Source organism: Rhinatrema bivittatum, chromosome 1 (assembly GCF_901001135.1).
Source record: "Rhinatrema bivittatum chromosome 1, aRhiBiv1.1, whole genome shotgun sequence".
Lineage (NCBI taxonomy): Eukaryota > Metazoa > Chordata > Amphibia > Gymnophiona > Rhinatrematidae > Rhinatrema > Rhinatrema bivittatum.
The window spans coordinates 786,110,456-786,182,544 of record NC_042615.1 but is presented as its reverse complement, the minus strand read 5'-3'; positions in this window follow the sequence as shown (position 1 = coordinate 786,182,544).

Here is a 72,089-nt window from a genome sequence, read left to right as displayed (position 1 = left end):
CTAAAATTTTATATTGGACTTTGAGGGAGGGGACCAGGAGTGGGACCTCATTTTTATTGATGGATTCGGAGGGTTGGGCATCAGCATGTGGGCTCATTTTTTCCATTTTTAAAATGTGGAAGGAGTTGGGGCCACCTCAAGAGGCAGCCTTAGGTTGAGCCGGGAGTCAGCACTGACCCCCGGCTCAACCTCCTCTCTTTTCCATGATTTAAAATTTTTTTTGGGGGCCAGTGGCCCTTTAAGGTTATGGTGGTCCTTGAGGTTGGTGCCGCCATTGCGTTAAGGGCCGCTAGGCATGTTCTTTTGTCCCACGAGGTTTGGCAGTGAGATCCCCATTATCACGGCTACACCTCCCCCCTCCCCCGCAATTTTGGGAACCCTCCTGTGAAAATATCGTGGCTTAATGCATCAAGGGGTTAGACTGTGAGCCCTCTGAGGACAGGGAAATACCTACAGCGCCTGAATATAATCCACAATGAAGTGGCTGAAAGGCAGAATATAAATCAACTAAATGAAAAATAAATATTTTTCATTCCATTTGTTTATGTTTCCCATTTATTTCATTGGCCTATTGAAGTTTATGGCTGTGTACTGTTGTGAAAAAGAAAAAAAAACTGGCAGCTATAGCAACTATCTCTTGCCTGTGTACCTCATCGCCTTGCTCGAGCTGGGCAGGACAAGTTGTCAAGGAGACTATCCAGCTGCCCCACTCACTGCAGCTGCTGCCTGATGCTGCTAGAGGTCTCCTGTTGTGGCAGAACACTGCCATCACTGCATGCTGCCATCCTGGCCAGGGTGCCATCTCCTCTTATTATGGGCATGTGCGCATGTGCACACATTATATAAGCCCCATGGTGGGATACTCAGAGCGGCGCCTCCTGATGACATCAGCCCTATCAGGCTATTTAAGCGAAAGCCCTGCAGCATTGCCTGGCCTCAGTAACAGGTCTCCTGCCTAGAACAGTGCGTGTTGCTCCTGAATTCCCGATTCTTTAAGAAGAACATAAGAACATAAGAACATGCCATACTGGGTCAGACCAAGGGTCCATCAAGCCCAGCATCTGTTTCCAACAGTGGCCAATCCAGGCCAAAAGAACCTGGCAAGTAGCCAAAAACTAAGTCTATTGTTCCTGTGCTCCTGTCTTCCAGCCTCGTTCAGCCTTGCCTTGCCCAACCTGTCTCGTCCAGCCTTGTCCTGCTCCTTCTGTCTCTCCCAGTGTATCTTGTGTGTCTTCATCCATCCTTGGCTTGACTTCCTGATACTGACCTCTTGCTTGACCTGATCATGATTGCCTGCTGCCTGGTCCTGATCTCCTCCTTTAGACCTGACCACGTTTGCCTGCCACCTGGACCTGACCTCTTGCCTTGCACTTGACTTCACTTGCTTGCCATCTGCCCTGACCCTAGGCCTGTCCCAGTATCTCCAGCCTGCTGCCTGTCCTGACCCTGCGTGCCTTGGACTCTTGCTCTCTCTACCACCCTTGGGATCTACCTAAATCCTGCCGGTCGCCCCAACCCAAAGGTTCAACCTGCAGGGGAGGCAGCTGCTATACCCTGTTTCCCCGAAAATAAGACATCCCCCGAAAATAAGACCTAGCAAAGTTTTTATTTGGGAGCATGCCCGTCGCACAGAACACCAGAGCATGCAGCTGTGATTTTTTTACCCTGCAGGATTCACAGTTAGTTGTCATCACAAACCAGCATAACCAGACAACTATTCAGAATATAATAAATGTTCATTTTTTTGTTCAACAATATATGTGAATTCTTCTTCATGGAAAAATAAGACATCCCCTGAAAATAAGGCCTAGTGCATCCTTGGTAGCAAAAATTAATATAAGACACTGTCTTATTTTCGGGGAAACACGGTAGGTGAAGCTCCAGCCTGTCCCACATCAGGGCGCATTTGCCACTTGTCTACGTAGGCCTTGTAGGTTCACCTATGAGGTTGCATCAACTATGGCACAGCATGAAGAGCTCACACCCACGCCAGTCATCACACATACAAGAAAATGGAACTGGTCAGCCCTGAAACTGGCAACATTTTGACGTCAATCTGAAACTGGATCAGGACCAACCAGCGCCATTATTAAAGAGACGTAGCAGGGGAGGAATAAGTGGGGATTGCTTCTGCCCCTATCTTGGCTCCTTTCTGGGTTGAGGGGTTCAGAAGGGCCAGGTAGGCCCAGGTGCTACCTTACTGGCAGGAGCTGGGTGGGGGAGGGCAGAGGTGCCAAAGGAGGCACCGGAAGACCCAAGGAGACCCTGCAAAGCAAGGGGACACTTTTTCTTAAACAAACTGAAAATACTCAAAATGTTTTGAGTATTTTCAGGCAAGGCTATTTTCCATTTGGTCGGTATGTGCCATTCATTTTAAACAATCTCTACTGACTATAGACTTGCACTAACTAAATGACACACAGAATTGCAGTACATGTTCTGACTTTTCCTCACACAAAAAATCTGAGCAAGCAAAGTCTGCTGCCCCTGCCTATCACTGTATGCCACCGCTGACAGTGAAACATAGATCTTTGTACTTGTGCAGCAAAGACTGCAGACAAAAACACTGTGGGCTGGATTTTAATACCTACGCACGGGCGTAGATTTGTGCGCACAAATCTAAGCCCGATTTTATAACGCGTGCACATGTTATAAAATCCGGGGTCAGCACGTGCAAGCAAGGGGTGCACACTTGTGCATCTTGCGTGCCGAGCCCTAGGGAGCCCTGATAGCTTTTCCTGTTCCCTCCGAGGCCGCTCCGAAATTGGAGTGGCCTTGGAGGGAACTTTCCTTCCGCTCCCCCCCCCACCTTCCCCTCCCTTCCCCTACCTAACCCGCCCCCAGCCCTACCTAAACCCCCCCCCCCCCCACCTTTGTTCCATAAGTTGCGCCTGCCTCTGGGCAGGTGTAGGTTGCGCGCGCCGGCATGCGATCCCCCGGCTCGGCCACTGTGCCAGAGGCTTCGATCCCACCCCTGCCCCTTTCACAAAGCCCCAGGACATACGCGCGTAGGGCTTTTAAAATCTGCCCCTGTGTCTGCACTGCTGATCTCTTACCCCGGTGAATCTGATACTGTAGCCCTCTAAGAGGGATATTAGAGTATTTCCTGTGACAAAGTAGCGCAAATGTAAGTTTTTCTTTCACTTCCAGGTTGAAAAAAAGATGAGGAAGTCATGCTGGATAGACTGGTTAAAGAATACTTCACCTTGATTGGTCCTGCTTTTTTTCTTGCCCCTTTTCATTCTAGCTCCACTCTGTGTCTGGCATAAAGAGGAAAAAGAAATGTAATTTTCCTTGTCCAGTAGACAATAATGTATCCAAAAATGAATGAAACAAAAATTTGGGTATTTTCTCAGGCTTCCATTTGTTTCAGAAATAAACTGAACCGAAAATCGACTCATTTGTTACATATTACCCATTCATTTTAAACAAATACATATCCCTAATTTTAATAACTGCTCTTATTTTGCTAAAATATAACATAAGAATTGACATAATGGGTCAGAATGAGGGTCCACAAAGCCCAGTATCCTTTTTCTAACAGTGGCCAATCCAGGTCACAAGACCCTGGCAATATCCAAACAGTAAGTAGATCCCATGCTACTATCACGCAGTGATAAGAACTAGCTAGTGGCTATTCCTTAAGAGGATAACTTTCAAAACTACTCGTGTGCCCATATATGCATGCATATGTGTGCACGCAAAGTTGCTACAATATTTTATAACCTACATGCAAATGATATGCGCAGGTTATAAAATAAGAGTACATATGTGCACAAACATGCTCACATATGTTTAAACTTCAAGCTGTGCAAGTTCAGACTTATCCAGATAAGTAGCAGTACTTATCTGGATAACTTCTGATTTATCCAGCTAAGGCCTGGATTCACCATTCTATCGCAGAATGATGAATCCAGCAAAAACAGGGGGGCAAAGGGGGGGACGGGCCTGCGAAAGCAGTCACCCTTTGTACAACTGTGGTGTTTTCGCTGCTGGCTTTCGCACCCAATAGCGCCCCCGTGAAAGGGGGTGCTATTGGGTGCGCTACTGGCGATGATAACTTAACAAACCTTATCGCCGCCAGCGAAGACACCGCTAAGTCTACCTCCTCCCCGCTCCGACTCCTCCCCTCGCCTCCCTGACTCCGCCCCCAGCATGCTATCGCACGTGAAAAGAGACTTTTTGTGTACGATAGAAGCTTATCGCATATTATAAGCGTTTGAAAATGACCCCCTAAGTTTGAAATATGCTACTTGTCTAAGTAGCGCTTTTTGGACTTATCTGGTATGAAAGACAGCCGGATAAGACTGGAAAGTATTGCTACTGAGCCAGATAAGTCTTAAAAAGCAACCTATCCAGCTAAGTCAGATAAGCAGATAATTCTAGAAAGTGCTACATATCTCTCTGAATCAGACAGCCAGATAAGTAGTGCTTTTACACTTGTCTTGCTATCTGACATAGCTGAATAGTAGTGTTTTAAGACTTATCCGGCTAAGTAGCACTTTTTCCTAGAGAAACCTGATGGAAACAAAAGTGAGTGAGTTAGGAGGAAATACAGAGATGAACATTAGTTTATCATAAGCAGTGACTGCAGTGTACAGTAGGTAAAAATGGACTTAAACTTTGAATGACAAAATACTAGAGAAAAGGATTTTTCATTGTGAGATAAAAAATATCATCAGACAGAGAGTCAACAATTCATCATAGTTCACAAAAGATTCATTGAGAATTCCTCTCTGAGGCATCTTTCATATAAGTATTATCATTGGTGTCACATATAAGAATTTTTATTTGCATATAAGAAAAGGTTTCAATATGTTGTGTTTGTGGCATTGTGGACCCTTGGTCTCTGTGGAGATGACTCTGCCCACGGGGAGGAGCCCCGTGGGGAACCACAGTGATAGGCTGAACTCAGCAGACATGGAATGGATGGAGGGCTTTATTATACTGCTGTAGGTAGATGATGTAGGCAGGAAGGTAAGGTACTGAGGTCAGCAAGGTGCCAATATGTTCAATAGGCCCAGATGTAGATTCTCACGCAGATGTTCACGATAGGCGGGAGCCTGCAGTGTGGGTAACGCTGCAACTGGTGGGTGGAGTTGGAGCACTGGATCGAAGAGGTACTCATAGGAGTGTAGGCTTCTTCCTGGTGATGAGATGGTGGTGCAGGATACATAGGTTGATAGGCCCTCGAGGAGCGAGTACCTGAAGTCGGGTATCCTGAAATGGAGACGAGAGAGAAGGACCCGCGAGGATCAGTTATCTTAGTTAGTAGAGCCCTGGAGGGAATTTGGAAGTGAGAGACCCCCAAGGAGCGGGTGTCTAGAGCTTCTGGTGAAGCGAGGCCCTTGGAGTGAAAGCAGCTTCTAAGCGTGCAGCTTAGAATGGTCAGAGTAGCTAAATCGAAGTCCTTGCTAACTCAAAGGTGGTAGCAAAATGGAGGTTTGATATACCAAGAGGTATTGACGTCATGTGGTGGGGACGCCCCCGAGGCTCCCGCCATGACATGTATTTGAATGCAGGGGTGTGCACGCGCACGCCCATGGAGGCCACGGAGTAAGCATGGCGGACTGGAACGCCCATGCTAGGTTGGAGATGTCGAGGCCCTCGGCACTCGGCACCGGAGGCAGCCATCTTGCCCAAGGAAGGAGAGAAGGGAAGTAAAGAGGTAAGGCAGAGTGGTCACAGCCGTCTGCGACCAACGGTCGCAACACAATCATGTTTACTAAGGCTTTGATTATAACATTTTGACTATCTTAATAAGAGCTATATAAATTGATTTACAGTATATAGGCATTGCCCTATATATGAAGTCCTTCTAATCTTCTCAGTGATGCATTCCTGTGCACATTACCCACATTTCAGTGACCCCAATTACAATACCTGTTCTTTCTAGTGGTCCATGATTCTTTGGATTTTTTTTTTTCTAAGTGGATTTGCTTTGGGTTCTGTTTTAATTTGATAAAAAGTTTCAGATTTTTACAGGAATCTTAAGTTTTCTGCAAATATTCTGTGCAGGCTCTTTATGAACCTGACATCTGAAACATTTCAAAGGATTACTGGGGGGGGTGAGATGAGGTAAGGGAGGGGCTCGAAAGTAAATGAAACAATGCTTTGGGTAAATTACATCATGTAATTACAGCCAAAAGTGAATGACATTCATAATAGCAAATGCAGAGTGCCACATGCTTTAGTATTACATAATCCTACATCTGGGAAAAGAAAGTCCTTAACAATGGCCCCCAGGAGTTAAGATCGCTCCAGTAAAATATCACAAGCATGGCTTACAGCAATGCAGTCTTTTCTTCTTAATCCTTATCAAATACAAGGCACAGTATACAAAGCACATCTGTCTGATACGTTTTCTGCCTCAGTGTATTTAAAACAGTAGCCAGTCCTGTTTGTAAATTGGCTGCCTATTTTAAATAAGAGACTCATATTTTTTATATTGCTTGCTCCTAATGTCTATTTTATATGCTTGTTTTTCTCCAGATAAACAGAACTATTTCTTTAACTCCCAGGACCAATTGTGAGACAGTTCCAGCTAAAGGAGAAACAAAAAACAAAACAAAACAAAACAAAAAAACTGGCATTATATCTGAAAGGGACATGAATAAAAGTATGGGAAGGTACAAAGCTTTTGCAAAACATGGACTAACGAGTCAAGTCTCTCAATATTCTGACTTAACTCGTTAGTCCATATTTTGCCAGGAGAAAAATCAGAATTCACACTTTACCTTTACTTGACACCAATCCATTGCTACAAGTGCCATTCCTGGAGCTGATGCACTATTCCACTGCATCTCCAAAGACTGTGTCTGTTACATTAATTTGTTACAATATCATTTCTTGAATATGTGCCCGATCTACATTTAATTACTTAACTGATTGTTATGGATCTGGTGATTGATTGATTATTTGCTTATTTAAAATAGCTAATATCCCATGCCCTCCAAAGTTCGGGGCGGGTTACATAAAAAACATTCACAATACAAATACATAATTGTAACAATTATAGACAGTGGCCATGGATTCAATAATTTATATACTGAAGCGGATGTGTCTTCTGGCAGGAATGACTGGAGCTTTGCCTATGCCAGCTGCTAGGGGTGTGCATTCGTTTTGAACGCATATGTAAAACGCAACTTATATTTTTAAAAAAGAAAAAAAAAGGTTTGAGGAGAAACGCATCGCGAGTTCCAACGTATTCAACATAGCTATGTTGAATACGTTGAACCTAAATAAACACTTAAAACTCCCCACCCTCCTGATCCCCCCAAGACTTACCAAAACTCCTGGTGGTCCAGCGGGGAGTCAGGAAGCCATCCCTGTATTCCTTTGCGAGCAGCATGTGACGTCGGCGTCACGTCGGAGTGACGCGGACGTCACGTGCTCCTCCACGCCTCCGCTCCCGGACCCCCGTTGGATCCAACCGGAACTTTTGGCCAGCTTGGGGGGGTCAGGAGGCCCCCCCAAGCTGGCCAAAAGTTCCGGTTGGGTCCAACGGGGGTCCCGGAGCGACCTCCTGCCACGTGACCTACCTGTCACGTGGTAGGAGTACAAGATGGCGCCGGTGACCATGTGACAGGGGCTGACCAATGGCACGGCAGCCCCTGTTGACACAGCTATCGGCGCCATGAGGAAATTGCAGACGAGTGCAGGGATGGCTTCCTAACTCCCTGCTGACCACCAGGGAGTGTTTGGTAAGTCTTGGGGGGGGGATTAAGGAGGGTGAGGGGTTTAAATTTTTATTTAGGGTACCGGTGAACGTATGGACAGACCCTCAACTTATGGAATTCTCCATATGTCCATATTGAACGAAATCGACCCTCAACTTCAACTTATCAACTTATCAACGAAAACCTTTTGTCTGCACATCCCTACCAGCTGCCTCCCTCGCAGATTGAGCCCTTGGGTTCTGGCGGCCAGAAGGTCTTAGGTGGGTCCCTAAGGTGGTGCAAGAACGAGAGTCCAAGACCAGACAAAGGTCAAGGCAGAAGCAGGCAGCGTGAAACTGTAGACATGCTGGAGGTCAGGGCAGGCAGCAGACAAGGCAAGGCCGGGTATAAGTGGAAGGTCAGGTCCACGCAGCAAATAAGGAACATTCAGATTCCAAGCCATTCCAGAGATCGAGCCCTATCGATTGCAGGCCCCATAAACTGGAACTCAATGCCGCCTGACCTCCGCATGGAACCATGTACTCAGAAATAAAAAAAAAACAATTAAAAACATGGCTCTTCAAACAGGCTTTCACTTAATGCCCCTTATCTACCTTCTCCTCCCCCTTTCCTCCCTCCCACCCCCCCCTCTCCTTATCTCCCTTCCACCCTCTCCACCTCCCCTTTACTCTCCTCCTTATAGCCACTCCCCCCTCACTTTCTCACTTGTAAATATGTTTTGCATTCCCCTGTGAAATTATATACCACTCCCGTTTTAACTAGTATTAATATTTTATTACTTCCTTCCATAGTTTTACACCTATGTTAACCATATGTATCTATCTCATCTATGTTAGACACCGTTCCATGTAAATGTTCTTATCTTACTGTTCCATGTAAACTGATTCAACGTGCAAATGGTTATCGGTATAAAAAAGCCTTAAATAAATAAATAAATAAATAAATAAATAAATCAATCAATCAATCTTTTCTCCGAGCGGCTGGCAAGCGTACCCTGGTAACAGAACAGTTTGTAGTTTCACCTTTTCCAACCGCCTCCTTCGCAGGTTGAGCCCTTGGACTCTGGTAGGCGCATCTCTAGACAGAGGTGTGTCTCTAGGTGGAGGTACATCTCTTAGACATCAGAGACACCCCAGAGACAGAGTAGACAGCAGGCTTAAGTGGTTCAGAGGACAGCCAAAGTCAGGGCAGGCAGTGGGTGAGACTAGTTGGTGCCAGGTAAGGGGTCAGGATCCAAGTGGCAGAGAATCCTTGTCAGGTCCAAGCAAAAGGTCAAGATCCAGAGTGACAAGCCGAAGGTGGAGTTGGACATGCAGAATACACTGGAAGAAACAATAAGAAAGACAAGCTGAACAAGACTGGACTAGAAGGCAAGGGTAAAAATGCAGGAATGCTATAGCAATTCACTTTGCTAGGCAGAAGACTCACTACTGAGGTAAGGAGGAGAAGTCCCGGGAGCCCTTATATAAAGCTGAGGAGTTTATATCATTGCCTTTTCCTGCTGGGGGCCTTTTAACTAGTGCGCTGGAGGAACAGCGGTCATGGCAATGTCTTGCACAATGTGAGGGAAGACTGGAGGCATCCTGCTGCGACACAAGGCCCAACTGTTGGTGGCATTGGGGGTAAGTCCAGAGGCTCATGGGGCCTTCCTGTGAGATTCGGTCTAACATAAGAACATAAGAAAATGCCATACTGGGTCAGACCAAGGGTCCATCAAGCCCAGCATCCTGTTTCCAACAGTGGCCAATCCAGGCCATAAGAACCTGGCAAGTACCCAAAAACTAAGTCTATTCCATGTAACCATTGCTAAATTTTGTAGCCATTATCATAAGAGAGATGCCCCAATTCTCACCTGATTGCCCTTCTCTGTACATCCTTTTTGAGATGGAGTGACTAGAACTGTACATAGTACTCCAGGTGTGGTCGCGCCAGACCTCTATACAGAGACATTCAGCTGTCTGCAATACAAAAGGAGGTGAACCAACTGAAAGAGGAATTGTCTATGATTTAAAAAAAACAAAAAAAACCCTCCTCAACTGCACAGCATCCAGAAAATCTGCATCTACTCCCACAGGGGATTCAGAAACCCAAGAACAAATGGATCACAGTGGGCTCTGGGAGGGAAAGGCCTATGACACAGAGGCACCCACTGTTACAAATGCCTTTTTCCGCATCGAGCAATAATGATGAACCAGAAATGGAAACTGAAGAGGTATCTGAAAGAAAAGACATGCAATGCATACTACAGCCCCAAAATACTTTCAGTCATCATAGAAAGCCCCTTCTGCTGATAGACAGTGTCAGCAGAGTCCCATAGAAACTGCAAAATACAAGCTAACATCCTACCGGCTTCTTCTAGTGGAAGACTTCATCATTAGCGGCACTAACTTGGGGACTCATTTTGAGGGACACATAATAATTAAATGCCCTCCAGGATCCGCAGCTGGCAGAAATGCGAACCAGATTATCAGTGCCATTAAAGAAGAAAGCAAGGACAATAAAATTGTCCACAAGACAAGCTGAGCAGAAATAGAAGCAAACTGAACAAACTGAGAAAGAAAAACTTGAAAGCAATGTGCACAAATACTCTTAGTCTAAACTACAAAGTTTCAGATCTGCACATGGTAATGGTGGAGGCGAACTTGGATATTGTTGCAATTAGGGATGGGTATTCAGGAGAAACAAAATAGGAAATGAGATTAAATTCCCAGAATGAGATTAAATTTCCTCAGAATGAGTTAAATTCTGACAAGATATCATTGGAAACTCGCTTCGTTTTGAAAATCTATTTAAACAAAAAAGTCGCCGGTCAGGCCTAGGCCTAGGTTCGAAGCCAGGGCCTTGCCTAGGGAGTAGGCTGAGACCCAAAGTAGGGGTCCTGAGGAAGACTCCAGCACCTAAGTCTCACCTAGGCATACGCCACAACCCAATACCTACCAAATACGATGCCACATCCTGGCCCGATCTCAATGCCAGGGCCTTGGCATGGGCCCAGGCTCAACACTAGGGCCCAGTCCCAAGGCCATGTCCTGATGCCTGGGCCTCAGTATAGGATAGGGACCATACCCAGTTGAATTAACTGCCATACATCAAAATGGTGCTCTTCACTGGGGAAGATGTGTCAGAGTTAATTAACTCTGGCACAATGACCCAAGCGGACGGTATCATAGAAACATAGAAACTTAGAAACATAGAAATGACGGCAGAAGAAGACCAAATGGCCCATCCAGTCTGCCCAGAAAGCTTTCACACTTTTTTTTCTTTCTCATACTTATCTGTTACTCTTGACCTTTAGTAACCTTTTGGTTCTATTTCCCTTCCACCCCCGCCATTAATGTAACCTTTTGGTTCTATTTCCCTTAAACCCCTGCCATAAATGTAGAGAGAAGTGCTGGAACTGCTTCAAGTGAAGTATCTAGCTTAATTGGTTAGGGGTAGTAACCGCCACAATAAGCAAGCTACTCCCATGCTTATTTGTTTACCCAGCCTGTGTAATTCAGTCCTTGTTGGTTGTTATCTGAATATAAATCCACTTTTCTTCATTCCCCGCTGCTGTTGAAGCAGAGATCTACTCTGGATATGTATTGAAAGTGAAATATCAGGCTTAATTGATTCAGGGTAGAAGCCGCCGTAACACCCATGCTCATTTGTTTACCCCGACTGCGTAATTCAGTCCTTGTTGGTTGTTGTCTGAATATAAAATCATCTTAATTTTCATTCCCTCCTGCCGTTGAAGCAGAGAGCTACACTGGATATGCATTGAAAGTGAAGTATCAGGCTTGTTTGGTTTGGGGTAGTAACCGTCGTAACAAGCAAGCTACTCCCCGCTTTTTTGTGAATGCAAATCCTTTTTTCCACATTTCCTCTTGCCGTTGAAGCATAGAGCACTGTTGGAGTCGCATTAACCGTGTGTATGTCTATTGAATATTATCTCCAGGTAGTAGCCGTCTTTCCCTCAAGCCACCCTCTCTTCATTCGCATCCTCTAGACTTTATGGATCCACAGTGTTTATCCCATGCCCCTTTGAAGTCCTTCCGAGTTTTGGTCTTCACCACTTCCTCCGGAAGGGCATTCCAGGCATCCACCACCCTCTCCGTGAAGAAATACTTCCTGACACTGGTTCTGAGTCTTCCTCCTTGGAGCTTCAAATCATGACCCCTGTTGGAGAAGAACAGCCAAAGAAAGAAGAGAAGCTCCGAGACCTGAGCTCCAGGCTTGGGCCTGACCCTGGGCCTGTCCCTGGGCTGAGACCCCAGTGTTGGGACCCGGCCTTCAGGCCAGGCTGCAGAATCAGGCCTTGGTCTTGGCCTCGTCCCAATCCCAGGCTTCAGGACCTGGCCTCTGGCCTAGGTGCAGTCCGAATCCCTGTAGTTGGGTCCCGGTCTCTTGACCAGGCCATGGTGTCAGGCTTGGGTCTGGGCCCTATCCTAGGCCAAGGCCCAGGCATCAGGACCTGGCCTTTGGGCCAGGCCCTGCTGTTGGACCTAGGTCCTGGCCCTGGTCTGGCCAAAGCCAGGCATTGGGACCTAGCCTCTGGGCTGACTGGCTGGACTGTGGTGTTGGGCTTGGGTCTGGGCCCTAGTCCAGGAGTCGGGACTCATGCTCTGGACCAGGTCCCAGTGGTAGGTCTGGATCTGGGCCCTGTCCTAGGCCAAGGCCCAGGCATAGAGACCCAGTCTCTTAGCCAGGCCTCAGTGTTGGACCTGGATCTGAGATGAGGCCTTAGCATCAGGCCCGGCCTCCAAGCTGGGCCCTGGCATTGGGCCTGGGTCCTGGCCGGAGCCTAGGCTAAGGCCCAGGCATCAACACCAGACCTCCGAGATGAGCTGCAGCATTAGGCCTGGGTCCGAGCTCTGGCCCAGGTATCAGGAACCAGCCTCTGGGCCAGGTCCTGGTGTCAGTTTGGGTCAGGGCCCTGGCCTAGGCCAAGGCCAAGGTGTTGGCACCCAGCCTCTGAGACAGGCTGTGGCATTGGGCCTGGATCCGTGCTGAGGCCCCAGCATAGGGACCCAGCTTCAGGGCCAGGCCATGGCATTGGCCTGGGTCTGGGCCAAGGCCCTGGCGTCTGGACTCAGCTTCTGGCCCAGGCTGCGGCATTGGACCGGTCTGGGTTCTGGCCTAGGCTCAGGCCCAGGTGTCAGGTCCAGACCTCCAAGCCTGGACCTTGTATAGGGCCAAGGCCATTCCAGTGGGAACACTGAGAGGAGAGGATCACCTTGCTGGTGGCTGAAAGGAATCAGTAAGTTTTTGCTTGGAACATTGTCTTTTTTAAAAGTACTGAGGCAAAGTTAACTATTTGGGAATATTATTTAGTGTGTTTGTGCCTTTAATAGTCAGAAAGGCAGTGAATAAACAAGTTAGACAGTTTGTATTTTTAAATACAAACTTACTACATGTTATTTACATGTTACTACATGTTACTACATGTTATTTATTATATATTTACTACATGTTATTTATTATATATTTTCACGTTATTTGATCATTCACTGTTGTCTACTTAATATATATATTCTTATGTTCAGAAACTCCGTTTATTGTAACGCCTCACCGCGATAGTTTTGTTTTATGTAAACCGACCTGATTTGATATTTTATCAAGAATGTCGGTATATAAAAATGCTAAATAAATAAATAAATAAATAAATAAATAAATAGTCAGTCAATAAGGTAGCTAGTAAGCAGTAGGTAGTGTCTTTATTTTTAAAAGCCTGCAGAACAAGTGTTCTGCAGACTTTTAAAGAACTGAGTGTTTGTATATAAAAAAAAAACAACCCATATCCAAAAAGTAGCCAGAAGCTAGAAATAAGCTAGGAGCAGTGTATACCTAAGTAAAAAATTTGAATAGTTTAGCTCAGTTACTCACCTTGGAAAGGTGTTGAGGTAGTGTGATTGGGTTTGAATAGGGACCAACATTTGTTAATCAAGAGAGCAGTGAGTCACTCTGGTTGACTGACTGAAGTTGGACTGTTTGTATTAGGAATTTATAGGCAGGTGCCATTTAAAAAAAAACAAAACACCTTATTGAGAGTTTGATCATTCCCGTGTAGGCCACTACCAGACATATAGTGAATTCACTAATACATTTAAAGGGCATTAATTAGACACATTCCTACTCCCATAGCAACCTAAAACTTAAGTAGGATTCTGAACAAATTTGAGATGAAGGCAGCAGTCCAGCAGCAAGAGGGGGGTTTCCCAGTCTTTTGCATCAAGTGTCCCATGTATGATTTTTTTACCTGCCGGTAAGAAATTGTACATGTGCATGCGATGCAAAGAGCTCCTGGCTCTCAGAGAACGAGTCCGATCTCTGGAAGCTAGAGTGGCAGACCTGGAGGAGCTGAGGCAGACAGAGAGGTATATAGATGAGACCTTCAGGGACATAGTAGCCAACTCCCAACTTCAGACTGGCAGCCCTGGTGCTGCCTTGGAGGAATAAGGTCTCATGATTGGAGAGCATCAACCTGATGCAGCAGGAAAGGATCCTGTAGCAAGGACCTGATCTCCAGGTGATGCATTGTCCTTTCGTACCAAGGATATCTCCCCAAGGCCTACTGCCCAGGAGGGAAGGGTTAGGTCGGCCATCATAGTTAGTGATTCGATTATTAGGAATGTAGACAGCTGGGTGGCTGGTGGGCATGAGGATCGCTGGTAACATGCCTACCTGGTGCGAAGGTGGCGGACCTCACACGTCACCTAGATAGGATTTTAGACAGTGCTGGGGAGGAGCCGGCTATTGTGGTACATGTGGGCACCAACGACATAGGAAAATGTGGGAGGGAGGTTCTGGAAGCCAAATTTAGACTCTTAGGTAGAAAGCTTAAATCCAGAACCTCCAGGGTAGCATTCTCTGAAATGCTCCCTGTTCCAAGCGCAGGTCACCAGAGGTAGGCAGAGCTCCGGAGTCTCAATGTGTGGATGAGACGATGGTACAAGGAAGAGGGATTCAGTTTTGTTAGGAACTGGGGAACCTTTTGGGGAAGGGGGAGTCTCTTCTGAAGGGATGGGCTCCACCTTAACCAGGGTGGAACCAGACTGCTGGCGCTAACCTTTAAAAAGGAGATAGAGCAGCTTTTAAACTAGAACAAAGGGGAAAGCCGACAGTCGCTCAGCAGTGCATGGTTCGGAGAGAGGTATCTTCAAAGGATACTAATGATGCATTAGAATTAGGGCATCCCGACAGTGAGGTTCCAATAATTAGAAAAATAGTCCAAGTGCCTGTAACTAAAAACTCACCTGAGCTAAAAAATTCTAACTTATCCCTATCAATTAAAAAGCAGAATGAAAACACAAACAAAAACCAAACTTTGAATTATTTGTATGCTAATGCCAAAAGTCTAAGAAGTAAGATGAGAGAAATAGAATGTATAGCAGAGAATGAAGACATAGACTTAATTGGCAACTCAGAGACATGGTGGAAAGAGGATAACCAATGGGACAGTTCTATACCGGGGTACAAATTATATCGCAATGACAGAGAGGAGCACCCAGGAGGAGGTGTGGCGCTTTATGTCCGGGACGGCATAGAGTCCAACAGGATAAACATCCTGCATGAGACTAAATACAAAATTGAATCTTTATGGGTAGAAATCCCTTGTGTGTCAGGGAAGACTATAGAGATAGGGGTAGACTACCATCCACCTGGTCAAGATGGTGAGATGGACAGTGAAATGATAGGAGAAATTAGGGAAACTAACCAAATTGGTAGTGCAGTAATAATGGGAGACTTCAATTACCTTTTGCCAACAGATCCATCTCCGGTCTTGATAGAGCTCTAGATGATAAGTTAAATATTGTATCTTCAGCCTGTGTCACTGTTGCCAAGGATCTTGTTGATCATCTAGAGCTCTATCAAGACCGGAGATGGATCTGTTGGCAAAAGGTTTTTCATTTGTACCGACTGTTAAGTATGATGACTTTAATGTCCAAATTCACCTTTATTGTTTTTTTTGAACATTAAAATTGAGGTCTTATTTTTCTGATAGCCCACAAGTACTGGATCAATCTCTGGTATATCCGAAATCGAGATGGGTACCCCATGTGACTCCTGATCCTTTACTAGTAGCCTTTGAAAAGCTAGTACGATCCGACATGAAAGACCTTACTCGTTCAAAGGATTATGTATTTTTTAATTTGTCCAAGGGGGGGGTTCGGGAGGGTGGGGGATTTAATTTAAAGGGTCGGGTTGGGTTTTAGGGGGGTTTAGTGTGCCGGCTCACGATTTTAATGATTTTTCACGATAGTTTACACACCCAAACGGCAACAATACGATTCCCTCCCCCTCCCAGCCGAAATCGATCGTTAAGACGATCGAGGACACGATTCACATCTCTAATTTAGAGTGGAGTTTCTTTACGTAAGTGGTTTAACTTACCTGCCGTGATCTGACTGGCTTTCCCATTCTTGGACTTTGATTGGCTGATAACACTCACGTCAAAATGTGCTCAGCGTTTAAAATGCCGGCACAGTGATATTGCATTTGCACTCCCTGTTAACCTGTTGCTGAAATTCTTTAAGGTATGTTACATATTTAAATTTAGTGAAGTTTGTGCCGTTTTATACCCTTACGGGCGGATTTTAAAAGCCTTGCTCATGTAAATCCGCCCGGATTTACGCGAGCAGGGCCTTGCGTGCCGGCACGCCTATTTTCCATAGGCTTCCGGCGCGCGCAGAGCCCCGGGACGTGCGTAGGTCCCGGGGTTTTTGGACGGGGGCGTGTCGTGGCGTGTCGGGGGGGGGCGGGACCCGATGGCGCTGCGTTTTGGGGGCGGGGTGCGGGGTGCAGGATGCAGGGTGCGGGGTGCGGGACTGGGGGAGTGGCGCCGGCCCGGGGGCGTGGTCCAGGCCTCCGGATCAGCCCCCGGGTTGGAGGACGGCGCGCCAGCAGTCCGCTAGCGCGCGTAGATTTACGTCTGCTTCTCGCAGGCGTAAATCTACGGACAAAGGTAAGGGGGAGGTTTAGATAGGGCCGGGGGGGTGGGTTAGGTAGAGGAAGGGAGGAGAAGGTGAGAGGAGGGCGAAAGAGAGTTCCCTCCAAGGCTGCACTTGTTGTTTGTTTGGATTTCTGCTTGAAAGTGCAGTTCTAGCCCTTGTGGTGTTTAGACTTCAATTACCCCAATATTGACTGGGTAAATGTATCATCGGGACATGCTAGAGAGATAACGTTCTTGGATGGAATAAATGATAGCTTTATGGAGCAATTGGTTCAGGAACCAACGAGAGAGGGAGCAATTTTAGATATAATTCTCAGTGGAGCACAGGACTTGGTGAGAGAGGTAACAGTAGTGGGGCCGCTTGGCAATAGTGACCATAATATGATCTAATTTGATTCAATGACTGGAAGAGGAACTGTGCAAATCCAAGGCTCTCGTGTTAAACTTTCAAAAGGGAAACTTTGATAAAATGAGAAAAATTGTTAGAAAAAAACTGAAAGGAGCATCTACAAAAGTAAAAAATGTGCAAGAAGCGTGGTCATTGTTAAAAAATACCATTATAGAAGCACAGTCTAGATGTATTCCACACATTAAGAAAGGTGGAAAGAAGGCAAAACGATTACCGGCATGGTTAAAATGGGAGGTAAAAGAAGCTATTTTAGCCAAAAGATCTTCATTCAAAAATTGGAAGAAGGATCCAACAGAAGAAAATAGGATAAAGCTTAAACGTTGGCAAGTTAAATGTAAGACATTGATAAGACAGGCTAAGAGAGAATTTGAAAAGAAGTTGGCTGTAGAGGCAAAAACTCACAGTAAAAACTTTTTTAAATATATCCGAAGCAGAAAGCCTGTCAGGGAGTCAGTTGGACCATTAGATGATCGAGGGGTAAAAGGGGCTCTTAGAGAAGATAAGGCCATCACAGAAAGATTAAATAATTTCTTTGCTTTGGTGTTTACTTAAGAGGATGTTGGGGAGGTACCTGTAATGGAGAAGGTTTTCATGGGTAATGATTCAGATGGACTGAATCAAATCACGGTGAACCTAGAAGATGTGGTAGGCCTGACTGACAAACTAAAGAGTAGTAAATCACCTGGACTGGATGGTATACACCCTAGAGTTCTGAAGGAACTAAAAAATGAAATTTCAGACCTATTAGTAAAAATTTGTAACCTATCATTAAAATCATCCATTGTACCTGAAGACTGGAGGATAGCAAATGTAACCCCAATATTTAAAAAGGGCTCCAGGGGCGATCCGGGAAACTACAGACCGGTTAGCCTGACTTCAGTGCCAGGAAAAATAGTGGAAAGTAGGGATGTGAATCGTTTTAGGACGATTAAAATTATCGTCCGATAATTTTAATATCGTCTTAAACCGTTATGGAACACAATACAATAGAGATTCTAACGATTTATCGTTATAAATCGTTAGAATCGTGAGCCGGCACACTAAAACCCCCTAAAACCCACCCCCGACCCTTTAAATTAAATCCCCCACCCTCCCGAACCCCCCCCCAAATGACTTAAATAACCTGCGGGTCCAGCGGCGGTCCGGAACGGCAGCGGTCCGGAACGGGCTCCTGCTCCTGAATCTTGTTGTCTTCAGCCGGCGCCATTTTCCAAAATGGCGCCGAAAAATGGCGGCGGCCATAGACGAACACGATTGGACGGCAGGAGGTCCTTCCGGACCCCCGCTGGACTTTTGGCAAGTCTCGTGGGGGTCAGGAGGCCCCCCACAAGCTGGCCAAAAGTTCCTGGAGGTCCAGCGGGGGTCAGGGAGCGATTTCCCGCCGCGAATCGTTTTCCGTACGGAAAATGGCGCCGGCAGGAGATCGACTGCAGGAGGTTGTTCAGCGAGGCGCCGGAACCCTCGCTGAACGACCTCCTGCAGTCGATCTCCTGCCGGCGCCATTTTCCGTACGAAAACGATTCGTGGCGGGAAATCGCTCCCTGACCCCCGCTGGACCTCCAGGAACTTTTGGCCAGCTTGTGGGGGGCCTCCTGACCCCCACGAGACTTGCCAAAAGTCCAGCGGGGGTCCGGAAGGACCTCCTGCCGTCCAATCGTGTTCGTCTATGGCCGCCGCCATTTTTCGGCGCCATTTTCCAAAATGGCGCCGGCTGAAGACAACAAGATTCAGGAGCAGGAGCCCGTTCCGGACCACTGCCGTTCCGGACCGCCGCTGGACCCGCAGGTTATTTAAGTCATTTGGGGGGGGGTTCGGGAGGGTGGGGGATTTAATTTAAAGGGTCGGGGGTGGGTTTTAGGGGGTTTTAATGTGCCGGTTTTGCGATTTTTCGATTTTTCGATTTTTCACGATTTTTCACGATATTTTACCCCCCCCAAACGGCAACAATACGATTCCCTCCCCCTCCCAGCCGAAATCGATCGTCAAGACGATCGAGGACACGATTCACATCCCTAGTGGAAAGTGTTCTAAACATCAAAATCACAGAACATACAGAAAGACTTGGTTTAATGGAACAAAGTCAGCATGGCTTTACCCAGGGCAAGTCTTGCCTCACAAATCTGCTTCACTTTTTTGAAGGAGTTAATAAACATGTGGATAAAGATGAACCGGTAGATGTAGTATACTTGGATTTTCAGAAGGCGTTTGACAAAGTTCCTCATGAGAGGCTTCTAGGAAAAGTAAAAAGTCATGGGATAGGTGGCGATGTCCTTTCGTGGATTACAAACTGGCTAAAAGACAGGAAACAGTGAATAGGATTAAATGGACAATTTTCTCAGTGGAAGGGAGTGGACAGTGGAGTGCCTCAGGGATCTGTATTGGGACCCTTACTTTTCAATATATTTATAAATGATCTGGAAAGAAATACGATGAGTGAGATAATCAAATTTGCAGATGATACAAAATTGTTCAGAGTAGTTAAATCACAAGCAGATTGTGATAAATTGCAGGAAGACCTTGTGAGACTGGAAAATTGGGCATCCAAATGGCAGATGAAATTTAATGTGGATAAGTGCAAGGTGATGCATATAGGGAAAAATAACACATGCTATAATTATACAATGTTGGGTTCCATATTAGGTGCTACAACCCAAGAAAGAGATCTAGCCGTCATAGTGGATAACACATTGAAATCGTCGGTTCAGTGTGCTGCGGCAGTCAAAAAAGCAAACAGAATGTTGGGAATTATTAGAAAGGGAATGGTGAATAAAACGGAAAATGTCATAATGCCTCTGTATCGCTCCATGGTGAGACCGCACCTTGAATACTGTGTACAATTCTGGTCGCCGCATCTCAAAAAAGATATAATTGCGATGGAGAAGGTACAGAGAATGGCTACCAAAATGATAAGGGGAATGGAACAGCTCCCCTATGAGGAAAGACTAAAGAGGTTAGGACTTTTCAACTTGGAGAAGAGACGGCTGAGGGGGGATATGATAGAGATGTTTAAAATCATGAGAGGTCTAGACGGGTAGATGTGAATCAGTTATTTACTCTTTTGGATAGTAGAAAGACTAGGGGGTACTCCATGAAGTTAGCATGGGGCACATTTAAAACTAATCGGAGAAAGTTCTTTTTTACTCAATGTACAATTAAACTCCGGAATTTGTTGCCAGAGGATTTATTTATTTATTTATTTATTTATTTATTTATCTATTTATTTATTTATTTGTTTGTTTGTTTATTTATTTATTTAACACTTTTATATACCGATATTCAGGTAGCAAAGTTACATATCACTTCGGTTTACAGAATAACAATAACAGGCATGTAAGAATGCTTTACATTAAACAAGGTATAAAAACTTGGAGCAATGGAACTGGGATCAAGTGAACAATAAATTAGGGATGTGAATCGTTTTTTGACGATTTAAAATATCGTCCGATATATTTTAAATCGTCAAAAAATCGTTAGGGCCACGATACAATACCAATTCCCCCGATTTATCATTAAAAAATCGTAAATCGGGGGAAGGGGGAGGGCAGGAAAACCGGCACACTAAAACCCCCTAAAACCCACCCCCGACCCTTTAAATTAAATCCCCCACCCTCCCGAACCCCCCCCCCCAATGCTTTAAATTACCTGGGGATCCGGCGGTGGTCCAGAATGGTGGCGGTCCGGAACGGCCCCCTCAATAGAATCGTGTTGTCTTCAGCCGGCGCCATTTTTCAAAATGGCCGCCGCAAAATGGCGGCGGCCATAGACAAAAACGATTCGACGGAGGAGGTCGTTCCGGACCCCCGCTGGACTTTTGGCAAGTCTTGTGGGGGTCAGGAGGCCCCCCCAAGCTGGCCAAAAGTTTCCTGGGAGTCCAGCGGGGTTCCGGGAGCGATTTCTTGCCGCGAATCGTTTTTGTACGGAAAATGGCGCCGGCAGGAGATCGACTGCAGGAGGTCGTTCAGCGGGGGTTCCGGACCGCCGCTGAATGACCTCCTGCACTCGATCTCCTGCCGGCGCCATTTTCCGTACGAAAACGATTCGCGGCAAGAAATCGCTCCCGGAACCCCGCTGGACTCCCAGGAAACTTTTGGCCAGCTTGGGGGGGCCTCCTGACCCCCACAAGACTTGCCAAAAGTCCAGCGGGGGTCCGGAACGACCTCCTCCGTCGAATCGTTTTTGTCTATGGCCGCCGCTATTTTGCGGCAGCTATTTTGATAAATGACGCCGGCTGAAGACAACACAATTCTATTGAGGGGGCCGTTCCGGACCGCCGCCGTTCTGGACCACCGCCGGATCCCCAGGTAATTTAAAGCATTTGGGGGGGTTCAGGAGGGTGGGGGATTTAATTTAAAGGGTCAGGGTGGGTTTTAGGGGGGTTTAGTGTGCCGGCTCACGATTTTAACGATTTTTCACGATAGGTTACACACCCAAACGGCAACAATACGATTCCCTCCCCCTCCCAGCCGAAATCGATCGTTAAGACGATCGAGGACACGATTCACATCTCTACAATAAATACAATAGGCTCTTTCTTGGAGCCGGAGATTAACTGACTAAGGCTCTATGGGGCGGATTTTAAGAGCCCTGCTCGCGTAAATCCGCCCAAAACCAGGCGGATTTACGCGAGCAGGGCCCTGCGCACCGGGAAGCCTATTTTACATAGGCCTACCGGCGCGCGCAGACCCCCGGGACTCGCGTAAGTCCCGGGGTTTTCGGAGGGGGCGTGTCGGGGGCGGGCCCGAACCGCGCGGCATTTTCGGGGCGTGTCTGGAGCGTTCCGAGGGCGGGTCCGGGGGTGTGGCTACGGCCCGGGGCTGCCCGGGGGCGTGGCCGCGCCCTCCGGACCCGCCCCCAGGTCGCGGCCCGGCGCGCAGGAGGCCCGCTGATGCGCGGGGATTTACGCCTCCCTCCGGGAGGCGTAAATCCCCCGACAAAGGTAAGGGGGAGGGGTTTAGACAGGGCCGGGCGGGTGGGTTAGGTAGGGGAAGGGAGGGGAAGGTGAGGGGAGGGCAAAGGAAAGTTCCCTCTGAGGCCGCTCCGATTTCGGAGCGTCCTTGGAGGTAATGGGGGTAGGCTGCGCGGCTCGGCGCGCGCCGGCTATACAAAATCCATAGCCTTGCGCGCGCCGATCCAGGTTTTTAGCAGATACGCGCGGCTCCGCGCGTATCTGCTAAAATCCAGCGTACTTTTGTTTGCGCCTGGAGCGTGAACAAAAGTAGGCTATTCGCGCTCCTTTTAAAATCCACCCCTAAGTGCATAGTAAGTAAAGTGAAGGTAATGGTATATAGTAAGGTAAAGTACATAGTAAAGGACAAAGTAAAGGATGTGGTTAATGCAGTTAGTATAGCTGTGTTTAAAAAAGGATTGGATAAGTTCTTGAAGGAGAAGTCCATTACCTGCTATTAAGTTCCCTTAAGGGGTAATTTTCAGAAAGATTTACATGCTTAAAACTGGGTTTTACACATATAAATGCACTTTATTCATGTAAGTGGGCTTTCAAAAATTGCTACAATTTAAGGCATTGAATTGTCTATAGGATTTACCTGAATAAGAGTACTTTACATGTATAAATGGCTTTTTGAAACTTGCTACAATAGTATGTTACATTTACGCGCACAATTCCTTTGAAAATTACATCTTTAGAGAATAGCCACTGATATTACTAGAATGGTAACATGGAATAGACTTAGTTTTTGGGTACTTGCCAGGCTCTTATGGCCTGGATTGGCCACTGTTGGAAACAGGATGGACCCTTGGTCTGACCCAGTATGGCATTTACTTATGTTCTTATGAAGGTTGCTGCGACCTTGTCCTAGGCTTTGTCTGCAGATCCCCCCCAGTCCGGGTAAATGGGGACTGGGGAGGATCCTGGTCCTGGCATTTTTCCAGGTGGTAGGTATGAGTGAGGGACATAGGAGGCCCTGTTTTTTTTTAGGTTCATTTTTTTTTCGGGGGCAGGGGAGGGGGGCAGAGTAGCAACCTATAATGAAGTACATACCTGTTATATGTAAAAGCATTCTTTCATGCTAGTTTATGTTATACTGTAAACCGAAGTGATGTGTAATTGTCTACATGAATTTCGGTATATAAAAATGTTAAATAAATAAATAAATACATTAGATGGGCTCCACTTCCTGCATGCTTCAAATATCTTTTTTGATATCGTAAATATCTTTAATAAGAGTTTCGAAATAGACTGAATAGCAGCTGAATATTTCCTTTTTCAACAGTGAATATTTGGGAAATCCCTTTTTCCATCTGCTATTTGACTCCTGGATCAACCTCATGGGCCTTCCTGTTTTAAATGGCTCTGTGAAAGTGTGCATATTGTCTAGTGTTAGATTAGAACGTGCCTACATGAGCCACATTCAAGCAATTTGGAAAACACAGAAAGTGATTTAGATGCAGCAGATGAAATATATTTAGGTTTCTTTGTTTATAGATGTTTATAAATTGTAAATTTAGGCATTTATTTTCTAGAAAATTAAGTGTTCTTTCAGGTTACAAAAATGTGGTGTTTATTGTTTTTCCCACTCTCTCAGCTCCCCCTAGCCTCAACACTCCCCCCGCCCTCTCCACCATTCCCAAATCCCAGTTTATTCTCCTCCCCCCATCACAGCCTCAGCTCCAGCTGCAGCTCTCACAGCCCTTTAGAACATAAGAAAATGCCATACTGGGTCAGACCAAGGGTCCATCAAGCCCAGCATCTTGTTTCCAACAGGGGCCAATCCAGGCCACAAGAACCTGGCAAGTACCCAAAAACTAAGTCTATTCCATGTTACCATTGCTAATGACAGTGGCTATTCCCTAAGTGAACTTAATAGCAGGTAATGGACTTTGCTGAGACTCATCCTCTGTCCACCAGCTCTGCTGCTGCATCTTCTACCTGGCCTCACCCATCTATGAGAATTTAGGCAGCGCGGGTGCTCATGCTCTCACACTGTTCTTGCAAGAAGAGAAGAGTATAGGAGTATAGGCAGTCGCGCAGCTCAGTCTCACAGTAGCACATAGTACCTTTATTGAAATTGGTGCCTTTTTCCTGCATTAGTCCTGCAGGCTACCCTGAATAACCACATCTGTGCAAATATTCAGGACTGGTGAAAGTTTCCATATAATTAACATAGACTCTGCACTTAGATTCCACCTCTTACTCCACTCCAGTCCATTTTTTAAGAAATCCCGGCAACAGTCCGTCTCCAGGTATGCCAATGCAGGGCTACTGCAGCAATGCTCATTGCAGATGCCGTGCCTAACTGGGGGAGCTGGCTTTATCCCAGGCATGCTAAGGCCTCTTGCATTTGTGATTCTCAGGAACTTGTAAACGACAATAACATTCAAGAGACTGAGGGAGATGAAGAAACAGCGTAGACGTCCATCACTCTGAGGCACTTTCATAGTGATTTGGTAAGGCTTTTCAATCATTATTCTATCTGCTTGTCTTCTGGTAACACATATTTTTCAGTTCCATCACAGGCCACATAGACTCCCTTATGCATTCTTACATGTCTGTCCACTCTCCAAGGTCTCATAACATCATCTGCTACTTGTCGGAGAAATGGTGCATGTGAAAATTTGGATTCTCTTCTTACCTTCTGCACTGCTGCTGCACAGTCCCAATAATCTCTGCTCTTCTCTATTGGGCGCATTACCCAAGTAGACAATTTTCTTTCACTGTTGGCCTCACAATGTGTTCTACTCACAGCCATGCTCTTGAATAGAAATTACGCCCAGCTGGACTTCCTCAAGGTTTTGTGCATGGTCTTCTTCAGGGGCCACTGAGGTACTCTGACAGTGACCTCTGTACCTTGTGATATTCTTAATTCTCTGCACTTGTTGACACATCATGCAGCTCCCTCGCTCTCTAACATCACAGCACCCATGCTACACAACCTTAAGCATGCTCAGAACACCCTCAGGCAAATTATGATCACGTTCTGCACGGGAGTGACTAGAACGTACAAGGTGATTAGTAATTAAGGGTTACATTAATGTTTCTCACTAGCTGGAATTGTGCACACCTTGCATACTGCAACTTTACAAGAGGCTTTATTCATTGACCACAGATTCCACACTTTAAGAAGTCAGGAACTTTGTTGGCTGCTGAATTTTCCAATTTGGTAGAAGGAAATTTGAGAAATTGGCCAGGGAGTTCTGAGTCTCTCTCCTCACCAATTTTCTCTTTGTTTAGGCCAATACCTAAAAACTATTAGCCAGAACATTTTAGGACATTCACTGCAGCATTTTTTCACTAAACCAGAACTAGTTCCTCTGAATAATGGAAAGAATAGAGGAAGACAATATGACACATGCCCTAGTTGAATCAAACCCTCAGAAGTAACTATAACCGGATAATGCTAATTGAAATTTCACTGCACTTTGATGAAGGGAGATTCGAATTTTGAATGTACATTTGTTTCTAAATGTCAATCTCTATTGTGGCTGCTCTTTTTTTTAAATGTAACTTAATTTTAACTTATTATGTTCAACGGCACTTTTAATAGCTACAAATAAAGCACAGTGAGAGTTCAGAACGAATTGAAATGGCCTATGAGTAAACAAAATCTTTTTAATGGATGCAAAATGTGGGAAGAATACATCATAAGCTCACTGCATGGAGCCTTCATCTGCACTCAATGCCGTCTTGTAATTTAGATGAGACTTTTTATTTAATTTCTGACTGAGAAGGGGAAATTAGAAGACTACATTATCTCAGCTGTTCTGTTATAATGAACAATATTTCACAGTGCTGGGGACGAGAGAGTTACCTTGAGAACTTATTTGGCAAAACAAATGCTGATGGAGTTCCAGAAGTAAAACTGCATATTTTTTGTTTTATTTTATCTTCCATGCCTCCAACTAAACCAGTTAAAGCTGAGTGAGATTTTAGGGATTAATATGTGCCCAATACCATTTGAAACTGAAGTTAATAATTTTGCAGTGGGTATCAAGGACATGGGGGCTCACGCTGTTTCATGCTCCTTTCAAAGTACTGCAAATAACACCCCCCCCCCAACCAACCTCTATGTCTTACCTTCTTTTTTTTCTTTTTTTTTTTAAATCAGAGATATTTATCCAATATGTAATTAACCCTTCTGCAGGATTGTCTTTCTCCAGTCACTAAATACATAATGGTCTGATAAATATTTAAGCAGTAATGAAAGAGATAATGCACAATAATCCATTAGTGCTATATTCTCTGCTGGCACTGAGGGGAAGGCATGGTGCTAAAGTGGATGCTGTAAGTGCTAAAATCCCAGGTTGAGCAGAAGGTTTACTGACCATTGTGGGACACAGCCCTATTTCTACTGCAGGTTGAAAATGCTTTTGAAGGTAATACTTTATGATTTGCCACCAAAATTGTTTGTTTTTTTTTTTTTTTTAAACACCAGCAACAACAAAATCATTTCTGAGAATCTATGCAAAACATGTTATTCAGTAATGCTTCCCTACTTCTGAGTCAATTGGATTAGGCAGAGAGAGAGTGAGAGAGAGAGAGAGAGAGAGAGGATTCCTTGCTCTCAGGTCCCCACTTAACATTCTTGGGCTCTATCCAGATAATTCTCTCTGCTATTTGTTAATGTGCTATCAATGCATTTAGAGCCTTCAACATATTATTTGGTATTCTTTTATGTTGTTTCCAGCAGGCAGGGTATCCTCTTTGTACTGTTTACTCTCTCCTGGGCCTGCTTGAATACTGAAGCCAGATTCTTCTCACAGTGCAGAATATGGAAGTTGGCACAGCAGCAGTGTTGCCAGGTTTTCATGAAAGAACAAGCACTTTTTTCCAAAAAAACAAGCCCAAAAAAAGCCCAAAACACATGAGATTGAAACATTTTATTTTTTTATAGCAGTTAATGCCCTCACATACTCATTCCCCCCTCCCCAGCACATCTCTGCCCCCCCCCACTCTCATCCCCCCCCTCCCAGCACATCTCTGGCCCCCCCCACTCTCATTCCCCCCCCTCCTCCCAGCACATCTCTGGCCCCCCCACTCTCATTCCCCCCCCCCCTCCTCCTCCCAGCACATCTCTGGCCCCCCCCACTCTCATTCCCCCCCCCCCCCTCCTCCTCCTCCTCCTCCTCCTCCTCCTCCTCCCAGCACATCTCTGGCCCCCCCACCCCACCTCCTCCCAGCACATCTCTGGCCCCCCCCACTCTCATTCCCCCCCCCATCCTCCCAGCACATCTCTGGCCCCCCACACTCTCAGCACATCTCTGGCCCCCCACACTCTCATTCCCCTCCCCTCCCCTCCCCTCACATCTCTGGCCCCCCACACTCTCATTCCCCTCCCCTCCCCTCACATCTCTGGCCCCCCACACTCTCATTCCCCTCCCCTCCCCTCTCATTCCCCTCCCCTCACATCTCTGGCCCCCCACACTCTCATTCCCCCCCCACACTCTCATTCCCCTCCCCTCCCCTCACATCTCTGGCCCCCCACACTCTCATTCCCCTCCCCTCTCATCTCTGGCCCCCCACACTCTCATTCCCCTCCCCTCACATCTCTGGCCCCCCACACTCTCATTCCCCTCCCCTCACATCTCTGGCCCCCCACACTCTCATTCCCCTCCCCGGCCCCCCACACTCTCATTCCCCTCCCCGGTCCCCCACACTCTCATTCCCCTCCCCTCACCTCACATCTCTGGCCCCCCACACTCTCATTCCCCTCCCAGCACATCTCTGGCCCCCCACACACTCATTCCCCCCCAGTACATCCCCGGCCCCCACACACTCATTACCCTCTCCCAACATACTAACTCCTTCCCTCCTGATACCTGGCTGTAGCTGCACACTCTGGATTCCTTTGCTGTTGTTCTCCAACGCTGTGCTGCTGGCCTTACCGTTTTGCCTACGTGCGATGCTGTGCTGGCTGGGTCTGCCCACAAAATGTGCTCCTGACGTGTGCATCAACAAGGCTTGCAGCTCCTGCTCTGATTGGCTTACTGCTGCAATATAGGGATAGGGTGTGCCTGCTATGGACAGGCTTCATCGCAGCAGCAGCAGCCAATCACTGTAACATGATTCAGAGCACAAGTCCCGCCCAACAAGCCCAAAAAAACGCGACTGGCAGAAAAAATAGCCCAATTAAAAGCAACTAGCGAATCGGAAAAAAAAACCGCGAATGACTAGGAAAAGAAGCCCAATCTCGCGGTAAATAAGCGAGGTTGGCAACACTGCACAGCAGTATATGGCTTGAACAGATGAAAAAAGTTTTGAGGATATTAGATTTGCATTGTCATTTGACAGGTGTGACCCCTGAGTGGGTCTGAAGTAATGAACTATGGGTTTAGGATTGTCAACTGGTTCCAGTTTTTCAAGAGAAGTTGATCTGGTCCTTGTTTTACCCCCTGGCAAAAATGGACTTGTTAGGTGGTCCCCATTCATTTCTCTAAGAAAACAGACCTACAAGTGCATGCATCCAGTAGGGTAAATCCAGGATAGGAACAGCATGTTCTGCAAAAAATAGAGCCAGGTGATAGTTCTATATGGGCTATAATATAATGAAATGCATGCCAAGAAGAAATTCAACAAGAAAAGAATGCATGCTTTGCTGACAGTGTCTATATAGAATTGTAGATAATTCTCATGCTCACCCTTGACTTTTACTTATAGAAGAATTATATGTGTGCACATACACCCTACACGCCTTCAAAAACAAAATATATGTTTGCTGTTATATACATTTAAGTAAGAGCCAACTCACATATCACGGAATTCAACTTTAGTGCAAAACCCAGGTTATCCTGCTTGAGATGCATTGACAATTAAAGACATAGTCAATGTCCCAGATTTGCTGTAAGTGTTAGACCATTCTTAAAAGTTCAGGACCAGGCACTTAGCCTGGTCCACCTTAAGAGGATAAGAAGCTAGGCCTAGGGAAAACAGGAGAGCACCAGAGAAGAGAAAGAAACCTAGGGAAGGCAGTATGTAGAACTATGAGTTATATTGTCTTTATTTTGCAAACTGCAAAGGTAAGAAGAGCTGTTTCTGTGTTGTTTTCTTGTCATTAATTATAGAAGTTTATGAGAAAACAGCCAGAGTCTAGCCTGAGTCTATTCTCTGGCAAGCCCAAGACTGCTCATATGCCATATATGGTATTAGAAGTATGATTTCTATGCTAATCTTGGCACAGGCAGAGAACCATGCCAAAAAAGAGAAAATAAAAAAAAGGGGACCTTTTTTGCCCTTTTACTGGGTTTTCACTGCAGCAACAGCTGAGAGATTCACAACAGGCTAAGAAGGATAGCTTTGCCTGGAGAAAGGATCTTATATAGTTAGTCAGAGCCAAACAGGCAAGATTCATTTTTGTGTTTTGGTTCTTCCTTGAGGGAATATTTTATTGTATTTCTAAACAGGGAAGAGCAATGCAAGAAAATTTTGGGGACCAGAGTCAGTTAACTAACATGGAGTGATTACTCTAGGCCCTTGTGAAAGGCTAGCAGCAGATCTTGAAATAGGTTCAAACCTTACACAAATTGTATAGCTAGCATTTGGGAGTGGTGAACCAGCACCATGGGGTGCTGACACAGATGGTTTAAGCCAGTGGTTCTCAACAGGTTTGTTGGGACACACCAGTGTGTCGCGAAGTCATGGAAGGTGTGTCTCAGACCCAGCAGAAGGCTGCTCTTTCCTCATCAGTCTGGACAGGATTTTGCTGATTTCTCCTTTATTGGATATGAGAGGAAGCTGATCTTGCTTCCTTCTCCTCTTCCTGGCCCAAATGGAGGTTATTCCCTTCTCTTTCACCCAGATCAGAGCAAGATATTACCAACTCCTGTTCATTTGGGGCCGGCAGGACTCCGACTTTATCTTCCTCTGCCTGGCACTACAGTGAGGCTGCTGATGCTCTCTTCACCCCATGGGACCTGGTCCTGAAAGCAGGCGCATGAGGGAGAAAGGTGCATGCTCTATAGATCCACTTCCAGCTTCCGCTGCTGATGCCTCATCTTCTTCCTCTCCTCAATGCTTCTTGCTTACCATCTGCTGCTGGTAAAGTGGGAGGGAGACTCTGGATTGGATTGAAGGCTTCTGCTGGCTGGGAGCCAGGAAGAGGGGGGAATGTGCTGGGCAGGAAGGCCTTGGGAGATAGGAGGAGTCTGTTGGGTAGGGATGTGAATCGTGTCCTCGATCGTCTTAACGATCGATTTCGGCTGGGAGGGGGAGGGAATCGTATTGTTGCCGTTTGGGGGGGTAAAATATCGTGAAAAATCGTTAAAAATCGAAAAATCGAAAAACCGGCACATTAAAACCCCCTAAAACCCACCCCCGACCCTTTAAATTAAATCCCCCACCCTCCCGAACCCCCCCCAAATAACTTAAATAACCTGCGGGTCGTTAAAAATCGAAAAATCGAAAAAACCGGCACATTAAAACCCCCTAAAACCCACCCCCGACCCTTTAAATTAAATCCCCCACCCCCCCGAACCCCCCCCAAATAACTTAAATAACCTGCGGGTCCAGCGGCGGTCCGGAACGGCAGCGGTCCGGAACGGGCTCCTGCTCCTGAATCTTGTCGTCTTCAGCCGGCGCCATTTTCCAAAATGGCACCGAAAAATGGCGGCGGCCATAGACGAAAAAGATTGGACGGCAGGAGGTCCTTCCGGACCCCCGCTGGACTTTTGGCAAGTCTCATGGGGGTCAGGAGGCCCCCCACAAGCTGGCCAAAAGTTCCTGGAGGTCCAGCGGGGGTCAGGGAGCGATTTCCCGCCGCGAATCGTTTTCGTACGGAAAATGGCGCCGGCAGGAGATCGACTGCAGGAGGTCGTTCAGCGAGGCGCCGGAACCCTCGCTGAACGACCTCCTGCAGTCGATCTCCTGCCGGCGCCATTTTCCGTACGAAAACGATTCGCGGCGGGAAATCGCTCCCTGACCCCCGCTGGACCTCCAGGAACTTTTGGCCAGCTTGTGGGGGGCCTCCTGACCCCCACGAGACTTGCCAAAAGTCCAGCGGGGGTCCGGAAGGACCTCCTGCCGTCCAATCTTTTTCGTCTATGGCCGCCGCCATTTTTCGGCGCCATTTTGGAAAATGGCGCCGGCTGAAGACGACAAGATTCAGGAGCAGGAGCCCGTTCCGGACCGCTGCCGTTCCGGACCGCCGCTGGACCCGCAGGTTATTTAAGTTATTGGGGGGGGGGTTCGGGAGGGTGGGGGATTTAATTTAAAGGGTCGGGGGTGGGTTTTAGGGGGTTTTAGTGTGCCGGCTCACGATTCTAACGATTTATAACGATAAATCGTTAGAATCTGTATTGTATTGTGTTCCATAACGGTTTAAGACGATATTAAAATTATCGGACGATAATTTTAATCGTCCTAAAACGATTCACATCCCTACTGTTGGGTAGGAAGGCTGGGAGGAAAGGAGGTTGGGGTTGCTGGGTAGGGAGAAGTAGAGGAAGGAGGGGCTGGGGGCTGCTGGGCAGGGAGGAAAGATGGACGTGGAGGGAGAGATGGAGATGTGGGGCCTGCTGGGTTGGGGGAGATGGGTGGTCAGGAGATGCTGATAAGGAAGGGGTGTAAAAGAAGTAGTCAGAGGTATGCTGGGAAAGAAGGGGAAAGGGAAGGCAGGGAGAGTTGATCATGGGAGAGAGGCAGCACAGGGAAGATGATGCAAGGGTAGGATGTTGGAAATGTTGGACAAGGATATGAGCATGTGAAGGATAATTGAGTAGTTGGGAGATGTATTTATTTATTTATTTTTATTTATTTAAAAAAGTTTATATACCGCCTTTACAATTCAAAGAATTAATCAAAATGGTTCACAATAAACATGCCCCATTACTGTAAGAAGTAATGGGGCATGGGGGGAGTGACGGGGTACAAAAGTCATAATATATCAGTTTTGAGAATATGCATTTCTTTTATCTTTGAACTTTGCTTATTGTAGGAGGAAATATATTTCTGTTTCTAGTTCTCCAGTTTTGCACTGTATGTAGAAGGTCTTGATGTTTCCATTACAGTTTTTGTTCCCACATTTGTAATTTGTGGTATTTTATTCTAAATTAGGAGAAAGTAGGTGTGTCTGTATTCTGTATGTGTCTGATTGAGGTGAGGTACTTTACAGCATGTAGGGATTTGTATCAGTCTTATTTGTTGTATTTTCTCAATATGATATTGCACTGGTGGTGAACTGCTGCCTTTTCATGGGTAGGGTTATTGCTGTTTCATTTCTTGGAGTTAGTGCTGCTGAGGTATGGCAAGTTTGATAGATGTGTACAGAGTAGAGTTTGTTTGTATTATTTTACAATGCACCTGGTAGTAGAAGGAGTATGTGTCACTGTTATTGAGATGACACCAGAATCAGAACAGACAACGACAAACCTTTTCCATCGGAAAAAAATCAGCAGAACCAGGGGTCACGATTTGAAGCTCCAGGGAAGAAGACTCAGAACTAATGTCAGGAAGTATTTCTTCACGGAGAGGGTGGTGGATGCCTGGAATGCCCTTCCGGAGGAAGTAGTGAAGACCAGATCTGTGAAGGACTTCAAAGGGACGTGGGATAAACACTGCGGATCCATGAAGTCTAGGGGACGTGAATGAAGAGTGGGTGGCTCGCGGGAATGACGGCTACTACCTGGAGATAATACCCTTATTCAATAAACATACACATGGTTAATGCGACTCCAACATTGCTCTAAGCTTCAACGGCAAGAGGAAATGTGGAAAAAAGGATCTGCATTCACAAAAAAGCGGGGAGTAGCTTGCTTGTTACGGTGGTTACTACCCCAAACCAAATAAGCCTGATACTTCACTTTCAATGCATATCCAGCATAGATCTCTGCTTCAACGGCAGGGGAGAAAGACTGATACATCAGGCATATCCAGCATAGCTCTCTGCTTCAATGGCAGGGGAGAAAGTCTCATACTTCACTTTCAATGCATATCCAGCATAGCTCTCTGCTTCTACGGCAGGGGAGAAAGACTGATTTTTCACACTTATCCAGCATAGCTCTCTGCTTCAATGGCAGGGGCGAAAGTCTGATACTTTACTTTCAATGCATATTCAGCATAACTTTCTGCTTCAACAGCAGGGGGAATGAAGAAAAGTGGATCTATATACAGACAACAACCAACAAGGACTGAATTATTTAGTCTGGGTAAACAAATATGTTCTTTACTTTGTTACTCTCTGCCTTTACTCACATTGTTAATTGTAAACCGGGTTGATGTGATTCCTATCATGAAACTCGGTATAATAAAAATAACAAATAAATAAATAAATAAATAAATAAATAAGCATGGGTATAGCATTAGCTTGCTTATTGTGGCGGTTTCTACCCCTAACTAATTAAGCTAGTTATTTCACTTAGATGCAGTTCCAACACTGCTCTCTACATTAATGGTGGGGGTGGAAGGGAAATAGAACCAAAAGGTTACTAAGAGTCAAGAGTAACAGATAAGTAAGAGAAAAAAAAAGTGTGAAACTTGCTGGGCAGACTGGATGGGCCGTTGGTCTTCTTCTGCTGTCATTTCTATGTTTCTATGTTTTCTATGTTTCTATCTTTTTGAATGGTGAGAAGTACAGGGAAATGACTAAGTTCTGCTCTGCACTCATTGTTAGGAAGCAGGAGATTCCTCTGGATGCAAAGTATATGTTTATATTTAGTCCCATGATGTCATGTGTTCAATGTGTCACACATGTGAATGTCATCTCTCAGGTGTGTCTTGATAGAAAAAAGATTGAGAACAACTGGTCTAAGCAATCCACATAGGTTCTCTAGCATGCCATAGCATGGACAACCCCAGTACCTCCAGTGTTATATAAAATTAAGTCAGGGGAAAACGCAGATGTTTTCTTAAAGAGCTTTGAAAGAATTGCCTTTCTGACTGGCTGGCCAGAAGCTGGCCACCTACCCTGCAAATCTACTTACTGGAAAAAGCCAAGATGTCTTTCAAGCTGCCAATCCATATTGGAGAGCCAGCTATTCTGAAGTCAAAACTTCCATCTTGGAAAGAGCAGAGTACATGATGGAAACATATTGCCAACAATTCCAGAGAAGCACTTTTCAGCCCGAGAAAACTTCATGAAGCATTTTTCATCAGCTAAAAGATGCCCGATGGGCTACAACCAGAGGCAAAGACAGGCCCTGAGGTAGCCAATCACATCAGCCTAGAACAATTCCTGGACGGGTTGGACTGGCCCATGTGGAATTGGATATGTCTGCATCCAGGGCTCACCCTGGAGAAAGCATTGAAAGTGATGGGTACCTTCCGCCAGGTTCAGTTGATGTTGGAATTAGTGCGGAAACCAGAAATACAACCCACATAGGTTCCTTGGCATGGCAGTGAGAATTCAGGACCCCAGCAATGCTCCTTAGAGCAAGAGAACTTTGGTTCTGCACTCAGGTCACAGACCCCAGCCTCCCCAGCTTATTTCAACTGTGAAAAGAGATGTCATATGGCGAATGACTGTTAATACAAAAGGTGAAAACCTATGGAGATCAGCCTGATGACCCAGCTATACTAAAGGTGAAAGTTCCCTCTAACAAAGGGAAACCCACAAAAGGGGGATGACTGCCAGACCAGAGAGGGGGAAGAGGACTGGAATGAACAAGTAACGAGATTGCCAATGTTTTTCCATTTTTCTAACTTTAAGCTGAGCAGGGGCATAAGGAAGAGCATTGCCATTATGATAAGGAAGAAAATGAAGAAACCTTTGTAGGAAGCATAGAAATAAAATGGGAACATGCCCCACAGGCATGTTCCTACATCAAAGATCATTCCTGGCTTGAAGGTGAAGATTGGGAATTCAGTATTGAGGAAGAATGGGAGAGGAATCTAATGAATTTTCATAGTTGTAAGTTCATGGACATCCTTTATGTGAGTCTTAAGGACTTTGCAATCCCAATTGAGCTGGATGATATCCATACCCAAGCTCTGGTGTATTTAGGATGCAGAAAGACCCTTACCACAAAGGAGTTACCCACAAGTAGGTACATTTATTTTATTTATTTGTAGATTTTTATATAACGTTGTTTGGTACTGGCCTTCACAACAGTTTACAGGTATAACAATAAAAAACATCAGAAGTTTACAATTTATAACAAGCAACATAACAGTTTACAGGGATAACAGTACAACATGATATAGGAAAATTACAGACTGTAGCAAACAACAAACAACGTCAATGTTCTAAAAATATTAAAATATCAGGTTATAAATAAATAAATGAATAGGTTAGGTGTGAGTATAAGAAGGTAACACTCACCTGTAAACATGGTGACAAGCAAAAGTTCCCAACTAGTCAGGTCTTACTGATGATCTTGGAAGGGCAAGCCTATGTATATGTGGATATACTTCCAGAGTTTCCATACCCATTGTTCTGAGATGAGATTATCCCCAGTTTGAGACTCTATGGGGCCAGCCCAGACTGCATAGAAACATCTCCTCTGGAAACCTCTCCATGGCACATTGTGAAAGTGGACCACATGGAGTCAAAGAAATCTAGACCATGAAGGCAGTACCCCAAAAGAAAATCCAAGAGGTTGCAGTGTCTTAAGACTGCCATGGACTTTATTGTTTTAACTTTGTGTGGTAATATGTATCATTGGGAATCAGGGGTATTTTAAGAACCCTTAGCTGATTCCACAAAAAATGTGGAAGAAGGTAACCCTAGAAAACTTAAGTAAGCCCCACTCAAAAGTAGTTCTCTTGAGTCATGCCAGAGGCATATACAGATGGGGAAGGAGAAGTACCCTCTGGCCTAGAGGACCCCCCATACTGATTCTACACACTGTAGTAAAGAGACATGTTCAGTCCCAGTTCAGTGTAGGAAAAGAATATAGCAAGAATGATCTATTTTCTCGGGAGTTATTCCAGTCAACGGTAGGCATTCAATTTGACAAGGTCAATCTGAGGGGTGGGTATGTGAAGGAGCACATGTTAGACCCTCCTTAAAAGCCCAGGACAAAGTATTTAGCCTAGTCTAACTTAAGCTACAGATAAAAATAGCTTTCCACTCTGAAGGCATTCTTTTTAGAAAGGGATAAGAAGCTAGGTCAAGGGACAACAGGGAAGAGATTCCCAGAGAAGAGAAGAAAGACTAGTGAAGGCCAGTACTGCAGAACTGTGAGTTATATTGTTGTCTTTAATTTGTGAACTGTGAAAGTAAGCAGATCTGTTTCTGTTTTGTTTTCTTGTCATTAATAAAGAAGTTTATAAGAGAACAGCCAGAGTACAACCTTAATCTGTTCTTTGGCAAGCCCAAGAGCACTCACAGTGCCATAGGCAGCCTTCAAGTGGCTCACATCATTTTGTAAATCATACCCAGTCACATGTCATGAGCATCTCAGGGGCCCCTACTAAAGTCTTTTCCAGGATTAGAGTTTGTTGAATCATTTTTCTTGAAAAGGACCTTGGTCGTGGTGTGTTTTGCTGGAGCTATTTATGAAACTGAATGATACCATAGTGAGTAGGAATGTGCATTCAGATGATTCATGCATGAAAAATACAACAAATGAATCAATTATTGGTTCAGTTCAGGTCAACCAAACCCAATGGATGGCAGTCTCCTGAAAATACTTTTTTACTTATTTAGTTCTGCCCTACTAAAGTCTATGGGGGATGCCAAACAAAGCATTTTTTGGGCCTGGAAGCTACACACAGTAGAGTCAGTTGGGATGGAAGGGGTAGAACCAATCATGTTTCAGTACTTTTCATTTAACTTATCCCATCTGGCAACTGTATGGAGTTTTAGGTGAAAGTGTAAATAAGAGCACTTTGAATGGTCAGTGACCATTTTGTTTTTGGTCATTCCTCTGTTGGATCTCAGAGGGAGAAGACAGAGATTTTGAAGTTCCTTTCTTCAAAGTTCTAGAGTTAAGATTAGGAAAAAAGTTTTCGGTTTTGAGGACAGGGCAAGGTATGCTTTTATAGTCACTTCAGAAGAAATATGCATTTGTTTGAAACAAATGGTAATCAGAAGCCATTTTCATTTTATTTCACTAAATCTTACACAATGGAGGGCACCTCTGAAAATAATGAAAAATTTAATTTGCATTCATTTTTTGTTCCATTCAAGTCTACGGGGCAAGCAAAATTGCAGGTTTTTGTTTTCTTTTTTAATCTAGGCAAGCCACCAAATCCAGTGATGTCACGGAATCCCGACTCCATGGAACTGGGGTGGGAAGGAACAGGACTGATCAAGATCAAGCATTTATTTTATCCAGCCTATCCTAATTGTTATCTGAATGGATTGGCACTGTCTTTCTCATTTTATTTTCAATCTGGAACTGAAAGAAATTTTGGCAGTCATTTTAGTTCACTTCTCTGCTGGATGGGAGTGACAGAGTTTATGTGTTTCTGAAGCCAACCGAGCCAAAGAAAAAGTAAAAAAAAATATATTTTGAAAAGGAGATACTGAATAAACTGGGCTCTGGGCTTTCTTTCTATCACTGTGTGTGAGAGAAAGACAGAGACATTGCATTTTAATCTGTCTGTTCACTGTTGTAGAGTAGCAGTGAACAGGCAGAGTTTTTTTAATTTGATTTATATTCTGCTTTTTAGCACTTCAAAGTAGATTTCATTCAAGTACTGTAGGTAGTTCCCTGTGCCAGAGGGCTCACAATCTAAGTTTGTACCTGAGCCAGCAGAGGGTAAAGTGACTTGTCCGAGGTCACAAGGAATAGTAGTGAATCCTGGTTTCTCACCTGCTGCCCTAACTGCTAGGCTACTCCTCGTAAGAGTGTATCTCTATATGCACTCTGCAGTGCAGAGTAAAACAGAAGTGCTCCAGATCAGATCGCAGTGACCGTGACCAGGAAGAATAGCAGCCTGCACCTAAGAAACATAAGAACATAAGAAAATGCCATACTGGGTCAGACCAAGGGTCCATCAAGTCCAGCATCCTGTTTCCAACAGTGGCCAATCCAGGCCAAAAGAACCTGGCAAGTACCCAAAAACGAAGTCTATTCCATGTTACCATTGCTAATGGCAGTGGCTATTTTCTAAGGGGCAGATTTTAAATACTTGAGCGAGCTCGTACTTTTGTTCGCGCAGCAGGCGCGAACAAAAGTACGCTGGATTTTATAAGATACGCGTGTAGCCGCGCGTATCTTATAAAATCCGGGGTTTGGCGCGCGCAAGGGGGTGCACATTTGTGCAACCTGCGCGCACCGAGCCCAGTGCGCGCTGCCTGTTCCCTCCGAGGCCGCTCCGATTTCAGAGCGGCCTCGGAGGGAACGCCCTCCCCCCACCTTCCCCTCCCTTCCCCTACCTAACCCACCCCCCCCGGCCCTATCTAAACCCCCCCCCCTTACTTTGCGCGCGTCGGCCGGCTGCCCCGCTCCGTGGTCCAGTCCCGGGGGCTGTTCTGGAGGCTGCGGCCACGCCCCCGGAATGCCCCCGGGCCAAAACCACGCCCACGTCGCCCCGCCCCGCCCCCTAAACGCCACATCATCCCGCCACGCCCCCGCCACGCCCCCGCCAGGCCCCGACAGGAAGCCCCAGGACTTACGCGCATCCCGGGGCTCTGCTCGCGCCGGCGGCCCATGCAAAATAGGCATGCCGGCGCGCGCAGGGGTTTTAAAATCCGCCCCTTAGTACCAGTCTCACATGTAGGCACAGCTGGCCAAGACAGAGGGCACTGGCCTCCATTTCACCAGTGGCATCTAGACCAGCCAGAATAGCACGCGTGCCTAGCTCATACTGGCAGTGCACCAGCGGCAGCTGGCTGAGGCAGGGCAGGCAGCAACTCTAGCAGGGGAGGACCATCAGGGTACGGGAGGGCTGTGCTGCACCCCCAGGTGAAAGATATTAGCCCTATATCAGTCAATATCTTAACAGCAATAGAAAAGATGATGGAGGATTGGCAGCTAGACCATAAAAGCAGGACTGTTACAGAGCTTTTTTTTTTGTTTACAGACAGTGGCACAAATCTACAAAAGGCAGTGGAAGATGAGGGCTTTGAGGGGTTCCATTGCTTTGCACATGTGCTGCACTTGGCGCAACAAGGGATGCCCTGTGATTGGGGCCAAGGATGTGGCCAATCAGTGATGAGGGAGAGGTGCAGGAAAACAGCAGGACATTTATTTTTCTCTAGATTGTGAAGAGTGAGCAGCAGCTCTGTGAGAAGCAGCAAGAAGTGGAGACACCTCTGCAGTGGCTGATTAAGGATATACAACCTAGTTATTAGCTGAATAACTATTTGTCTGGCTAGAATTTGGCTGGATAAGTGAGGGGTGTTCAGGGATGGTCCAGAGGCATTCCGTGGAGCAGCTGAGTTAGCTAGATGAGTTATCTGGTTAATTCTGAGATTCAGAGTTAGCTGGATAACTTATCTAGCTAACCCCAGTCATCCCATAGAGCTATCCTAAAGTTAACTGGATAAACTTATCTGACTAACTTTAAGATAGGCAGGTATATTCAGCAGCACGGCTGCACCACGGAATATACAGCACTAGTTAGCCGGATACTTTTATCCGGCTAACTAGCAGAGCTGCACAGCAGCTGAATACAGACCTCCAGGAGGTTAGTGGTGCAATGGATGGCTTTTTATGCCTTATCTCGGGGAAAGCAAGATGGATGTGGCTTGCCCCTTGGGGCATCATGATTGGCAATTGCTGAAGCCCTTTAAGGATGCCACAGAGGATCTGAGTTCCACTAGGGCTACCCTGGGCAATGCCATGGAAGAGAAGATACAGGGTTTCCTCCAGGAAGCTGGAATGTCAAGAAAGGCGTTGCTGTTTGTGGACTTCTTGCATCAGCCGGATGAAAGAAAGGCTGAAATCCCTCAGCGAGAAGGATGCTTACATTCTAGCCATACTATGTGACCCATGGGTGAAAGAGAGTATCACCTTCTGATCCTATAGTCTGATTCACAGGAAGGAGATGCTAGTGACCATGGTGCAGGAATGGGAGCACCAGAGGCAGAGGGGCAGTGGTGAAGAAGAAGCGCAGGAAAGAATTGCCAATGCATAAAGCACTGTCAGCTTGAGCAGCACCCTATCAAAAACGACTTTATCCCCCAACTTTATGCACCACACCCCCATTGCATCCACAGAATGGGCTCTCTTGACAAAGGGCTGTAGCTACAGCTGTTGGCAGCAGAGACCTCCTCCAGCAAAGGAGACCACCAGCACCAATTTCAGTGGCACGCTACCTCAGAGAGTCCATCGAGGACATGGCCACAGATCCGTTGGCATATTAGGCACGTTGAGCTCAGAATTTCCTTTTCTGTCCACCAACTAACATGCCTAGTGAAAATCTGTTCTCAATGGCAGGCAACATCATGAGTCCACATCTTTCGCCGCTAGCGTCAGAGTTGGTGGAACAGTTGTTTTTCATTAAAATCAACTTCCCTTTGCTGGGTTTCCCTGAATTAAGAAGCAAATGGCAAGAGGACTGAGTGCACAGTTACAGTGAACCAGTTCCCATGATTTCTGTGCTCAGCGCTTTGCTGAGTTGTTGTCTCTCTTGTCATTGCCGGAGCCCCTGCTGCTCCTTGTGACTTTCTTTCTCCTGGTTCAGCACCTTGCTGCAATGTCATTGAACTGGTCTTGCAGCCTGGTCTGTTTTGTCAGGATGTTTGAAAAGGTTTTCCTAGGAAGCTATTATTACTGCACTGTGAAATTACACTGATTAGACCTGTAGAGTTATTGAAGGTTGCTGACAGGACAACGTCGAACCGCTAACATATAGGTCAGAAGTCAAAAGTATGTCCAGTTTAGTCTTGTTTCATTCCTGCCTTCTGGACTCAATTTACAAGAATCCCATGATTTACAAGAATCCCAGCTTTATTAATAGGTATGAGATAGAATTATAATACCATCCTCTTAAGAGGGTGTTGTGTTAATATCAAGCAGTTAGGAACATGTTATAAAAACAAACAAACTAGCTCTTTGGTGTATAAAGCAGATGTAACCTTTTGTGTAAACAAATGCTCTCTGAGACTGCTTCTGAATTGCCTCTTCTGGAATATTCCCATATTCCATACTCCGAATGTAAGATCTTTCTGAAGCTGCCAGTATGAATCGTTTAAACTATAACAGTTTAAACATAAAACATTAAAAAAAAATGAGAAACCTTTTCCTGCCCTTCTCTGGATGTCTTGTCTTGGGATGCCATTCCTGGAGCCTTGCAGCCTGGCCTACTGATGCCACTTCTGCTGTACTTCCCTGCCCATTCCTCATGCACGTTCTCTCTCCTTGACCAGCGTCTTGCCATGACATCATAGTACCACTCCTGTGGCCCAGCTGATTCATCCAGCCATGCCTTTTTCTTATTTATACTGGCTGTTTTGTCCCCAAATTCAAAAAATTGTAAAACACAACCCCCCCCCCCCCTCTTCTCCCTCCCACCCTGCCTCTTTCCTGGTCAGGACCTTGATTTTTGTGTTCCTTTCTTGGGATCTTGGCCTTACTTCTCTCTTGGTTTTACCAAAGTGTTTTGGCCCCCAACAACAAAAAATAAAACAAAAGGAAGAAAATGAAACCCTTTTCCCACCCTGGCCTCTTTCCCATTTCAGTGGCTTGTGATGTTATTCTGCCACTATTATTGCCTGGCCTCAGGCCTGGATTTCTCACTAGGCACAACTAGGCCTGTGCCCAGGACGACACAAATCCCCTCACTCTCACAAAGGAGAGGCCCAGTTTAAGGTCTTTCCATTCAACAGAGAGAGCATGAAGGTGTTCTTGACAGAATCATTGGGAAACAGTGCAGGCTGGAGAGAGAAGTGCATGAATCATTGGTTCAAGAACCCTCGACACTGCTTCAGATCTCAAGCTTACGGGGGTAACTGGTAGGTGAATTATGGGTGGAGCCCTTCCCATGTTCCCCTTAGGTTGAGCCCTCGGTAGCCAGTGCTGGTTGGTCTTAGGTACAGGCTTCTGTGGAGGTGAAGATCCATAATGATGAAGTCATTGTAGGCCAGCATGCATAAGGAAGTGGAGTCAGGACAAGCAGCAGTCAACAGAGTCAGGTTCAGGCTGTGGTCAGCGGCAGGCAGCATTCTAGCAGTGTCGAAGTTCAGGCAGAGGTTTGGGCAGGCAGAGGTGAAGCAGCATCGAGGACCAATTCAAGGTCAAACCAGAAATCCAAACCAAGTTGATGCCAGGTCTGAGATCAAAGCCAGAAGTCCAATCCGAAGAGATAAGGAATGAAGAGGAGAAAGGAGGATGAGAGACCACAGGAGCAAGATGAGACACTGAAGACAGATGAAGGAAAGACTGACAACAAAGACAAGAACACAGAAACAAACACAGAAGCATAAAAACGACACACAGTGGAAACTAAGAAGCAAGAACCCGGAATGCGAAGGCAGAGCACTTCTCCAGGAGGAGTCAACCTATTTACCGAGGCGTAGGCTACAAGGAAAGAATGCCTTAAATACTGAAAGAGTCTGAAATCATTACAGTGTGCTGCGGGGGTCTTCCCACCCCAGCCCCTTTAAATGCCGGCAAGTTGGGCGTGTGCACTTAAGGAAGACCTCCAGCATTGTTTGCGGTGACAGTGACGTTGGCCCAGCCATGCTGCATTGGATGGCCGCGTCCCCGTCTGGGATGCCGACTGTGGTGTCAGGGAGCTGTGCGCCAGGGTCTGGGCTGGAGGTAAGAGCTGCGATCCATGAAATGGGCCTGCAGACCACTAATTGCAAAAGCTCGAGTGATAGAATCAGCTAGATGCTCCCACACTAGGCACAGCAATAGTATAATATGGTCACAAGAAATGTGATTTAAGTTTTACTCCTGCTCTGATCCAATGTAAAATGTGCTTTAAGCTGTCTTTCCTTGAATGCACCTCCCTGCATTGCTGAGGAATGGCCAATGTCTTCTTTTACATGGGAATTGCATGCACCTGCTGGTTTTTATTCCTGTTTTGTTGTGTATTTTTTAGGAGTTAAAACTACTGCTACACACCAGAGTTAAATTTTGCCAGAAAAATGAGTGCTAAAAACAGGGGTAAAAACCTGCGCTAATGTTAGCATCCCTTTTTACATCGGCCCCCATTATGAGCTGTGCAGGTACTACCACTTTGAGCAATGGGGCCCATGTGTGGTGCCCACCAATGAGACTGTATTTCATGGGCTAACTGGTAGGACAGGCGAGCAAGATAGGACAGCAAAGATGCAGTTGCAACAGGCAAACCATTGGGGCCTGATTAAATTGACAATTTTGGGAACGCCATTGCACATGTTCTGTAATGGCCTCTTTCAGCATTTGCTTGATGTGTGAAGGAACCTGGAGAGACATAAGAAAGGTGTTACTATCAGGAATGGGTTCAGGAAGGACTGCTGTCTGGACTGTTGCATCAACCATAGTATTACCTTTGGCTTCAAACGTATCTGCTGATGGATGAGCGGCACAGAGAAAAAAAGAGCTTGTAAGAAAGTATGAATAAAAACAGCATTTTTAACAGAAGAAGTAAGGAAAGGGCCTCTTCCAAAGGGCCCCAAAGTCGTGAACAACCCCAAAAGCCTAGAATCTATGTAGATGGTTTCTATCTGAGAAACAGCAAGGAGCCAGGCTGGGGTAAGAGCAAACAATTCTGCAACTTGGGTTGAATAAAACTTAGAGGCAGGTACAGCTTCAAAGACAGTATTATTTATTTGTATTTATTTATTTAACAGCTTTTAATATACCGGTGTTCGTGCAAGCACATCACGCCGGTTTACAATAAACTTGAGAAGGAGGAAATTACAAAAAACAGGGAGTGGGGGAATGGAGCAGGAGCGAAAAGGGGGGGGGGGGAGGGGGGGGGAGAGAGGTAAAGGAGGAAAGACAGCAGTTGAGAAAGGTACAGTAGAGGAAGAACAAACAGAATTAAGCGGCCCATAACTACCAGAGGAATCCTTGAGACAGGAGTCATCCACAAAGAAAACAAGGGTCAGGATTCTCCAAAAGGATTTGTGAAAGACCAGGGTGAATTTTGGAATCCGTTTCTACCACCACTGAACCATCATGGGAAATGCCTTCATCAGGAAGGGGCAGAAGTGAGGGAGAATTCAGGGGGTGGGGGTGAACCAGTGGATAGTGAGACTGCCAGACTCTAACAACAGAAGATCTTATTTTGAGGGCAGCCGAATTTCTGAATGTGAGAGAAGTATGTAGTCAGAATGAGGAATGTACAGGTGAAGTGGGTTTAGTAAAACACAAGAAGAGGCAGGTTCCACCAAAAGTGCAGCTGCTGCTGCCACAGCTTTCAAGCAAACCAGGAATGCATGGACAACAGGATCAAGTTCCTTGGTGAAATAGGCAATTGGTCGCTGCGTGTCACTGTGCGTCTGAATCAGAACTCCGGACGTAGCACCTTGTTTTTCATGACATTAGGAAAATATTAGGCAGTTCCAGAGCCGGAGCCATGGCAAGTTCCTGCTTAAAGGAGGTAAAAGGACTTTCAGCTGCCTGTGACCAAGAAAGAGCAGATGTCTGTATTTCTTGATCCTTCAAGAGATCACACAGGGGTTGGGCCTTGGTGAGGAGGAATAGCCTAGTAGTTAGAGCAGTGGACTATGAGTCCCGGAGACCAGGGTTCAAGCCACTGTTGCTCCTTGTGACCTTGGGCAAGTCACTTTACCCTCCATTGCCTCAGGTACAAAAACTTAGGTTGTAAGCCCTCTGGGGATAGAGAAATACCTACAGTACCTGAATGTAAACTGGTGTGATATCTCGATTGGTATATAAAAATAATAAATAAATAAAGATGTAACAAAATCAGAACTTCATGACATGCAAAGATTAGTGGTACCTAGGAAGGAATGGAGTTGTTTAAGAGTAGAAAGCCTGAATGCAGTGCACTGCAATAGAGTAACCTAAATATACAACTTAGGGAAACATAACTGCAACTTAGGTTTTGAGACCTTCAATCCCTACTGTGCCTAATGCTGGGGCATGTACAATGTGTCAGTGACTGATGCAGTATGGGAAGAAGAACAAAGAAGAAGATCATCAACATACTGTAAAAAGGTAGTGGTAGAAGGAAACGAGAGGACAGAATGAAGGGCTTGGAAGAAAATAGATGGATGAAGCCTTGTGATAGGCATGTCCAGGTGTTTTGCTGACCTTGAAAGGTAAATGTGAAGCGGTATTGAGAGGATTCAAGGACAGACATAGAGAAAAAGACGGAGCACAGGTCTACAACCAAAAAGGTGTCAGCCTCCGGTGATACTTGAGAAAAAAAGGTGTAAGGACCAGGGACAACAAGGGCACAAGGCAAAATTATTGAATCAATGGCAAGGAGATCCTAAACAAAATGGTATTATCAGTGCCAGGTTTGTGAACTGGCAGAATGGGAGTATTACAAGGACAAGGGGAACAAGGAGGAAGGGGCTCAGAACTCCCTGAGCGATGACAGGCTTGATACCCTCCAGTGCCTTGGGGTTCAAAGTATACTGAGCGATATAGGAAGGAATTGGTGCTGATTAACAGGGTTGGTAACAGAGGGAACAGAGGTGGCCCATATCACTGGCAGGTCCCAGATTATGGAACACCCTACCAGTAGATCTGAGGTTACAGGCAGATCTTAAGTTCTTCAGAAAAAAATCTTAAAACCTGGTTATTTGAACAGGCATACAAAGAAGGCATTGGTTAAATTATCCCCATCTTTACTTTGCACAATCTGTTATTTTTAATTTCTTTTATGGCTTGTTTTTAGACCATGTCTATCTTCTCTATTTTATAGTTCTCAAGCTTAAGTTATTCACTTGAATTATTAGTTGTTTAATCATTAGAATATTTTGTTTTTATTATTAGTAATTTATTAGTTTTATTAATTGTTGAAGACCCGCATTTTTTCTCTTACTGATTCTTATGATTTTATCACCTGCTATAATTTTAAAATTAATTGATTTCTATGTACTATTTTAAATTGTCTGTAAACCGTTGTGACGGCTAGCTCCAAACATCGGTATAAAAAAGCCTAAGAAATAAAACAAATAAATAAATCATTACTAGATGAGGCCCATAAAGAAGCAGGAATAACAGGCAAAGCCAGATCATGTGTGAGAGAAGAGGGGGCTGGATCTGGAAAGTTACCAAGCCAATGTAAGGTAGAACATAGTTTGTTCCTCTTTCCCCAGGCACCTGTGTTATTTACATTAAAGCCGTTTTTAGCTTCTTCCCCTCTCTGTCTACCTACGTAGCTCAGCTGTCCATTCTGCTTCAGTTGGAAGGCACAACAAACTTTCTTTGATTTAATTTTATTTAACTTGGGCCTAGTCAGGCCCAATCCTCAGGCTGAGTCCTACAACCCTGTCATGGTGTCTTGGCCTATTCATGCCACTCTTGGTGCCGGTTTATCACAGTCTTGGTGTCATAGAGTACTCTTCTCTCTGCTGCTGCTGTCTGCCTTCAAGTTTCATTAAACTTGAATATAAAAACCCAATTTGGGAGTGCAAAATAGGATGCATTTGCTTCCCCCATTGACTTTAAAAGTAAACAAATGACTGAAGGACACCAATAAACTACATGAACTAAATTAATTTTTAAGGCTAACAAACCAAAATAAACTAAACCAAATTTTTTTCTGCACATACATCCCTTACTGTCACTGAGTTCTAGCTATGCTGCCAGCAGCAGGGAAATCTTTAATCTCTCTCTCAGTGGATTACAGTATAACTGCACATCAGCAAGGTAAGGCTATTTCTACAGAAGACAAGTGGCGTGTGTCTATATCTGTAAAAATACATACAGAGAGAGAGAACGAGAGAGCGAGAGAGATTTTCTCTTGTAGCATGTATAGAATTGCTAGTAGTAACTGACTGTGATGGGGCAGTTTGCCTTTTCTGTATAACAGTTACAGTCGCACAGTACTAATTCTTTTGTGTGTGACTTGAGCTAAGCTCATAGGGGCGGATTTTAAGAGCCCTGCTCGCGTAAATCCACCCGGATTTACACGAGCAGGGCCCTGCGCGCCGGTGCGCCTATTTTACATACGCCTACCGGCGCACGCAGAGCCCCGGGACTCGCGTAAGTCCTGGGGTTCTCCGAGGGGGGCGTGTCGGGGGCGGGCCCGGTCGTCGCGGCGTTTCGGGGGCGTGTCGGCAGCGTTTTGGGGGCGGGTACGGGGGCGTGGCTACGGCCCGGGGCGGTCAGGGGGCGTGGCCGCGCCCTCCGTACCCACCCCCAGGTCGCGTCCCAGCGCGCAGGAGGCCCGCTGATGCGCGGGGATTTACGCCTCCCTCCGGGAGGCGTAAATCCCCTGACAAAGGTAAGGGGGGGGCTTAGACAGGGCCGGGTGGGTGGGTTAGGTAGGGGAAGGGAGGGGAAGGTGAGGGGAGGGCAAAAGGAAGTTCCCTCCGAGGCCGCTCCGATTTCGGAGCGGCCTTGGAGGGAACGGGGGTAGGCTGCGCGGCTCGGCACGCGCCGGCTATACAGAATTGATAGCCTTGCGCGCGCCGATCCAGGATTTTAGTGGATACGCGCGGCTCCGCGCGTATCTACTAAAATCCAGCGTACTTTTGCTTGCGCCTGATGCGCCAGCAAAAGTAGGCCTATTCGCATAGTTTGAAAATCTACCCCTTAGTGTGCATGGTGAATAAGCCTCAGCAGTTCACTAGGCTCTGTTTGTAACATAAGTGACTAGGGATGTGAATCATTTTTTGACGATTTAAAAAATCGTCCGATATATTTTAAATCGTCAAAAATCGTTAGAGGTGCGATAGAATAGGAATTCCCCCGATTTATCGTCAAAAATCGTAAATCGGGGGAAGGGGGAGGGGAAGGGGGAGGGCGGGAAAACTGGCAAACTAAAACATCCCTAAAACCCACCCCGACCCTTTAAAATAAATCCCCCACCCTCCTGAACCCCCCCAAAATGTTTTAAATTACCTGGGGTCCAGTGGGGGGGGTCCCGGTGTGATCTTCCACTCTCGGGCCACGGCTGCGTTAATAGAAATGGCGCCGGCGCTAGCTTTGCCCTGTCATATGACAGGGCAAAGGTAGCGCCAGCGCCATTTCTATTAACGCATTTTGGTTCTTGTCCCCCGACGTCACGAGCGCAGGAGATCGCTCCCTATGGCCATAGGGCCAGCGCCATTTTGCAATACGGCAATACGGCAGGAGGTCGCTCCCGGACCCCTGCTGGACTTTTGGCAAGTCTTGTGGGGGTCAGAAGGCCCCCCCAAGCTGGCCAAAAGTCCCTGGGGGTCCAGCGGGGGTCCGGGAGCGATCTCCTGCGCTCGTGACGTCGGGGGGCAGGAACCAAAATGGCGCTGGCGCTACCTTTGCCCTGTCATATGCCGTGGCCCGAGAGTGGAAGATCACACCGGGATTTAAAACACCGGGATTTAAAACATTTTGGGGGTGTTCGGGAGGGTGGGGGATTTATTTTAAAGGGTCGGGGTGGGTTTTAGGGTTGTTTTGGTGTGCCGGTTTTCCCACCCTCCCCAGATTAACGATTTTTAAAAAACCAAAACCGTGACGATCAGATTCACTCCCCCCCAGCCAAAATCGATCGTTAAGACGATCGATCACACGATTCACATCTCTATAAGTGACTGTCTGGACTGCTGTCTGGGTGTGTCCATAGTAAGGTGTTTACTGTTTGTCACACTAAAAGCCTTTACCCACTAGCAATCTGTTTTAATAATTTTTACCATGTCACTGGCATCAACAGGCAAATGTAACAATGGGAGAGGATTGGAAAAGGGAAGGCTTTTCCTTCAGAGAGATACGGGGCAGCACATGTAGCACGGGTGATGATGTAAGGCATCGTATGAGGACCAGAAGATGAAGGGTGGCTGATAAGCTGTAAGAAATATCACTATGTGCTCCCACAGAATGGTGCAGGAGCAGAAAAAGCAGGCTCCGTGAAAGGTAAGAGCATTAGTTGGAGCATACTAAGTGAGCATTAGCAAAAGCCAGGGTAGTGCCGTCTTTTCCACTTTTACCAGTGACTGTGGCCTACCCTTGCAGAAACTACTCATTCAGAGGAATCATGTCAAAGATTTGAATTTTTAGAGGATATTGAAAAGCTAATAGCTGAGGAGGGCTTGCAGAATCTACTTACAAGCATGCCATATGGGGAGCAGCAGCAGGTGGATATAGCTGCAGAGGCTGGAAGAAACGCTGCCAGGGCCAACATAACCTGCCAGGAACAACAGACAGTTGAAAATGTGAGTGATACCCCTTTCCTTTTATATTCTGGTCCACCCTCATTCTGAGCCCCTGCAACTGCACCAAAGGATCCAGAAAGGGGAGTCCACAAGACATCACAGGTAGGAAGATATGGAGGGTCAGAATTTTTCAGAATGCATTCACTCATAAATGCCATCAGTAGAGGGAAGGTACTAGGCCATCTTTCAGAAGGTGGTATGCTCTATTATTTGCAAAACACAACACCCATAAGAGTTGGGCTCAGGGGAGGCTGCTTCAAGTCTGGCGATTCTGTTCTCCACTCAAAGCAGCAGCAGCAGGAGCAGGAAAGCTACAGCCTCTCAAGCTGACACCCTGGTCTCTTCTCCCAGAGAGGCAGCAGGCCAACAGACCCTATCCTCCCATCAGCAGCAAACCAAAATGGAGAAGATGGGGTGCTATTTCCTATTACTCTACCAGATCAAGAGTTAGAGAACATCAAAGGCGATGACACGGACCATTGGGGAACTGCTCTGGACAACCAAGCCCTGGCAGGTGCTTGAGAACATGCAATTTAAATGATTTCTGCATATCTTAGCCACAAATTATAAACTTCCATCCAGGATAACATTAAGAACATAAGAACATAAGAAATTGCCATGCTGGGTCAGACCAAGGGCCCATCAAGCCCAGCATCCTGTTTCCAACAGAGGCCAAAACCAGGCCACAAGAACCTGGCAAGTACCCAAACACTAAGAAGATCCCATGCTACTGATGCAATTAATAGCAGTGGCTATTCCCTAAGTAAACTTGATTAATAGCCGTTAATGGACTTCTCCTCCAAAAATGTATCCAAACATTTTTTGAACCCAGCTACACTAACTGCACTAACCACATCCTCAGGCAACAAATTCCAGAGCTTTATTGTGCATTGAGTGAAAAAGAATTTTCTCCGATTAGTCTTAAATGTGCTACTCACTAACTTCATGGAATGCCCCCTAGTTCTTCTATTATTCAAAAGTGTAAATAACTGATTCACATCTACTCGTTCAAGACCTCTCATGATCTTAAAGACCTCTATCATATCCCCCCTCAGCCGTCTCTTCTCCAAGCTGAACAGCCCTAACCTCTTCAGCCTTTCCTCATAGGGGAGCTGTTCAATCCTCTTTATCATTTTGGTTGCCCTTCTCTGTACCTTCTCCATCGCAATTATATCTTTTTTGAGATGCGGCAACCAGAATTGTACACAGTATTCAAGGTGTGGTCCCACCATGGAGCGATATAGAGGCATTATTCCTAACATTCTGTTTGCTTTTTTGACTGCTGCAGCACACTGAGCCGACTATTTTAAAGTATTATCCACTATGATGCCTAGATCTTTTTCCTGGGTGGTAGCTCCTAATATGGAACCTAACATCGTGTAACACAGCAAGGGTTATTTTTCTCTATATGCAACACCTTGCACTTGTCCACATTAAATAGGCAGGAGGTCCACATCCTACATACTCAGTGTCATGCCTGGATAAAGGAGTAATTGTCCAGGGTAAAGGGGAGTAGCATCCATTTTACAGATGATATCTGGATCACGCCAGACTGCTATCCATGTTTAATAAGGGTATGCAGGGAAAAAAATTTGTTTTCACTATTTGGTTCGTTTTTGGGAGGTTTTTTTTCCCCACAAATTTTGGTTTGTGGAATGTTTGATTCATTTAATTTATATGAAAAAAATCAAATCAAACATTAAAAAAACAAAAACAAAAAATGAAAAAAAAAAAAGGATCCTCCCAAAGCCTTCCATCCTCACCCAGAAAAATGCTGGGACCAGGATCCCCTTGCCCCCACTTACCTGATCCAGTCAGGATCTGCCTGCAAGGCCTAAGCCCAGAAAGAAGCCTCAGCCTTGCATAGGCTAAGGACATGGTAGGTCGCTGAGACCTCAGCTTATGCAAAGCTGACGCCTCAACTTAGGCCAGAACCTGGCCCAGAAACCGAGTCCCAATGCTTGGGTTTCAGCTTAGGCTGGAGCCTGGGACCAGGCCCGACTGCATCTCGGCCCAGAGGCCGGGTTCTGATGCCGGGGCCTCAACCCAGACCCAAGCCGAATGCTGGGACCTTGACCCCAAACCCAGACATAACACTGGGGCCCAGGTTGGAGGCTGGGTCTCAACTCCGGGGCCTGGCCTGAAGGCCAGGTCCTGATGCCTACACCTTGGTCTAGGGTCAGGTCCAGGCCCAAAGCCCAGGCCTTAGAGCAACGACAATGGCGTCCTCTTCTTTTTTCTTTCTTCATAAATTGATGCTGCCCGCTGAGGTCATGCTGAAGTTAATTAACTTGGATGGCACTATTTTGATGTACAGTATTGCCATATGATGCCATACATCAAAATGGCACTGTCCGCTGGGGTGAATGCACCAGAGTTAATTAACTCCAGTTTGACCCCAATGAACCTTGTCAGTTTATGAAGAAAGAAGAGGACACCGTCATCAGAGCTGCAAGGCCCTAACTCTGGGCCTGGGCATGACCATAGGCCAAAGCTCAGGCATCAGAACCCGTCCTTCAGGCTGGGCGGTAGCATCAAGTCTGGGCCCGGGCTCTGTCATAGGCTGAGCCCCAGGTGTTGCGACCCGGTCTCCTGGCTGGGACCTGGTATCGGGCCTGGATCTAAATCAAGGCCTCAGCATTGGGAGCAAGCCTGGTGGCTTCTTCAGATAGCCAATGGATCAGGTAAGTGAAATCTTTCAGAGGTCTCGGCCAAGGCGCCAGTATCAGCCCGAGCCTAGGCCGAGACCTCACAGTTGTGCTCAGGCCTAGCAAGGCCCTTGTTTTGGGCCTCAGCCTATTCCTGATGTGAGGCTTTGGCTTCAGCCTAGGCCTAGGCCGAAGTGCGGGCGACGTGCTCGGGTATAGGCCATGGCCCCTGGTTTGGGCCTCAGGCTATGCCCTAGGTAAGGCCCTGGATTTGGGCCTAGGCCTATGCCCAATGCATTCTTTTTAAACGAATGCAACGAATAAGATTTGTTTCATTCGGGGGGCCCTCAATTCATTTCAGGGCCCACAAATGAAATGAATTGCCCTTATTAGTCGTATTTTGCACATGCATTTAAAATGAATGCACATCTATAATTTTTTACTCTCCCTGACAGCACACTAGTGGCAACTGGTTGAGATGGGGCAGAAAGCATCTCTAGTAGGAGCATGTCAGTAGGATTCAGATGGGTTACACTGTACACCTAGGTGATGGTCCAGAGCCATGCCTTGGCTCACATCTTAGCAGTGATAAGGGGAACTATGGAGAGCTTGCAGCTAGGTCAGAAACTATTGCTGAGGTTTTTGTTAAAGCTGGTGGCAGTAACATGATCAAGGCAGTGGGCAATGGGGCCTTCAATGCTTTGCAAACTTGCTCCATCTGGTAGTAAGGGGTGGCCTGGGACTGGGGGAAAAGGCAGACAGCAGTTCTGTCCTATGGGACCTGATGGAGAGATGCAGGAAAATATTGGGGCATTTTTGCTGGAGTATGAAGGGTGGGTAGCACTCTGTAAGTAGCAGGCAGCATTTGGGGCTTCTGTGCACCGGCTTATTCAAGATGCAGGTAGCAGGTGGAATTTCACCTATTTGATGCTACAGAGGTTAGTGGAGCAACAGACCCCCCTTCATGAGCTGCCTGTGGATAACAAGATCAGTGTAGATCACCCCTGATGGTGACAGGATTGGTTATACCTGATGCATGCAGTAAAGATCCTGAAGCCCTTCAAGGATGCCATGAAGAATCTGAATTTAGTGCCCATTGCCCCTATTTTGATTCCTCAGGGTGTTCATTCCACTGTTTGTGCTGTTTTGCCCCACCTTTGGTGCTTTGAGGTATTCATGTCACTGTTTTTGCCACGTTGCCCTTTTCACAATTGCTTGGGTTGCTCATGACACTCTTGGCTTCTTGGGTTATTATTGCCTCTGCTGCTGATTCCTGGAAAACCAGAAACTTAGAGTCAAAAATAGGATGCATTCCATTGACTTTAATGGAAATGAATGAGTTTCAAATCCAAACAGGAAACCACCCAGAGAATCTGAATTGAATCAAAAGATGCTTATCCCTACTCCTTTTCAGCTTCTAAATGGGTAAATCAGCTCTGTTCATTATATATGCAAAAGGTATAAGTCTGTATACATCCGCCCATAATATAGTCTAGATTTTTCCATCAATGTATAATGGAGAAAGAAGGAAAAATTCTTCTGCTGAAGATATTCTGTACTATGACTGATTTAACAAAATATTTCCTAGAAATGCTTTACTAGTCAATGTTATTTTTTTTTGTGCATTAAAAATTCTCACTGTTAATCAATGCTATCTGCTCAAGACTCGGCACACTGTCTCTACCATGCTCTGTTGAACTTGTCCTCTAGGGAGCATGGTTAGTCCATATTTCTGACTGAAATGCATTTCTTGGCCAAGTGCCCGCACTAAGGTACACAAAAGTTTTCATCTGAATTTTGCTTAAACAATATTCAGCTTAAGTTAGTTATAGTGGTAAGAACATGCTATTAAATTAATAAGTGAAACCCTAGCTGGGTTATTGCTCCATACAAGAACGCTGCTTGTGGTTTGATTCCAGTGACCATTGACTGGGGTAGACTTTACATTAATGCCAAATTGACTGTCTCAACTGGATCCATGAGAGAGGGAGGGGAGAGGGAGGGGAAACCTCACAGCTGGTGGGTAAAAGGCTCGCTATCTCTTGAGAGAAGCTTCTCCAAGTTTCCAAACCAAAGATGAGCTTAATTACAAACAATGGAGGAACTAGAATTGATTTTTTTTTTTTTTTTAGGCTGGCTAAAGTACTGATATTTCCATCACTTAGAAACAAACGCAGGGAGGCTAAGAAGAGATTTTATTTATTTCATTTCAAAGGAAAAACGGTGGCATTTGCTCTGCTGGAACAGCTTAAAGTAAACCTGATTTCATTTCAAATGGGAACATTTTTCTAACAAAAAGAAAGAAATGTCGAAATTGTCTTCAGTCTGGGCATTTCAGGTGTTCATGATCCAAATACATTTATTTATTTATTTGCTTATTTAGATTTATATTCTGCTTTTCGGCACTTCAAAGCGGATTACATTCAGGTACTGTAGATTACATCCGGAAGCAGATGGATGGACATTTAATGGACAAAACAGAAGCATGGAATGGGATTGTTTCTGGTTTGTACTAACAAACCCATAAGCTTGTATATAGCTGTGAAGCCTAATTATGTATTTCTGTAGCTATTAGTTATTAATATCAAGGAGTCATCGTGCTTAATATGGAATATCTCTTTTTTAGTCAAAACATAGTCTGCACTTATGTAGACAGTGTAATGGTCTCTCTAGATTTGGTGGTGGTAGTTTAGATTATTAAGATGCTTAATGTCAGACATGGGAGTGGGGAGAAGAGGAAGACAGCAGAATATGGGATCCTGTATGCTTGTGGGGGTGGGAGTAGGGGGAAAAGAACCAAGAAAGAAAAAAACAAAAAATAACTGACTAGATAAAGAGGAATATCCTACAAGTGACTGTGCTTCTACAGCTGGCATCTGGGATATTTTCTTGCAGTGTAGGCAGGAATAACTGGGCAGACTGGATGGTAGATAGAGATGCACATTTGTTTGAAATGAAAATAGAAAATGTGGCAAATGAGCCCAATTTTGTTTCATGACAAATGAAACCAATTCAGTCCCAAAACCTAAAAAATGTTATTCCAATTCACTTTTTGCAAATAGTGCATTTTCAAACTGGGCACAATATTTGAAAACTGTGTGCCTTATATGCTGAAAACAATCAGAACAAAAAAAATATAAACATACAAACCATAAAAACATAAAACATAAAACAAAAAATGAAAACATAAACATTTTTTGGCCGTGCACATCCCTACTGGATGAACCAATTGTTCTTTTTTGGCCAACACCAACTATGTTACTTTGAGGTTATTCAATTATGTTCACACGAGAACCAGTTTGTTCTTATTAGCCATATTATAGACTATTTATCATTTATACAAGAACTGATTTAAGGGGGCCTAGAAAGGACAGGTGCAGGATAACTTGGCTGGTCCCCTGCCCATCTCATCAGGCTCCCCACCTAGCTGGTAATACCTTTCTCACCAAATGAGTGAGGTTTGTGACACTGAGGGTTGGGGCGAGTATTTTTAGGTGGCAGAAATTACCAGGCCAATCACTGGCCTTCATGTAACTTTCTCTTTTGGGGCTTTCTGGAGCTTAGCATTGCTCAGCAGGGTGCTTGGGTATTATGTAGCCTGGTGGCACCATGGGTTGTGGGTGCAGCTGGAGAAGATCTGCAGGGTACAGTTATCTGTACCCTGCAGATTATGACCAGATTTTTACTGACTGGTCAGGTGGCCAAGTTCTGCAGCAAACTCTAAATTTGGGCTAGTAGCCCTAAGGTGCTATAGTTTGGCAAGTACCCTTCAAAATATTTGAGGATCTTAAGAGAGATTCTGGCTGATCTGAGGGGGAGTTGGCGAGGAATCTTATGAGATATTTGTTGTTCTGTGTATGTAGTTTGTGATGATATTTTACTTGATGCAATTGTTAATAAAACTGTGGCCCTATTTTGCCAGTAATTTAATTTGTTGTGTGAATGGGGTGGATGAGCCGCGAGTGCTTATGATATCCTTACTGATGCTTTGACATTTGTGTATTTGATTATGACATGGGAGACCCCATACTGAGGGCTCACCATTCCCTTTAAATAAAAGGTTCAATTATTTCTTATTTTGAATTTTATTAAAAAAAAAAAAAATTAAAAAGGCAAAAATTCACACCCTGAAGTATGATGAGTAATCCACAGGCAGCTGAGTTAACGACTGGTGGCAGGATAAATGATTTTAAAACAAAAATCTTTGGAGCATAGTCAAATGTAGAACTTTGGGGCATCAGACAATGATTTCAGATACAGGAAATGGCTGCAGTATATCCCTTATTATCATTTACCCCTCAAAATATACATTTACATTTTGAAATTCTAGCAAGGGTCAGAAAAAAACGTGGCTCAGCTCCAAAAATTCCCGTGCAACCTATAATGGCATTCAATTTATTTATTTAACATTGTTTCTATTCCTCACATGCAATGCAAATTGTTCTCAAACTACTTCCCTTACTAAATTCACAAAGTGCAAAGGTCATCTGAACCAAAGATGTCCTTATTTTTTTTTTGCATTCTCCATTCAGGGTATAATGGAAGTGGGTGGACGGGGAGGAGGTGATGGCTATAGCCTATTTTAGTCAGTGATCCACCCTACTTCTGTCCCCTCCCATCACCTTCTTCTTTTGGCCGAGCTTTAGATTGAAGCTCTGGCCGAAGTGCCAGCAGCACCCCATTCCCAAAAACAAGCAAACAAGGAAAAAGAAAGGAAAAGAAAAAACCATTAAGACCAAGTTCCAAGTTCAGTTGCCTTCCATGCGGCTTCCGAACTCTAGTCTCAGGCCCAGAAACTCTGCACCTTCACCTTCATGAGTTTTGCTTGTTTCACAACTCATTTTTTACCCTCCCCGCTCCCCCCCCCCCCCCCCAACTCCGATCAGCAGCTGACAGCCTACTGTCTCAGCTTTTCCAGCTCTGCTAACCTCAGGTGACTCTCCCCTTCTCCACCGGAGGGGAGGTAAGCGCACGCCTTCTCCCTCTGAGGCAGTCTGGAGCATCTCCCTCCCCTTTCAATTTGAGCTCTAGCGTTGAGCAGTTGCCCTCGAATAGGGGCCTCATTACCATCTCTTGCCTTGCAGCCTAAGACAACTTTATTTTTAAAGGAGGAGTCACCTGCTGCTGACCTTGGTGGTTTCCAAGACACGTGGGTTTGTTCCCTTTGTGGGGGGGGGGGCGAACCCTAGCAACTGTTTCATGCTCCCAGAGATTGCAACACTTAAAAAATAATGCCATCCAAGGAGCTGCTTCCCCAAGCAGTAGGCTAGCAGTCAGAGCTCCCTCTTGCAGCATCGGCAGAGCATCTGCTTCCGTGTGATTGCATTCCAGATGATCCTTCCCTGTTGCTCTGGACCTCAGGTCCTAATGCCTGCATTTTATCACATCTACCCCCCCCCCCTCCCCTCTGTTTGTTTATAACAAAGCCCAAAGGCTAGTATGCCTTCCACAAAGAAGGCTTCCAACTACATCAGGGCAAAACTGTCTAAGGAGGCCAGGGATTCCAGGATTTCTGGTTGTTTAAAGGCGCTTAAAAGCACAGAACATGACCTCCAATACACTTCTAGAAAGGGCTCACCCCATGTAGGCTAGGAGCTGTGCTCACCCAGAAAAAGGGAATAACATACCCTTGTGATGGCATCACAAAGGGCTCTCCATACTATCAGCTGTCCCCTATCTCCCGTTCCTAGATCCTGAAGGCATCGCATGCACGGCATTCCCGAGTCCTGTAAAGTTTAGTGGTCAGGAATCCCATCGCCGACTGAGCTGAGGCTCACTAAGTTGCACTCTCTAAGACTTCCCATCATGGGAAAAAAAGCAGCTTGAAAAAGGAGCGGAGAAACTTGGATGTAAGATTTGTCATCCTTTATTTTTATATTTCATTTAGTCAAACATTTCTTACATAAAAATGACTAGCATTTTTAAGCACTACGCTTGGAATGGCAAAATAGGAATTAATGTATCTATTGCTGTAAGGCGGTGAAGTACAGAGGATGGATTTCATAATAATGTTTATAACATTTCTTCAGTCGCACATTGAAAACAGAGTTAACAGCAAACCTATTTAGCCAGCTCTTGGTTTGCGAGGTCATGAACAATGAAGTTTTGGAATGTATTTGTGTATTGCACCTGGATCAATAAACATGTTCTTTAATTGTTATTCATTTTACAACTCAATAAAGCTTAATTATAAGTATTCAGTAAGAAAACCAAGAGACATGTTCAGATAATATTGTGCTACTGCAGGCAATTCCTAGGGGGTTGTACTGGTTGTGTTACAACAGAGAGTGAAACAAATTAAGAAAACCATTCAAAATTCATTTAAAAAGATCATCCAGGACCATCATAATAAAAACGTAATAGGAAATAAAAGCATGGATTATTGATTCGCTGCATGCACACCACATGTTTAAAGTCTGTGTGCTAGTGTGTTTTAAACGACTAATCACTCTTTAGATACAAAGAAAGAAACACCTGGTAAACACATGAATTTTGCATCATATAGCACAGATGTTAACAAGGTTTTGGTTGACCAGTGCAGAGTACGCTCACGTCGATCGTTGTCACTGGATTCTAGTCACCCACACTCAGGGCTTAGATTCATAATTATCACTTTTAGCAACAAAACTCAATTGTGTTAAAAAAATGCTGACCAGAGGAGGCATCTTTGCAGGAAGTAACATGTAAATATAAATATCTGTAGGGGATTATCTATTTTATGTTATTTTTCCAACAACTTGGAAAATGTTATAACCTAGAAACACCCCTACACACATACTCATATAATACCGTTGGGGAAAGGAAAAACTTTGCAATTTAGGAGAGAATTCTGTGTAGAGTTGCTTGGAGATGGGTGACAGAGCAACTTGGCCTGTTGGCCTGCTGTTTGAACCCAGTTATGTAAGTGGAATCTGTTAGCTGGTGTAGCAAGCCACTATAAACATGTTTCCTGCCCCCATGAGCTTATCATGTGTTGGAGTTTAAGAATGTGGACTGAGCTGCATCTGGATCTGAGTGATGTGTTTTGGACCTGTCAAAAAAAGGTTTTTCAACATTGCAGATACTGCAAACTGCCGCAGCCAAGATAAAGGAATAACAAAATACGAAAAAAAAAATGTGTGCTCTCCTGTGAATGACAAATGTTCTGCAAGAACTAGTATCCAGCACTCGCAGTGTTAACACGTTGGGAAAAGAGCTGTATTGTTTAGCCTGCCCAGAAAATAGCACTACATAGCCAGCAAATGAAGAAGCCAAAGGCATACTGGGAGACCATTTAAGGTAGAAAAGGCACAATTTGTCTGTCTCTGTGTGTGGGCAGGGCGGGGATGACCAGGAGTTGGAGCCAGGAGCCAGAAGAGAGGAGTGCATCTGACAGCCCTGCAATCAGTATTTCTCCTGAAGAGCTAATTATTGAGAGGAAGAAACGGAAATCTGCACTCTGAGGAAATAGAGAGACAGACAGTTGTTCTTTCTTCATAGCCGGGCTACATGTAAAATCCCAACAAGGGACAGAGGAACCAGAAGCTGAGAAACTAAGAGACTTTCTTTCCAGAGATATCCATTCCCAGGAGAATATGTCTATGCACAGAAAGTATCTTAGCAGATGAGAGAAAAGGTTTATTTATTTGCCTTTTGTCACAAATTCAGTATCTCATCTTAACTGCTTCAACCTTTCAGCTGAAGTCAAGCATAAACCCTTGCTGGCATCTACTGGGAAAGAAAAACTGGTGGACCATGGTCTTTCTATAAGAGACTGAAACTAGGCCTGCTTTCTGTTTAGTACCAAGCAAACCATCTGGGGAAACTCACCAGGAGAAAGAGAGAAACCTTGCACACACTATAGTGCTCATGTATTTGATTAGTCATAAGAACATAAACATTTTCTTGATTGTTATTTTTTTCCAAACAATTTTGTGTTTAGGACAAGGTGCACCCTTTACAAAATGGTGACATTGAGGTGGATCTGTCCCTCCCTCCCCCCCCCCCCCTTTTGAGTACTTGGAGGGTAAAGACAATTTTTTAAAGCTGTGGACTTCACTGCCTTTCCCCTCACCTTTCTCTATTAACATTCCCTATTTTTTTTTCTATCCATATGAGTAAGTTGATTGCCCTGGCTAACAGACCATACACAATGTTATTTTTGTTTTGTTAGATATAAAATAAGAAAACTGCAAGTTTATATTAAGTTTCACTTCTATACTTTTCCCATTTAATGTTCTGGTTGGAATATAATACTAGTAAAAGGGTTAATTACTGTTTTATTCTAATGTGATGATTTTATCTGGTCTGTGGTGCCACATGTTTTATTTATTTATTTATTTAAAATTTTTATAGACCGACATTCATCAGGGATATCACATCGGTTGTTTGGGAAGGGCACAGAATTGTGGTATTGGGGTGACTGGGACCCTGTCTCACCCCCCACTCAGGCTATGAACTCAAAGATAACCCATATTAATAAATATTATTTCTCATGTGGTACTTACTCCCTATCTCAAGCATAGGAGTCATTCATAGTCTGGACCAAGGGGGGGGGGGGGGGGGGGGGGGGGGGGGGGGGGGGGGCGGTGCACACTGGCATAAAAAGATTGTCTCTGAGCTTTCTGGAAAGGAAAACATACATTCATTTTTGTGGTAGGGCCAAGGTCAAGGATCCTGGAAGTGAGTAGCCAGGCATAGACAGCAGTCTAATGGTTAGAGTAGCAGGCTATAACCCAGGGAAGCCAAGATTCAGATTCCACTGATAGTCCTTGTAATCTTGGGGAAGCCACTTCCCTCTCCATTGCTTCAGATATAAACTTAAGGGCCTCTTTACTAAGGTATATCTGTAGGAAAAATGCTTGGTAAATAGGACCCTTAGATTGTGAGCCTTCTGGGGATAGGGAAACACCTAGAGGGCCTAAATGTAATCTGCTTTCAAATGTAATAAAAGGCATACTATAAATCAATCAAATTATTAAGTGATGAACCTTTATTGCTGTGAAATAATCTACTGAATCCTCTATAACCTTGCTTACCTGGGATGAAAGAGAAAATCAAGGAAGGAACCGTGAAGAGTTGTCTCAGCTGTGACCAGTTACTAGAGGTAACTGAATTGCTAGGGATGTGCACAGGAAAAGTTTTCATTTTGGTTTGTTCATTCATTTTGTAGGGCTAAGGGCACTTCTGTTTAGTTCATTGGTTTAAAAAAATTCATGTATTTGTTTTAGTTGTTCAGTAGTTTATCAATAAAGTCAATATGGGAAGTACTGCAGCCTATTTTGGGCTGGAAAAAATTGTATTTTTCATCAATTATAATAAAACTGGTGGGTAGACATTAGGGATGTGCTCCCTAAAACATTTCATCCTGTTTATTTCATTTTTGGGAGGAGTGGGGGGGGGGGGGGGGCCACGATTATCATGTTGTTAACGTTTATTTAATTTATGTCCCTGTGAAAAACCGAGTGGAGTTTCCCTGGCTGGAGTCAAAAATCCACGCCGACTCCAGCCTTTCTGGTACAAATAAAACTTTATTAAACAAACACAATACTTCCACAGTGGACTTCCTTCCTTAGCAGTAGTCACTTACAAACTCATAGGCCTTGCTTCTTGGTCAGTGTACACTCTCCCAGAGTGCTTTACAGGAGCTGCCTTCCTCCTGGAGTCTTAGGGGCCTCTTCAACACAGCTGGGTCTGCAATCTGAACCCAGCCCCAATTTGGTCCTGCCCTTTGCAGCCTTCCCTGCCCCCACAGGGTCCAGCCCATAGAGCATTCTCCTTCTATGGGAATTAAAGTGGACCAGACTTCTAGCCTGGTGCTGCACATACAAACAGGGGGAAGCAGGGTCACTCTGTCACATACCCCCCTCAACTTGGACCTATTGGTCCAAGTGTCACTACTCCCATCTAGATCCCATCCAGGAAAGTCCAACACTTCCCATTCCCCATCATCTGGCCTACCAGAAGCTAGGATTGGAGATGGGGGACTTGGGTCATGCTCACCTCCATAAATTAGGGTTATCCCAGACCACACTGTTAGTACCACCCACTGCAGACCTCGCCTAGTGGGCACCCACAGTCCTTTGTCTGAATCCATATTTAGCTCTGAGTTCCTCTTCCACCTTAGCACAACTCCTTGGACTGGCTGTGAGTACACTCCATTCATCTCTGCTTTGACTTGTGCGTCCTCTCTGCTGTCACGATCAGCTCTTTCTGGCAGCTCCATCACTGCTCTCGCTGACTACTCATTGCTGCCATGCATTGGCTCCTTTATATCCCCAATGGCTGGTGTCTCTACATCGCCACCCTCTGGTCTCTCCATGGTCTCTTCCTCTGTGATCTCCAGAGCATTTCCCTCTGTGCTGCCACCTTCTGGGCACTCTGGATTTCTGCTTCCTGGTATAGCTACAAAGGTCCACCATGAGCTTTCTATTACTTCCAACACAGTTCTTGCAGGATCTAGCCATTGGTAGACCTCCTTCTCAGTTGCCGTCCTCAGTGTGGGCTCATGCTTCTCAGGGTCTGCTTTGGCATTCAGTGGCTTGATGCTTCCAAGGTTCCCTGGAGAGGAATGCCTCTGAAGGGTTGAGCTGCAGTCAGGTGCCTCCCTCAGTTGCTGGGCTCCCACGGGTCCTCTGTAGTGGTTTTCTTAATTTGATTACCAGTGCTTCTCACTGCCATGCTAATTTGATTAGCAATGCTTCTCACTGCCATGCTAATAGCAGCACAGCATGCTTCCAGGTTCTTCTTTCCTCCTCCCCAATCCATGGGCTCTGTCTGAGGTTCTCCATATCCTTTCTTTGCTGCCTCCATCCATCTATAATGGCCAGCTTTAACACTTGCAGACTTTCTTCAGTCATGCTTCCACTCTGCTGCACCTGCACTGCAGTACCTCCACTGGATCCAGACCACGTTTTTGGCATTACTGCCCAGACCTTTAAACTCTTTGGCTTCTGCACTTGCTAACAGTTTCACTTTTTGCTTGGGCCACTCCCTACTCCAGCCACAGTGCACAACTGCTTTCTTTTTTCTCTTTTTCTTTTCTTTACTGGCGCTAACTACATCATGGAACAACAGTCCTAAACTCCAGATAGAGCTTCCTGTTTATTCGCAAAACAAATGTATCCCTGCCTAGCTTTCAGGCCCCATAGCCGACTTATTAGCTAAAGGCATTTTCAGGGGTTTTTTTCTCTGTGCTTTGCAACTCCAGCAGCACTGCTCTGCTTCGGTGTGCTCATAGAGCCACACCCTTTTGCATCCAATTCCCAGTGTTCTTGTTCACAGCTTAAGAACAGTGGTCTGCTTCAGTGTACACCCTGTGCCACACCCTTTTTTATCCAACTGCTTGGCAGGCTACACACCAAACTTTCTATTAGAATCCTCCCTTCTGGAGGCTTGGATTTTTCTCTTTGCTAGACTTAAAGAAAAAAATTCCATAAATGATACCATATGTGAGAGACTAAGCAGTTTCCCTGGCTGGAAACAGAAATTCACTCTGACTCCAGCCTTTCTTGTTGTGCACCCGACCCGGGAAGGTCCGCGGGCCGGTCCCCCACCTACTCTGGGAAGTCTCGTGGCAGCCGCAGCATTTCTGAGGCCTAGTCAGGCCGGCAAGTTTCTTTGAAGCATTCCCTCAGAGAGGGAGACGCCGCCAACGTCTGGGCTGGTCCCGCCCCCTAGGCGCATGCGCACGCAGGGGCTCTGCTATTTAAAGGGACCAGCGCGGGAAAACCCTGCTCTGCCTCGGGATGTGACGTCAGATGCTGCCATTACTAAAACTGGCTTGACAAGCCTATTCTTGCCTTGCAACGAGGTTCACTCTACCTAGAGTTGCTAGTTGCTGTTCCTGACTCCGGCTTTCATCCACTGGCTTCTGACTCCGGCTTTTGTCCACTGGCTTCTGACTTTAGCTCTCGTCCACTGGTTCCTGACTCCAGCTTTCGTCCAGTAGATCCTGCCTAAGACCAAGCAGCTCAGGGTCTCATGAGCTCCTCTCAGGGGTACCATGGGCTTCAAGTGGTAAAGTTCCAATTGGCCTTCTGGCTCCAGTTCTACTCATCTCTTTCCTCTGGAAACCGACCCACAGGAGACTGCTCGTAAGTCCAAGTGGCCCGGTTCCTCACGGGCTCCTCCTGGGGGACCTCGGGTCTCCAGTGGTGAAGATCCTCCTGGTCTCGTGCCTGTGCCACCTCCTGGCTTCGACACCCACAGTGCACTTTCCACAGTGCATCATCATCTGTCCTAGTCGGCTCAAGGGTCCACGAATCCAACATTTCTGGTGCAAATAAAACTTTATTAAACAAACACAATACTTCCACAGTGGACTTTCTACCTTAGCAGTAGTCACTTATAAACACAGAGGCTTTGCTTCTTGGTCAGTGTGCACTTACTTCCTTCTGGTAGGCCAGAATGGTTTACAGGAGCTGCCATCCTCCTGGAGGCTTAGGAGCCTCCTGAACACATCTAAGTCTGCACTCTTAGCCTGGTCCTGCACATACAAGCAAAGGGAAATGGGGTCACTCTGTCACAGTCCCTTACAGAAATGAAAAACATTACAAATTAAAACATCACAAAAAAACAAAAGAAATAAAAACAAAATAGGTCCTCTGTAGGCCACCATGAGTTCCCTCCCCATCCTAAAAAAAAGTCTCAGGGCCCCACTTACCCCATCTGCAGTGGTGCATCCTTGTAGGAGGGCAGGATGAATGTCCAATTGCCTCTTGCCCCTAGTTCTTCTGTAATTCAAAGGTACTGGTCAGCTCTTAGACTAGCATTTATTGTGATGTAAAATGGTGATGTCTAAGGGCTGGCTGGCATGATTTTCTTGTATGGCTGCATGTTTGTACTTTTTCTTTGTGAGGAAAAGAGGGTGCATGGCGGGGGGACTGGAGGCCAGCGAGATATCATTTTTTAAAGTTAAATTTTAAAAATAAAATGGAAGAAACCAACAAAATTTATTTGGTATTTCTTCCGTTTCATTTTGAAAATGTTATGAGATGAAATAAAGGGAGGATGAACCTAAGGATGTACATTTGGGATATGGCAGGGAGGTAAAGTGGCAGCAACAAGATCCATCTGCAGCTTCATATAGGTGGAATTCCAGTGGCTGCCAACATCTTGTATTAGATGCTTGTGAGGTATCCCTCAAATCCTGTTTTGGGCCTTGGCCTGTGCCCTAGGTAAAGCTCCAGCCTTGGGCCTAGGCCTGACTAGAAATTTTAGCCAAATTAAACTAATAAGATTCGTTAATTTGGGAGGCCCCTTAATTCATTTTCAGGCCCCCAAATGAAAATAATTGTCCATTATTCATTGTGTTTTGCAAATTCAGTTGAAATTAGTGTACATCCCTAGTATAGGGTGGAGATGACCTTCCTACTAAATGCACTCCTGGAAGGCACTTTGTAATTGGGAGCTAACACATGCAACAGATGCTTAAAGTTCACATTTTCCACTACCTGCAGGGGAGGGCCATCAAGGGCAATCATTTACCCAATGCTCCTGGCTACTATTTTAGATGGTGCCTTCTTCTTTCTTTGCAAAGTTCTATGGACCACCACCTTATTTCCTCTATGAATGGTTGCTGCTTTGGACGCATTGTTGATAACAGCTAGCCTGCCAACCAATTGGAAGGGACTGTGGGATTAGCTTGGAAAAAAGTTCCCCTTTTCAACCTCTCTGGATTTTTTCTGGAGTAGTAGAAGGGATTCCTGGGTTAGTCCTGCACTTTTCCCTGATGCCAGTGCTAGCGGGTGCTACTTATACATATGATGCCTATACCAGTGTTTGTGAGATTCCCCACTTATTTTCCTCAACTTACATCCTTCTTGCAGTGACTATACTGAGAAACCCATAGGTCTCCCTCACTTTAAAATGCCTTCAGATCAGGGATCCCTTCTCTACATCCTTGGGGGCTGATACTGATACTGGAATCGAGGTAGAGAATGAAACCTGAAGAAAAATACCAGGGCCATCACTCACACTCTACCTGTGCTGACTGCTTTTCCATGTGAATTGTTCTCAACATTGTCTGTATCATTTCTCTCCACATCAGCTCACTGGAGGCTTAGTGTTAACTAAACTTTTCAAATTCTCTTCAGCTGCTATCTTTTCATTATTTTCTGATTCAGAAAATCCCAGACAATATTTTTCTTCAGAATCTGTTGGTAAAAATACTGCCTTCACTGCCTCAGAAGCAGTGACCAAAGACAATTGTACTGCTGGTTTGGGGCAATGCACGTTTTCTACCTCTACCCTGCTAATTCCAGTCTTGGATGGCTCACCTATCTTTTATTTCTCCTCAAAAACAAAAGGGAGAGGAACAGGAAGTAGTGGTACATGCTCTCCAAATTTCAATTTTTTCTGCATTGAGCTGTCTTCCTCTCCTTGCATTCTACATCTAAAAAAGCCTCTCTTTAGGTGCAAAATTGCATTTTTTATTGATTCCCCTGCCAAAGCTTCCAACCCTGCCAATATCCCCTACTCTCTGATTTCCTGACATGATGAAATTGGTTGAAGTGCACTGCCTACTGGGGCTTTGGATTTTACAAATGACACTTAACTATATCCCCACTCATAGTACCATTCATTGTATGGAGAACTGTCTATCACAAACACCCATTCAGACACATATACCTTATATGTGTGCTGTGCTGTATGAATTAGGCTGACTGAATCCACACACAATAACTGTTAAACACTAACAGACAAAAAAGACTAGCAGCCTGATATGTCTCTTCTCTTCAATTTCTGAGCACGCTCTACTCACCTCACTGATGTCTAGACAGAGACAAAACATTCATTAGCCCTGCTTCATCTGCAATCTCCACACTATCTTCCATCCTGATCCTCCTCCAATGAAGAAAAAAATCAAAATCAGCAGCAGTACATTGGATCTCTTTCTGGCACAGTGAGTGCGTGAAACCACTGCAGCATAGAGAAGAGCAGAAGTCCCCTTTACCGTTGCCAAATCCCAAAGTTTGCAAGCTTTTTTAAAGCTCTGTGAGAGCTTCTACTAGCATGACCTCTATGCAAAAGCTAGAGAGGAAATACAGAGCTTCTTGAACAATCTCAGACTTTACAATGGAAGGATGTCAGCATTATTTGATTCAAATAGCAAATATAGATTAGATAACAAGATGCTGTATCATGATTTTTCCTTTGGCTAGTCTCCCAACTTATTCTGTTTCAGCTCTGACAAGGCACTGAGGATACACAGGCAGAGCTGGTTGGTTGGGTTTTTTTTTTTACTCAGCAGTACACAGCCATAGACTTCAATGAGCCATATAAATGAATGGGAGACATAAACAAATGGAACAAAGATTATTTGTTTCATTCATGGGATCTCTCCTTTCATTTCAGGGACCAGAAATGAAATAAACTTTAGCAAATTTGTTATGTTTTACCCATTCATTTTACATGATTGTATATCCCTATAAATAAGATGTCACTGGAGAGGTTTTCTTTATCCATAGATCAGATATAGTTATGAAACAGAATTGGGGACAAAAGCTCTAACATCATTTTGTATTTGAAGTGAGCAGGACCCAAATCTGTTGCACTCCTTTTATTGCAACATTCAATTTGCAAATAAAAACCATGCTGCACTATAATGATTATGTTGCAGAAATATATCTGTTGGTACATTAAGGGGTTAATATTTATAAGAGTTATCAAGCTAAAATTGGGTTTCAATGAAGTAAATCTACCCATTTACAAATTTGGACCCTGTAGCCAGCTAAATTTGGACCACATTTACCAGCTATTTTTCCCCTAGTCACAGAATGGGAGGAAAACCTTAGTAAATCAGGCCCTTTGTGTAGTTAAAACCGAAAGACACATAAATTTAGTCATGTAAAAGAGGGAATGGATCTAAAATGTTACTGTGATAGGCTTTCAAATATAATTAGTTAATGTGTTATTATATATTAACCAGCTACATTTAGCCATTCAAATGGCAGGTAGATTTAACTGGATATTCAGTGGCACAATTAGCTGGCTACATACATTTACCTGGTTATCTTAGCGAGTTTTCAAATATTAACCTCTAAATACCTCAAATAAAGCAAGCAGCCAACCATTGCTAATTGTTAATTTCTCTGGTTGGTGCTCTACTTTCCTCTCTGGGCAGAGTATCATATTTTAGACCTTCACCAGCCTGGGAGAAGCATAACTACATATGTTTTATATGGGATAGTAGTGTTTTCATTGACCCCTCTCCCCTAACTCATATTACTCATGTGTGCAACACAGATTAGAATCTTGACAGTTCAGTTGAGATTTCAGGTAAGTTATGGCACATTGTGATTTCATTGAGTATTTTTAAGGCTTCCCTACCATTGGTTGACATTGAGTATATTTAAATTTGCTTTGTTATTGCTTTGTTCCTCCAGTCACCAGCTCACTCTTTTCTTGACTAGTTATCTAAAGGAAAACACAGTCTCTGTTTAATAATGCATTGTTACATAAAATTTCACATAATGAAAGTTGTCATAATGATGTACAAATTTCGGTACCAAAAAGGGAACTAGGCATCATGAAATTCTCTTTATTTAAAATAATAATGTTGGGCTGGCACAGTGGACCTTATTTCGAGTCTCAGGCTGGGATTCTGCTCCCCAGGCCAACCAGATCTGGGAATGCTGCAGAAACAGAGGGGAGGAAGTCTCAGTCATTGCTCAACAGTGACATCTAGTGGCTGGATTCAGGATCCACATTAGCTGGATTCTTGGTAGAGCCAAAGACTGTCAAAGTAATGGCTGGATTGAGTTGGGAGAGGATCTAAAAAATGGGAGTAGCTGCAAATAAAGATTCACGGTGCCACTGCCCAATAATGAATGGTTCTGATAGAGCTGGAAGCCCAAAAAAAGCAGAAAGTAATTGGCAAGCCAAAAATAAATCACAATGTTAAGTTGAACATCCCTTCCTCCCAAGGTATGATGGATAATATAGTTGATCTAGCCATCATAGCTAAATTATTGTATTTTAGGAGTTATAGTAAACTTTCTGAATAACATTGTCCTTTCAAATAATTGATTATTATTTGACTTATTTAATAATCATAATGCTTCATCATTTTTGACCCTCTAAAATTAACATTCACTTATTTATTGGCTTAAAAATTGCTCACATCTGTTTTAAAGTTTCACGGATAATAAAGTTTATTCATCCATTATGAACGCTGGGAATTCTCCATACCTCATTATTCTCTCAATGAATTAATTAATCAATTTTAATTTGACTTTCCCTATCATTTCAAACCCTTTCAATTCACGTCTCTTTTACATCAATTGTGCTCATGTCTGTTCTAAGACGTTATAGGTAATATAGTTTGTCTAGTCACCGTTATTTGTGAAACCTTTTAGCTATGCATATGCAGAAATGCTTAGAACTCTAGAAGCTATAGCGTCCTCTTCCAGCCCCTATGGTTTCCCCACCCATTCAATTCAACTTCTTAATATATATATATATTATCCTACCATAATTCCATGATTTCTTCAGTAATATTTATATTTATTTTTGTGAACAGAAATGAATTATCAGATCTTAAATATAAAGAACAATCTCTAAAGATAATTAAATTAATAAGATCTGAATTAGTTTCCAGACTGTTAATGATATTGTATTAATGGTAAGCATCACATTTGCAAATATATTATTCAAATATGAATTAAATGCAAATTGTATAACAAAGAATAGGCAAAAAAATAGAGGCTAGGGACTTGATGACCATAACTGACTCAAAAATGATACTGAATTTAAAGGAAAATTTAATCCAAACACAATTCGCTGTTTTCTGGTCTTCCAGCAAACTCGTTGAGTGTGTTGCAAAATGTACAGAATGTTGCCACTCATATACTTACAGGTTTCAATACAAGACATTTTATTATCCCAGTTCTTTCTTCACTTCATGGGCTTCCTGTCCAATGGCGCATCATGTACAAATTGGCAATGATTATTCATAAATTATTGCATAACACCACTTCTCCTTGCATTGGTTCTATTTACGGATTTATACTCTGACTCGCACATTGAGATCTGCAATCTAGGTCTTCTTGAAGTCCCTGCTCCATGCTTTGCAAATATAATCGAAACCCAAGAGCAGGTGTTTACAGTAGCCCTTTCATTATTATGGAACTCGATGCCCTCCCTCCTTGCATACTACATCTGATATCCAAGCCTTAAAAAAAAAAGCACTAAAAACTGTGGTGCTATTTCGTAAGGCATTTGACATACCAAATGATATGTTAATTTCAGTTCTCCCTTTCTGCGATACAGAATTGTAAGTTGCTTAAGAAATGGTTCTGCTGGTCTTGGTATAATCCATCTGACAGGTACTTAGCATTATTATATGTTTATTTTGTATTGTTAAGTATTATGAGGCTGATATTCAGTGCCACATAGCCGGATATGTAGGGACTTATCCTACTAACTGGTGGTATTTAAAAATTCAGTTGCATTCAGTGGTTGCCATTGGATAAGCCCTTGTCCGTCTAAGTATTTATTTGGCTAACAGGTGGGTGGGACAGGGTGTAACGGGGATAAGTGCTATTCAGACTTATTCCACTAAGTTAGCTGGATAAGTTAGCCCTGGTATCAAGCAGTCTAAAGATAGCAGATAAACTTATCCTGCTAACTTAAAACTCATCCAGGTATATTCAGCTAAGTTAGGAGGATAAGAACTGAATATCAAGCTTTATGTTTGTACTCTATTGTGTATGTTATTTTGTACCCCACCCTTGTTACGCTTGGGCTCCGGTCAGGAGTCGTGAACACCACCCAGCAGGGTGGCTCCAGGTGGAGAGAGACAGGAAGCTAGAAACAGTGTCAGGTTCCAGGCTGGGTCAGGGCAGGCAGCAAGTATCAGAGTCTGGGTTCAGGCTGGGTCAGGGCAGGCGGCAAGTGGCAGTGTCTAAGTACAGGCTGGGTCAGGGCAGGCGGAAAGTGGCAGTGTCTAAGTACAGGCTGGGTCAGGGCACAGTAAGCAGGGCAAGGCAGGTCAGAAGGCCCGTAGGCCACACACACACACACACAGAAGGCCCGTAGGCCACACACCAATAGCGGGGCAAGGCAGGTCAGAAGGCCCGTAGGCCACACACACACACACGGAAGGCCCGTAGGCCACACACCAATAGCGGGGCAAGGCAGGTCAGAAGGCCCGTAGGCCACACACACACAGAAGGCCCGTAGGCCACACACCATAGACGGGGCAAGGCAGGTCAGAAGGCCCGTAGGCCACACACACACAGAAGGCCCGTAGGCCACACACCATAAGCGGAGCAAGGCAGGTCAGAAGGCCCGTAGGCCACACACACACAGAAGGCCCGTAGGCCACACACCCCCAGGAGGCCCGTAGGCCAGGTATGGAAATCAAGGAAGAAGGCCCAAAGGCCGCGCAAGGCAAGGCAAGGCAAGGAAAGGCCCGAAGGCCGCGCAAGGCAAGGCAAGGCAAGGCAAGGATAGGCCCGAAGGCCGCGCAAGGCAAGGAAAGGCCCGAAGGCTACACAAGGCAGGCTAGAGCAGGGAGCCCAGGAGAGCTCGATGCCGAAGCACCGAGGCAACTGTCAGGCAGGGTTATAAGGGCACACCCAGAGCATAGAGTGGACATAGGAGATGGACTGGGCCTGTCAGGAAAGCCAGCACTAGAGGGACCCCTGGTGGTGAGGTGGTAGCACAGCAGCCACAGCCGTAACAGTACCCCCCCCTCAAGGCCTCCCCCTCCTCCTGGATCCCATCTGTGCAGGAGGTAATCAAGAATAACGGGAGACCACTCCGGGGGTGATGCGGCAGGTTCAACTCCTTCCCGAGGCAATAAGGCAGTCCATAACCCCACCTGGGGTGATAAGGCAGACACAACCCCAACCTGGGGCAGAAAAATAGTCCATAACCCCTCCTGGGACAAGGCGGCAGGGTTAGACCCCTCCTGGGGTAGCAGAGGCGGTGCAGATTTCCATAACCCCTCCTGGGGTGACAAGGGGAACACAAACCCCACCTGGGGCAGAGAAATAGTCCGTAACCCTTCTTGAGGCGATAGTAGGACCGGTCCGGACTCTTCCAAGGTCGGCATCAAGACCGGTACAGACCCCTCCAGGGGCGGCAGCAAGGCCGGTACAGACCCCTCCAGGGGCGGCAGCTGGGCCGGTACAGCAGGCTCAGATAGTTGAGTAACAAAGTCAGTTGGCAGGACCGGTTCGGACCCCTCCGGGGGCGTCAGCAGGACCGGTATGGACCCCTCCAGGGGTGGCAGCAGGGCCGGTTCAGACCCCTCCAAGGGCGGCAGCAGGACCGGTATGGACCCCTCCAAGGGCGGCAGCAGGACCGGTATGGACCCCTCCAGGGGTGGCAGCAGGACCAGTTCAGCAGACTCCGATGGCTGACTCAGGAAGTCTGTCAGTAGGACCGGTT